This window comes from Sciurus carolinensis, chromosome 9 (assembly GCF_902686445.1).
Source record: "Sciurus carolinensis chromosome 9, mSciCar1.2, whole genome shotgun sequence".
Classification (NCBI taxonomy): Eukaryota; Metazoa; Chordata; class Mammalia; order Rodentia; family Sciuridae; genus Sciurus; species Sciurus carolinensis.
In genome coordinates, this window is record NC_062221.1 from 117380471 (window position 1) to 117452559 (window position 72089).

The following is a 72089-nucleotide window of genomic DNA, read 5'->3' on the forward strand; positions in this document are numbered from 1 at the left end:
TTCCAAGTTGGAGGCCAGCCTCGGCAATTTAATGAAGCCCTAAACAACTTAGCAAGATTCTCTCAAAATAAAAATAAAAAGGGGATGTGACTCAACCGTGAGGCGCATCTGTGTTCAACCTCCAGTACCAAAACAAAACAGAACAAAACAAAAATGTAAATGTAGTATACGATTATAATATAATGATGTCATTGTGTAATGATAATAATGAAAATATAATCACATTATAATAACTAGTATGATAATATGTAAGCCCTACATTAGGATTTCCAATCTATTTTAAAGGTACCATGTCAATTTTATTAAAATATTTGTAAAAATGAAATTTTGGGACTTACCGGGTTAACCATTTGTGTATAGTCAATTTAAATTAAACATTCCCTTATACTCATGGTAATAGAATTGATAAAACTCACCAAGTGATTATCATTTAAATATTTTAAAGATTAATTTTTGAAATATACAATGATATTTTTCAAAAAGATTCAGTTCATCCATTTATATGTTAATGAGTATTAATGTTTCAATAAATTATAATTTTTTTAGCTCATACATTTAATAATAATAAAGGAAATCTTAATGTTGAGATATTTTATGATTGAAAATGATATTAAATGTTTCAGAAGAATTATAGCAATGAAAATATATGACTTTACCTGTTAATACTATGAAATTTTTTCACATATGCTCATATAGTACTACCACAGATAGATAAAGTCAGAATGATGTATATAGATTATATTTGCCTGGGCTTTGGGTTCTGAAAACATACTAAAGATATAGAAGAGGAAGAAAAGCTTATAATATGAATATTTATTCTATACAAATTTTTGCCGTGAAATGCTAAAGCAGTGTGAATAAATTTAAGAAAAACTTGAATCATAGTTAAATTTCTAAACTACTTCCCTCCCCCACATACAAAAGTCATTACTAGAAATGTGTGATTATTCTGAACAAATTTCTACTTTCTTCTTAAGTTCTGAAAGATTCCTGTAGTTTTTTTTTCTATTACTTTAAAATAGGATCATCATTGCAGATTTTTTTTTCACACTTTGTTCTGTAAGGTCATTCATTGAGCCGCAAAATTTTAGATATTTATTGTATTTTTGACAACTGACATGTAATTGTTCTTGTCTTTATTGGTAGAAAAAAAATAATTGAGCTTATCTATCTTGTGAAAGGCCCTGTGTTCAATCCCCAGCATCTTGAGAAAGATAACAATAATAATAATAATAAACTGTGGCCTCAGAAGTTCAATTAGAGACAAAAGGATTACAGAAATCAAAAACTAAAACCGAACCATGGAAATATGTAAACATGATTTTTGCCAAGTCCTCTGCCTTCCTTATTTCTAGGTACTTGGGGAGTAGTAACTATTTATTAATACAGAAAAATTGCTACTAATATGAATTCATTGATAAAGTAACTGAAATTCTACACAGAATGAACAAAACATTGAGCAAACATAAAATGGATGACAAATTTTTACCATTAATATTAGTATTTTAGAAAGCTCTGGTAATAATTGTTATTCTTTGAGATTATTAGTAAGGGTTCTCCAGAGAAACAGAACCAATAAAACTATAATATAATATAATATAATATAATATAATATAATAGCTTATGTGATTATTTGCCATCTTCAAGCTAGAGACCCAAAAACTTAGTTGTATATTTCAAAGGCCTGAGAGCCAGAGAGCCAATGACGTAGATTCACTAGCACAGAAGAACTCGCACAGTTCAATCAGTGCACCACAAAAAGAATTGAACCTTTGTCTACCTTTTTGTTCTGTTCAGGCCCTCAGTGAACTGGAGGATGTCTGCCCACACTGGGGAGAGCCAGGACTACTGTTCACCAATTGAAATGCTGATCTGTTCTGGAAACAGCTTCAGAGACACACCCAGAAATAACATTTAATAAGATACCTTGGCACCCTTGACTTACTCAACACTGAAAACTGTCAGTAACTTACCTTTATGAAAGAAATAGATGCCTTCTCAAACTGAGGCCAAAAGACATAATTGAAACATGTTCCAAAAAGTATCTGCTAAAAAAAAAAAAAAGAAAAAGAAAAAAAAAATACCCAGAAACAAAAGGTATCTGCTTAAGTTTTTACAGTTCTACATTGGCTACACTGTCAATAGTATGTAATACTGCACAAGGTGTGCCCAATCCAGGTGAAAAGGCAATAAAGTTACATCATACTTAACTACTTATTTTTTAACTGGTGATGTTTTTAGTAATGATTTTGATTCTTTGCAAAAAAAAAATTGCAAGTAAGCTCTTGAATAAGATTGCATTATTTGTAGGTAAAAATTATATTCTAGAGATTTGTTAGCTCACTGAAAGGACTAATACAAACTTAGTTGTGCCTGTTCCTCCTTCTCATAGGAGAACACAGAACCGGCCATGACTGGCCTCTGCTTGTAAACTTTAACTCACTAACAAATTACCCATAATCCTCTCTACCTACTCCCTTAGTGTTTATCCTGTCTCATACATAAAGTCTTCCGGCAGTTACCCTTCATATGGATAACTGCAAGCCATTTAAATTAGTATTTTTTCCTGTGCACTTAACAGTATTTTTCTACTTCCAAGCTTTTAGCTTTTAGTAATTCCATACTAAAATGTCACATGCTTCTTTTGTGTCTAATGGAACCAATGATTAAAAGGACAATAACTGATTTGGAATCTTACATGATTCTGGAAAACAACACTTTTTACTACAGCTAATGAGAATATGATGTTTAAAATGAATAAAATCTCTACCAACTTTCTTTTTTGCAATGAAGTCTGTTTTGTAAATTATCTACTATTCATATTTTCTTGACCAATTTTACCAAAGTTAGAAGGAAAAGAATGTAATCTCACTTAGGTAAAGAATCCAAAACACATAAGCACAGCACACTAAGCCTTCCACTCTTTCACAACCCCTATGCTAACTATGCTGCAAATTTACCAAAATACTTTTATTATTCTGCAGTTTTTTCAAAATTTAGTTTTTGTTGCATATAAGCATATGGTTAAGTAACTTTCTCAGTGATCTAATAGTGAACTATGAATAAATATGTACTGCATAATTGTGAATGAATACAAATTTCTTTACAGGCATTTATTTAATCTCTTCCTAGTTCTTGAATCTATTAATTTAATTAATATAAATTTAATTAATTTCATGATTACCCTATTATAGCCATTGTTTCAGGTGCTGAAGAAATAGTAATGGATTTTGCCCTAATAGGAGACAGAAGTATGTAAGTTGTGGATCATATATTCCAGTAGCAATATTTGAAATACTATAAACATTATTATCTCCATAATGCTGAAATTTTATTCTTTTCAAAATTTAAAATATGCTTACCTTGAGTCAAGGAAATAACATAACTTATATAGCCATTAAATGTTAATCCAAAATCAAACTCACTGCATGTGGTACTTAGATTCATGAAATCTTCCATTTTTCAAGATGTTTTATCTTTTAAGTTAGTGTTCAGGCAGAAGAATGCTGTGGTTTTATGGATATGAATCCCCTCCAGCAATGCAGACTCAGGAGATTTCCCTATTGGCGAGCATTGCAGCTGTGACTTTATTAAATTAAACATAGTTCATGGCAATTAGCCATGGAACTTTCCTTTGGGCCACCCCTCTGATTGCAGAGAAACATGAGAGAAACAGCTTGCATTCCACCAGTGGAACTCCAACTTAATTTTCTGCCCTTCAGGGTCTGCCTGCTATCTTCATAGTTCCAAGGTCTGTGCTCTTTCTCAGAGTTTCATTAACCATACTTCTTAGGACTTTTTCAACTTTATGTGGTCAAAATGTCCATTAACTGAAGCTTGTATACTTTATAATTTCATCATCATTTTTATTATTTCCCATTGTTTAATTTGAAATGGCCACTTGCACAAAAATATAAATGAAAACTATACATAATGATAATATCATAATACTGTGTATTTCAAAAGAATGGAAGAAAGAATTTTAAATGTTTTTACCAAAGGAAATGAGAGCTATTTCAGGAGAGATGTGCACTTTTATTTAAATATTACAAATTGTATCTATGTGTATAAACAACTCATGGTGCCCATAAATATGTATGACTTTTGTGTCTGTACATGATTAAAACTAATATTAAAAAATAAAATCTGAGCCATATGGTATACTTTTTAAAGAAAGCTGTACTATAATATTAAATAATATATTCATCATCTATTCTTTCCTATTTTACACTACGTCAAAACTTTTTATTTTTTCCTCTTTTATAGTTTTCATCCTAACATCCATAAAATATTTCTGTTAGGTATTGGTAATGCCTGCTCATAGGTTTCATAGTTGCTACTAAATGTGACAGAAGTTCTCTGTTTTACATACACACTGATTTTTTTTCTTTCCTTCCAGCCTCTGTTCATTTATACCTGTAGTTTTCTTTTCCTGGAATAGCTTAGTCAAGATGTTTACATGGTGGAACTCATTACCGTTTTCAGTTCAAGTATTCTTCCTTAATAAGGCACTTCCATGCCACAAGTATATTCTATGCTCACCACAAGTAACTGTGGCTTATTACTTATGTTAATTTTTAATGGTACTTATCATTCAGGGGAACTATAATTCATTGACCATTGTGATCTGTTTCCCACTGAACATAAACTGAACAAATTCTTGTTTATTCACCTTAATTTATTTGTTTCATTTAATTAGTCAGGTACATTAATCAAGTTCAGTAAAACTGAATATAAATTGAAAGTGAACAAATCCAGAAAGAAGAAACCTGGCACATAGTAGATTATGTTTTAATATTCATTAAATACATATATGAAAATGATTTTAGGAATGCTAAAATAACTACTGAAAAATTATAGATTTCTTCAACTTTTGTGCTTTCTGTTAGGATGAAAATAGTTCTAAATTGCTGATACCATCAGACTGAGCAGTTCTGTTTTTGTGATTTATAGATTCCAAGGTTCTTTTGTGGCCATGAGCTTAGAAGATCAAGACTATTGGGAGTTATTTGGTGATGTTAGAAGAAAGCACTGGTACTCATGTAGTCTAGAAAAAACCAATAATTTTCTGTGTAATACCTGTCCTTTTCCATATGCATGAAACGCAGAAGATTAGGAACTCTCACCTTCTCAGTCATCAAAATCTCATCTTGTGGTCATGGTGTGATGATCAGAATAGTATTCTATCCAAAATCAAAAAAGTGCCGGTGTTCTGTTCTCCCCCCACTTTCTTTGTTTTTCATTTTGTGTATATGTGTGTAAGTTTGCATTTAAAAAAATTATGGCAGGTAAATGCATGGAGTTGAAGAATATCATGCTAAGTGAAATAAGCCAAACCCAAAAACCCAAATGCTGAATGTTTTCTCTGATATACAGATGCTAATTCACAATAAGAGGGGATGGGGGCTAGGGAAGAATAGAGTTACTTTAGATTAGGTAGAGGGGGAAGAAGGGAGGGGAAGGGCCATGGGGGTAGGAAGGATAGTAGAGTGAAACAGACATTATTTCCTTGTGTACATATATGACTGCAAGACTGCTGTAATCCTACAATGTGTACCATCAGAAAAATGAGAGATTATACTCCATTTTTGTATGATTTATCAAAATGCATAAATGCACTCTACTCTCATGTATAACTAAATACAACAAATAAAAAAAATTAAAAAGAAATCTTTTATTTTAGATCAGTTTTAGTTTTACAGAAAAATTGTAAAAATTATGAAGCTTCCAAATGCCTATATTCTTTAGTTTTCTCTAATATTTATATATTATATTAATATATTTTTTACAAGTAATGAACAAATGTTGATAAATTGTTAAGCTAATCCATACTGTATTAAATTTTTTACTTTCTACCTGATGTCCTTTTTCTCCTCCGGAATAATATCTGAGATAGAACATTGCATTTAATTGTCATAACTCCTCAGGACACATTTGTTGTAACAGTTTCTCAGATTTTTCTTGACTTGATGACCTTGATGGCTTTAAAAAGTACTTGCCAGGTGTTGTGTAGAATCTTCTGCAAGGGGGATTTGTCTGATGTTTTTCTCATGATTAGATGGAGATTATAGGTTTGGGAGAGGAAGTGAAAGTTGTGAAACTTTCCATCACATCATACCAAAGGTACCTATGAGCACCATGGCATTATCCTGTATTTGATATATTTGAATATATTTTTCATCAGCTGGCTGAGACAGATTTGCCAGTTATTGCTTTTATTATTGTTGTTGTTGTTGTTGTTGTTATTCTTATGACTTCACATCACTATAAAATGCTTCCAGCTCATGTTAATTTTTTTGACACTATTATTGGAAAATACGTTAGAAACTAAGACTTTGACTTCACTGTACTTGTTGCTACTGAAATGTAGTGCTTGCAGCCCATGTTAGTAGGCAAAAAGAAAGCAGACAAAAAAGAAATAAAAGCACATATACTAGCACATATCCATAAATACGTGTATGGGTAATCACATGCGTCAGGGGCGGGCTCTGAGGGCCCCAGAGCCGCACCGTGGCCTGATCTCTAAGATGGTGCCTGGCAGCTTGCCAGACATAGCTGCACTCATATACAAGTTTTAGGAAGTAACTCTGGTTGGCTGTTGTTCATGAGACAATCCTGGTATCTGCCTGGAGACCATTCCTTGATAGGCTGACTTTCCTGATAGTCTATTCTCTGATAGACTGATATTCTCAATATAAGTCTGAGACTTGTGGAATAAAGCCCCTTTTGGTTCCTGTGATCAAGAAGAGCGTACGTGTTGTGATTGTCCCCGCGGGCTGTGGGCGATCATAACATGTATCTTTAATATCTTTCATAGTGATAACTCTAATTATAATCCATTATGATGTGGGTTATTCTAGCCTCCTCTACTTGGTGATCTATAAACCTCCATTCCAGAATTGAAAATTTTGAATTTTTTCAGTGACCATCCTCTGCTTTATTGTACAAGTCTAGTATGCTTATTTTTAGTAGTATTGGATTTTTAACCTGCACGCCCCTGATATGAGATGTTCCAAATATCTTGTTTGATTACTGTTAACATTCTATACCTTTCTCCATCATCTCATTTAAAAGAAAATCTGCTTTTTTATATTGAAGGTGAATTGACCACATATACAAGAATTTTGTTTATTTATCCCACTGTGCAAAGTGGTGCAATTTGATTAGTATATTTTAATCATTCACATTTAAGTGGTTGTTAAAGTGTTTGAATCATCTACCTTGCTACAACCATTTTCAACTTGTTGCATTTGTTCTCCCCATTTTTTCCTTATCTGGTTTTGATTGATCATTGCACCTGCTTCCATTTCATACCCATGATGACATATCAGTAATAGGAAACTAGATTGATAGATCTTTATATGTAGTACCCCTTATTTAGTTTCTCTATCCGGGTTTCAATTACCTATTGTCAACCATGGTCTTAAAATATTAAATGGAAAATTCCATAAATAAATAAATCATAAGTTTTAAGTTGCATGTCACTTTGAGTAGTGTGATCGAATTTTGCCCCACCCCACTACATCCCACTTAGGACCTGAATCAACCCTTTCTCAATCATATTCACACTGTATAAGCTACCCACCCTTTAGTTATTTAGTATCTGTTATCGGATCAACTGTCATGTCACAGTGCTTGTATTCAAATAACCCTTATCTTAGTAAAGTCCCCAAAGCAAGAATGATCCTGATAATCTAATTATAAGACAGTATTTTTATTATTATTTTATTTCATTTTTAGTTATTGTTATTAATCACTTATTGTGTTCAATTTATAAATTAAAGTTTATCATACATATAGAAAAAACATTATGCAACATAGTTGTATTTACAAGATTTGTTATTACCTGTGGTTTCAAGCATCCATTGGGGATCTTGGAAAGAAGGGGTACAGTATCTTAGCTTTTACGCTAATCTAGCTGAGTTAGATTATGTTAAAACTTACTACTGCTGTAGGTGACAGAGATTTCATATTTCTCCAATGTTCTTTTTGTTTCCTTATGGAAACTGTAATTCCCTAAGTATTAATTAAAGATTTTGTCTTCTAGCACACTCAGTAATAACTCCTTTTATTAGACTGAAGTCCTGTAAGTGTGGTAGTAAATTGTACAGGAGGGGGAAATGCTATAATCTTAGTAAATCTCTGCATTTTAATGACATTTTAAATATTTCTTGGTGGTTTGAGGTGGTTGTTGTTAGGATAAATAATAGACTATCTAAGGGAACTATAGTAGGAGAAGGACCCTTTCCAAGGCAAATCAAGGCTCTGATTTGATCTTCTTCTCTGAATCTGAGGTGTTTGTTATGAAACATTGGACATTTCACAATAGATATCTTTTCCTCCCTGTGAAAGCAAAAGGGAATCTTTCTTGGCTTTTCCTAGTGAAGGTTTGATGGGGTTCCTGAAGCTAAAGTCCATGAAAGTGTGAGACCTCTTAGGTTGGAGGATCCCTGGAATTTTGCCCTGTCATGTTAGTCCATATTTCATCTCCAGAAATTTCCCAAAGTTACCATCTCATTGTTTCTACCAGTAGAGTGCTCACATCTTCAGTTTGAGTTAAGCAAATTTTAAGTCTGACATTCTGGGCTCATCTCTCTCCTCATACTTCAGGGTGGTGGTTTGTCCTGTGACTCAGATCTCTGAAGGGTACAAAAGGTTATTTTCCTTTTGTTTAGTTTTTATGTGTGTGTGTGTGTGTGTGTGTGTGTGTGTGGTAAGGACAGGAGTGATGACTTCTAAATTTTTTACATGCTGAAACTAAAGTCATAAATCTACAGCTCACTTTTGATATCACCCTAGTGTTTCTGTATCATTCTCTTTGACATTAATAATACTTAATAAGTATATGGTGATAATTGTAAGTTCTAAAAAAAGTTAAGTGATTTCCTGGTGATTGAGATTAATTTAGTGACAAGGAAGGCAAAAGAGGGTTTCCCTTCCAAAAGGCACACAATTATATCTGAAGACATAACTTAAGATGTAAATTGATGCTTCGACAGCCCCCATTACAGTAGAGAGGTCATAAAGTACAAACTCCAACATAATTAAACACAGCAAATTTATGAATCAATTAAAAAGAATGGAAGGAGGTGCTACTAAGATATACATGCCCATTTAAATAACAGTCATAGAAGTGTGCATATGCTTCTAGTTGAATTAAGCATACGATTAGGTGATTATTATGTTGATTTGATTTGCTCAATTTGTGTCCTGAAAGACAAGGCACAATTAAGATATAAAGGAAAATTCTACTTTCATAGTGCTAATATGCCATCAAAAATTCAGCTTACAGGAGTCAAAAATTCAGTTTTTACATTGGTAGAAGTGTATTAGTTGTCTGAAGAAATAAAAAAATTCATATTACAAATGCTTGACATGTGAAATAGAATTAAGACAGTAGATTTCCATGAAAGATCAAATTAAAATTGCCAAATTTACTTTATACAATATATATATATATTTTTTTTGGTACCAGGGATTGAACCAAGTGGAGTTTAACCACTGAGCTACATCCACAGCACCACCCTCCTTTATAAAAATATTTTATTTTGAGACAGGGCTTGTTAAGTGCCTCACTAAGTTGCTGAGGTTGGATTTGAACTTGCAGTTCTCTTGCCTCAGCTTCTGGAGCTGCTGGGATTATAAGCATGCACCACAGTGCCCAGCAAAATGAATCATTTTTAAGACTATCTTTATTTTTTTTAGCTTAAAGAGTCTGGTTTCAATATAATGTATTAAATTATAATGAAAATTAACTAATTAATTTGGGTTAAATAAATAACAGATGCTGTCTGTCTCTAGTTATTATTCATGCACACAGTAATTTAACAAATATTTTATTACCAGTATCTTTAGAAGAACAAAAAAACAAGGGCCTATGAACTATAAGTGTGGCTGATAAATGAATATGTATTTTGTAGTATAGAGAAGAATTGGAATCTTTTTGAAAAGGTAAGGCATTTCATGCTGTATATGGTCAATCTTCATGAGACTTGCTTGCTCAAACATCTGCTTTCAATAAATAAGAAAAGAGGAAAAATCAGAAAATAGTTCATTGGAAACTGAACAGATGAAACAGTAAGACAACCTTGTCTATTATACAACCATTCGCACCTCAGCAGAATTAAATGTCTAATTTTTGTATTGAAGAACATTAGCTTGCAACAAATTGTATTCTAAGGCAGAAAGAAAGTTGTATTTTTTCCAACACCATGCTCTGTGGAACTGACTGCCAGACAGTAGTTGCATATGTTGGTTTTGGTCCAGGTTCTAGGGAAGGACTCATGTCAGCAAATGTAGGCCTGGGATACAGCTCCAGTGCCCCAGTGCCTAGCAAGGAAAGTAGATGCTTAATCATTCTTTGGTTTTTCTGTAGTCAAGAAATCTTCAAAACTAGATCTAGTTTCACCAGGGGTTGTAGATTAGAGGACATGAGTACAAGATCTGGCTTAACTATTTGTTATATAATTGTTAAGATATAATCCAGATGCCACCTGATGGTATGAATGAAATTAATAATGTTTTAACCAGTGTGTTAGATAAAGGATCTAGAATGGCAGACAGTAGCTCCAGCTGTACTCAAGAGTAAAGATAGTGGCAAGCAATAACTGAAAAACCATAAGATAGACATGAGTTTTGGAGATACAAAGAGAATCTAATGTTATATTAAGATTCTTAATATTATAGTATACAATATAAGAACATCTAAGTAAATTGCTATGTAATCTGCCCAGTTCCAAACAATTTCATTGAATATTTCCATCACAAAAACACCTAGCTATGTAATTAATAATTAGATTTACATTTCAACAAAATCTTGTTCTATAAATTTTATATTATTACAGCATGATAATATACTTAATTCAGAAATCCCCTTGCACTCCAAAACTGTTTATAATAAAATATCATCAACAATCATACACTTGTGAATTTAGAAATGTACACCATATTATTGATTAATTTTTACTTTTATTTTTTGAATGACTGGGGACTGAACCCAGGGCCTTATACATATATGGCAAGCATCTGCCATTAGCTTCATCCTTAGCCCTCATATTATTTATTGGCTAGTAAGAAACAGATCAAAATAAAAAATGTGTGTGACTCTGCCTCTACTGGGTCATAATACAATAGTTTGTATTTCCACTAACATGTATACTTAGAAAACAGTGTGATATACAAGTTTAGTTATTTTTAAAAATCCCATAAAATATCACATTTAATTGGTTGGTAATTTATCTCTTGGTTCTAACTAGGTAATTTCAAATTCCTATTGCATAGGCACACTGAAAATTTCATCAAGAGCAATGACTGACTACCTTAAACTTACATAATACATTTGAGGACATGAACGTGATATATATATATATAATTTCAAATTATATATATATATAATTATACATATACATATAATATAAATATATTAATTTATATAATATATAATATATAATATAATTTATATACATATAAATATATGTATATATATATAATTTGAAATAATAGGGTTTGAACCCACAGGTGCTTTACCACTGAACTACATTTCTGGCCCTTTCAAATTTTTATTTTGATACAGGGTCTCACTAAGTTGCCAAGGCTGGCCTTGAATTTGAAATTGTTTTCACTTCCCAAGACACTAGGATTAGAATATGAGACTTCACACCCTGCCTGAATGTGATTTGTGACATCATACATTTATAGATTGATGGGAATAAGGATTTTTAAAATAGAGAATAAATGTGAATTCTTTGTTAAATGTTCAAATCTACATGACAAAATATGTTTTAATTCAATAGTAAAATTAGAAAGTCCATTTTTGTTAATACATCTTCCAATGGCTGAGCAGTTTTTGTTCTGTGTGGAACACATTTTAACTTCTGACGTTAATTATTAAAGTCTAATATCTGATTACTTTTAATTATTCAGAATCTCTGTAGCATGTAATAAGATATGGTATAATTAGAAACACAGCAACACCCAAGAAACCATTTATAGAACCTCAACAGCAATTATAATACCCTTTAGGCTTCTCCACATTCTGAGGAAGGATTTTCTAATAATTTACTGATTGTCATAGAGGATAGATGAATTTTTTTTTTTTGCTTTTGTAAAATCAATGTATAAAGGAATAACCACCTTTACAAAAATGTTTACTGTTGCATAATAAATTGTGAGTATTCACAAGGATTCATAATAAACTTTGCAATGCTATTTGGTCTAAACACAACTTACCTCTCTTGCACATAACACTAAACCCTTCAACAAACATGCACTTGCTAAGGTGACACAGTATCCTTTGCTTCTTTTAATAACAGTCTATTTATAGCACTTGACACAATGTGTCCTTACTGAAAGTGAAACATGAACATTATGTTATGAATGTAATACTCCATAAAATAAAAGCTAAGCTTATATTTTTAATATTATAGGATAAACAAACTTACATTTTTACGGGTTGGAAGAAAGGTAAGAGTATAAGCTTTATGGTATTGATTCATTATTTTTCTATTCAGCAGCAAGGTTTCTCAAAGTAATGAAGTAATGCTTCATTTATTCAATACCCGTATCTTATTATGCTTGTTGTAATACTATAGATTAGACTAAGATTTTACTTTGTGTTCTTAATTAATGACTTGAACTCACTTCTCTTTGGCATACTCAAACTCCTACTTTTGATGTTGATTTCCTTGTCTTAGCCCTCCCAAAAGAATGCATAAAAACAACAAACTGTGTTTTTAAGACTTATTTCTGTGTTAATCCTCATGTCAATCCTTTGTGAAAAAACAAACCAGATTTCTAGATATTAATCACTTACTTTAAGAAAAAGCTAAAGGAGAACATTTAGAATAGAAGAGATGAAAACAATGAATTTATTTCATGATTTCAATTACAAAATTTTATTGCTTTATTACTAGGAAGCTTTATTTTAGGGATTGTATGCTCAGTCTATGAATGTAAAGCTGGCAATTTCAATATTTTGAGATTCTCACCAATGGAAGCCAGGTCTTCCTGATTAAACTCACAATTCAATTGCTTTCCCATGTTGCTCCTCCGTAAAAGTGATGAAACTCCCTTTTGGAAAAAAAGAATTTTAATATTAAAATGCATGTCAAACACATCTAATAGAAATAGCCACTTAGCACATGATGACATGGGGTTCCAAATATTTTAAGTTATGTTTTAATATTGTACTATAACTGGAATAGAGCTCTACGGAAGCTGGTATTTTGACTTCATATCTGAGAAATCATTGCAAGTAAATAATATATTCTGGATTTGTTTGACTGAATTGGAAACAGTTGGAAAAAATATTTTGTTAGATTTCCTTTGTTCTGAAAAGAAAGATATCTGTGGATTTTTTGAAGTGAAAGCAGTGGTAGATAACCTCAGAATACTCAGGTATTTGGGAACAAGATTTGCTATATCCCATTTCTTTAAGAATTGACAGGGAGACTTTTTGACCCAGGCAATTCCGACATGATTTATGGCAAATCTAGGAACACTACGGCATACATTTCTATTCTATTCAATATTTCAGTGTACTGCACTTACAGACTTTCAAGCACATTTGACTGATGTTGGGAAGTGTTAAATGTTACATTAAATTACTTAACAATTGCATGTAGGATTTATTTCTAGAATTTCAGAGCTATTATCATGAACTCACAGTTGTACTACCACCTATGTAGTTCTTGATAGAAATCACAAAAGTAGTAAAAATTCATTTCAGTGACCATCAGAAAAACTCTCCCACAAAGCGCTGATGCCACTGAGATGAGTTGTGTCCACATGGTTGGAAGAATAAAAGGAGAATAAACAATGTTCATTTTTTACTTTGCTCATTTTGTCCCTCAGATCTTCTCAGTTACACAGTAATAACACTTACAGGGATATTTGAAACTGTTCTGGAGCTTTCTGTATTTTGCTTCTTAAGAACATGAAACATAGCCAGGTGTGGTGTTGCAGGCCTGTCATCCCAGCAACCCAAGGAGGCTGAGGCAGGAGGATTTCAAGTTCAAAGCCAGGCTCAGCAACTTAGTGAAGCCCTAAGTAACTTAGCAAGACCTTGTCTCAGAATAAAGAAATAATAAATAAAAAGGGCTAGTACTGAGGTTCAGCGGTAAAACTCCCTTGGGTTCAATCCCAAGTGCAAGAAAAATTAAATATGCATATCATGCATATATATATTTTCATTTTAAAGATGCATATGCAAACCCTTTTTGGGGGGTAAACAACAGTGCAGGTTCATAATTAATGGAGCAATCAGTTCATGAATAATACAGAAAAAAATGAAGGTCCTTTTTGTCATCTATATTCTCTTTAAAATCAATTTTACCTTAAAATAATGTTTCTATAAGTCTATCACTGAGCCTATATTTCTTATGGAAATGAAATGGGACAGATGAAAGCTCTAGTGACTATCTAATGAGTCTTTAATTACTTTTGAGTTCCTTACTTCTATGATCAAATTGTGCTCACAGTTTGAATATCATCTTAGATTAATATAAAATAAACCCTGTCCCTGCAAACTATAGAATAATTGAAAATTATATTCTTATAGTTGAATCATTGAAATCATATTCTTATGTTTTTTAAATGTCTATAGGTATGAAAATTAGCATATCCTCCAGTTGAAAGTTTGATACTATAATAACCTGTTTTAGTCTTCTAATATCACCTTATACTCCAATAAAGTATGCTGAATTAAATTAAGATAAAAATCTGCATTTTCTTGAAAATGGCATAATTTCATTTTTATTTATGGTTGAGTAAAACTCCATTGTGTATATATACCACATTTTCCTTATTCATTCATCCATTGTTAGACATCGAGGCTGGTTCCGTAATTTGACTCTTGAGAATTGTGCTGCTATAAATATGGATATGCATGTATCACAATAGTTTGGTGACTTTAATTCTTTAGAATAAATACCCAAGAATAAAGCCGGGTCATTTGGTAGATCCACACCTACTCTCTTGAGTAACCTCTATATTAATTTCCATAGTGGTTGTACTAATGTACAATACTACTAACAATGTAAAAGTATTCCTTTGCAGGAAAATGGGTGAAAGTAGAAATCATATTAAGTGAAATAAGCCAAACTCTCAAGGTCAAGGGTTGTATGCTTTCTCTCACATGAGGGAACTAGAGAGGAAAAAGGAAAAAAAGGTGTGGGGTTGGGTGGAGGGAATGAGGGTCTCATGAAAATCAAAGAGAGAACAGTAGAGAAAAGGGACCAAGGTGCAGAAGATGGGAAGGGAAGGGGAAAGTGTTGGGAAGTGACCAAATTATTGTAGTATTGTGTGCATGTATAATAAGTAACAACAAATCCCATCATTATGCACCCCTATAATGCACCAATAAAAGACAGCCCAAAAGTAGCATTGTTATTATCAGAGATTGAAAAGGGTGGGTAGAAAATAAAGGTTCAGTTTGGTCATTGCATGCTGTATGTATGTATGGAAATATCACACTAATTGTCACCAATTCTATGTAGAATGTATGAGTTAATAAAAATAAATTTGGAAAATAAAGGCTTCATCTCAAGAATTTAACCTTTTTACATAAAAATAGTTAAAAACCTCAAACTGTGGCCATTAAAAGTTTATTAATGGTATAGACTGACCAAGCTGCACAACACACAACACACCCAATGCACTAATGGCTGAACACATACATGTGGCACTGATCTATATGAATGTTTCAAGATCAGAAAACATGGCCACCAAAACTGTGAATCCAGGTGACCATTTGTGCTGTTAATATGTTGGTTCATTTAGTTTTGTTCACTCCCTTTAATGTTGCTATTAAATCAAGGTATCAGACTCATTTTAGCCTCAACTGTAAGGAATTCAGTAAAAAAAAAAGCAAGCACCCCTTTTAGGTCTGTTTTAATCTGCTAAGTTTGGTTCCAGTACTTAAGAGGTCTTCCTGCCTTTATTTGTACCCACTGATGAGGTCTTATAACAATTGCTCCTTATCTATTACTTGACAGGATTCCACAGTCTGTGCTGTTAGTCAATTTTTCATTCCTCCAAAAGTGAAATTCTGTTGAGTTCCATTTGGATAGTTGCCTTTTCCTTCAAGGACAGGTTTATTTATGCTTATTCGTGCTTCAGAAACATATATAACATTTTGCATCATGGGTCATATGAATTGAAACATGTTGTCATCATTTGGATTTTAAGACAAAGTGAGATTCTTCAATAATGGAATTATTTTAAAAAACAAAAAAGATAGGAGAATATGTTATTAAATCTTTTACTTTGTCAGGAAATTGACTTTAGTTTGTATAAAAATTATTTCTATGAAAGACTAAATATTAGTTTAAAAAATCTAGTATTAGTTTAGAAAAACTGTATAGCATTTGCCCTCAAACATTTTTAGCAATAAAATTTATTAATTTCTTTTAAGTATCAATTTTTCTTCTTCTTTCTTAGTTTGGCACTTGCGTTGACAAAAGTAGTCCATTCCTTGTAGGGCAATAATTATCTAAAATAAGGATTACTATTTACTCCATTTTATTTCTGTTTACTAGCTAAAAGCTATGATTAATAGACTCCAAAAGTTGACCCTCATAGGTAAGGGATTTATGAATATATGTCCATTGAATTTTTTTTAATTTTTAAATTTTATTTCTTCTAATTAGTTTTACATGACAGTAGGATGCTTTTATACATTTTGATAGATCAGACATAAATGGAGTATAATCTCTCATTTTTCTGATTATACATATTTCAGGATCACATTAGTCATGCAGTCATACATGTACATGGGGTAATAATGTCTGTTTCACTTTACTACCATTCCTTCCCCCATACTCCTTTCCCTCCTTTCACTCCCCTATACCTAACATATTGTCAATTTGACTATGCTTTCTTTGAGTTCTTATTCTGGCTATAGTTCTTTTACTGAATGTTGTTTAGACTAAATAGAACAGTTTCCATTACTTGCCTATATGTATCAATTATTCTTTCATGAAATTCCAATGCCAATTTAGAGTTCTACTACTTACTTCAAAGAGCTTATTTATTTTGCTTAGCTCAACTTTGCTTCAGACCAGCAGATTTCTTATTGGTGGAATTTAATGTTAAATAGTTTGAACATAACTTTGAAGTGGATTCTCTTCTTTCCTTGTACTCAATTACCCTCTTTGAGGTTTTCGTAAAGCAAAGGACTGTGCAAAGCTGCACTGTCAGTGCAGCCAAGACCAAAGTGAGAGAAGTAAGAAATGCTCTGGGGAATACTGCAAATGCAATTTCTGCTTCTTACTTGGAAGTTTAGAACCAGCAATAGTCTAAAAGAAACCCTTTGCTTTCTGGATGATCCATTTACAGTGTGATAAGCATCAGTGTGGAGTTAATAGTGTCTCAGGAGCAGACCTTTTCATACAGCTAACTATGTGTAAAATTGTCTTTCTTTTCTTTCTTATTTGACATGTATTCCAAATTTATAGCCAGTCCGCCATGTACTTCTGCTAACAGTCTGATCGTCCTCTGAGCATTTCATTTATGATCACTTGAAAAAGAGTTATGTCTAGAATGTCTTATTGTATATATCTTCTTGAATCCATTTTTGCTTAGTTTTTAATTCTGATGAGTTTTTATTTATAAATTTATTTTGCTTAACATTTGCATCTTTCCAAAATGTGAAGTAATTTATACTTTCTTTTTTTCTTCCATGTAAATACTCTTAGAGTTCACCTGTGCTGTTCTCTAGACACAATTCTCTCAGCCATAGAAAGTAATGCACCCTTAATAACTCTGTATTAAAATGAGCATCACCTAGTACATAAAGACTAAATGTTCCTATTTATTTTCAGGCTAACCAAGGATAAAACTATAAAACTATTTCATCCGTTATGTTAAAATTTTATGGTTAAAATTCAGGGTTAAAAGTTACATTAATGAATTACCTTTAATATTGTTATCATTTTAATGCAATAATTTTACAAATGTAGTAGGCATTCAAGTTTTACCTATGTCTTGTACAACTATTCTCAGAAAGTTAGGGTTCATTATATAGGGAATGGTATGTGGTATATTCCTTATTGAAATGACTCATAAATTCTAAGGTACTCTGAACAATATGATAGAGAGGAAGAGAGAGAGAGAGAGAGAGAGAGAGAGAGAGAGAGAGAGAATTGGGTTTGAAACTTTTTCTTCTACTTGCCTAAGGATGGATAATTTGCCTAAACTTTGTTGACGTCAATAACCATGCATATGAAAAATATTTGATGTTTCTCACTTGATAACAACTCACTCAACTTGTGTTTGGATGTTTGCTTTCCTGTTACCCATTTACATTAATTCTTGAAAATGTATGAGAGGGATTCCCTATTTCATAGGTTCCTGATTCCTCTGACTTAACCTCTTCACCTCTTCTCCACTTCCATTTGAGGTGATCTGTTTATTGAAACTATACATTTAGTATAGTAGTTGATTCTTGTAATAATTTACCTTGACTTTTACAGTGATTATTACATTCTTATAAAATAGCAGCACAGAGACTGATTAACAATCTCTTCTTCCTCTCCTGCCATCTTCTTCTATTTGCTTTATCTCTGTTCAAATAATCATCAAAAATAAATACATAAATAAAAGTGAATCATCCATGTCATTATATAAATCAGATAACCAACCTAGTCTTCCCTTTATGTAATTATTCCCCATCTTCATTAGGGATCTTCTTGGAGGTCTTCTTTTAAGTGTTATAATGAAGATGCTACAGATATGACTATGACAACATCTAGGTAGGTCTGTTTGAAACATTGAGTAAACATGCCCACCATCTGCTTGTGTTCTGGCTTCGAAGGGTGTAGTATAATGAGTTATTGTTTAACATTCTACCTTCCTTTAGTAACAGAATCACATATTCACATCCTCTGCCTTGCAACGTGGACAGGACATAATTTCACACTCTGGACTCAAAATTCACCTGTGCAATTATTTTAGGGAATGGTCATTTCAGAGGAAAAGTCCAGAGTTGGAAAATGCTTATTTTATTGCACCTATTTTAAAATATCTGAAATAAAAAAAAGAAGGGGGGCTATTCTGCTCTGTTTTTCTCAGGAGAGGAAGAAAAACTTACCCAACACAATCATAGTACTCTATCCAAACCCACATTTGATGGGTGAGACCCTAGCTAATCCCTGCTAAGACCCCAGACTCATGTGGGAGGGCAAAGAAGCTCGACATAGTCACCAAGCTGAACCCAATCTATATTAACTGATCCTCCATTGATCTGAAAATCCACAAGAATAGATGATTATTGTTCTAAGTAGTGACTTTTAGGATAACAATATATGCAATATTTTTGTGGCTAATGTAAGGTTTAGTAGCAAATATTGAGTCACAAGAAAATTCTAGTTCAGCAAGATATTATACGCAGTGAAAATGAAAAAAATTAAGATGAATAATAAATATTTATTTTTTTATTTTCACATTCTTAAGCTTGTTTAAGGAGTTTAAAGAATATGACAAAAAATGACAACATTTATTTTTTTAAAAAACAAATGTGGTTTGCTATCAGATAATTTGGCCTTATTGCTGACTTTAATTTTTTTAAAGTATTTCATCAAGTATCTTTTTATATCTACACTTTGTATCAGGTCATTGTTCAGCTTGTCATCTTATAAGCAAATGCTCTGTCATGAGAATCTTCATTTTCATGTAGATCAACATTATAATTTTAGAGTTTATTTTGAATTTATCTTTGATGTCCCATTTTCTTTCAAATTTAATGACTTGGTCTGCACATAGTATTGAAAATACTATGTATTAAAGATATTTTGCCCAAATTTAAATTTCAATTAAAAATTTTTAAGAAACATTGAAAAATATGTAATAAATATTTAACAATAAAAGTTTTTAAATGAACATATTAAAGAGTTTAAACTATTTTTAAGCGGAAAAGAATTACAAAGAAAGCAAAGCTTTTTCTGTTTTATTCTAATGACTTTGTAGTTTTACTTGATAGTAAAATATTTCTGATTTTCAAGTTACTGTGTAGAAAATGGAATAAATACAATAGTGGAATTTCAACTTCAAAAATATATCAACAACCTTTTATAGCTCTTGTCACATTTTTGTATTCCCTTTTCTTTTAATCACAACAAACATGCCTTAGGGTTTTTCTTAAAATCATTTTAGAAGTGGGTTTCTGTTAGGACACATCAGTATGAAATATAACTTTCTGATAACATAATAGCTAAAATAAGTTTACTTTTTCTTTCGTAGGGGGATATCAGGTTGTATATGTGTAGTCTATGTGTCCGCACATTAAGACATCAAGTTATTTATCATTATGCTTTAAAATGCAAACATACAGCATATATCCAAAAATACTTTTTTAGCATGGAAGTTTGTTTCATTATATTGTGAAGCTGCAAAAAAGAGAAGGCAAGTTTTAAATTAAACGTAAACCTGACCAAGTATTCAAATCGTTTACCTGATTAATACTTTTCATGTTGTAATAAAAACTCAAAACTGAATTTAATATATCTGTTTTATAATTAATATGTCACACAGATATTGCTAAGCCCTGTATTATTTTAGGGAGTTCATGTTCCACCCACTCTATGCCGTAAGAAGTGTTAACAAGCATCATAGTGTTATGGGTCAGTCTATGTGGGCAATGACCAACAGAACCATTTTACCCCTGAGACTCCATGTCATGTAAGAATGCTTCTCCCACGGGAAAACCTCACCTCTGCTATACTCATCGTGCTTAGCACACCTTGCTTAGAAACATAAATGTTTCTGTTCTTCTCATACAATGTAAAATTTTTCTCTTTTTGGTTTCCATATTTCTTGGGCAATGTATCCTGTCAGAAAATGATTGTCTAGATGTTAGTAGCCATTCTATAACTTGTACTCTAGTGGGGTTATTTTGTCCCATTTCCCCTTCTGCTTATAATTTTAAATCTCAAGATGTTTGTGGTTTTGTATGATAGCAACAGACATTTATGGTTAATGTGGTTTGGTACTATAAAGGTGAACTCTAACCCCAGGAAGGGGTCAAGGAGTGTAGATTGCAGCCTGCTCTTGTCCTGCCAGCAGGAGGGCCACCAGCTGATGAATAAAGATGGTTCTGTCTCTTGCTTTAAGATTCACTTAGTGATTTATTGCAATCGCACCATAACAATAGCTCTCTGTAGAATTTGATGCAATAGTATGGGGTTATAGTTTCTTGTCATTTACCATATGTAAGTATCAATCCTAAGCACCTAACTAATACTTACCTAGGATCAAGTGGTGGTTGTCCCTTCTCTGTTCCTTTCCCCACGTGTAGAAAGATGATCTTATTCTTCAATGCTCTAAGTGTCAAGCTATTTGGAATAACAAAAAGTTATATTTAAGTGCTAATAAAAATTGGGAATAACATGTAGTAGAGCAGGCGACACATTAAATATAGGTAATAAACAACCATGCCCATGAAGTTTCAACATTGAAATTTCTTCTGTTGCTTTCTCCGTCTTTGGGCTTGAGATGGCCCCTTTTGTGTTTAGGATTCCTTTTCTACAAAACCCTCTTACATCTATAAACCATTTCTGAGCTATAAAACAAAAATGTAACAAGTTTAAAAATATTGATATTATATAAATCTGTTCTTTGATCATGATGGAATGATATTAGAATCAAATAACAGGAAAATCACAAGGAAAAACTCCAAACGCTCAGAAATTAATCAACATATTTTCAAACAATACGTTGATGAAAAAATAAATATTAAAGACTATCTAATATGTGTTGAGGTGAATGAAATTAAAAAGATAATACATCAAAATGTTTGGGAAACAGCTAAAGCAGGGCTGAAAAGGACATTTATAGCATTAAATGCTTACATTATAAATGTAGAGATGTCTTTATGTCAATACTCTAAGCTTTTACTTTAAGAGATTAGGAAAAGAAGAACAAAAGAAGTCCATTGAAGGAATAATGAAGACAATAATAAAGAGCAGAAATGAATGAAATTAAAGAAGAAAATCAGTAGAGAAAATCAATGAAACAAGAAGCTGTTTCTTTAAAAAGATCAACAAGTTGGCAACCTTTTATCAAGGCAAAAAATGAAGAAAAAAATTAACTACCTTTATTAGGAACAGAATTGGGAATACCAATAGAGTCCCCAATATAGTAAAGTGATAGGGATCACTATGAACAATATAGCAGTCACAAAGTCTTCCACTCAGAAGAAAATGCTTAATTTCTGACAAAATATGAACCACAAGTCATCAAATAGTGGATCATTTAAAATTTCTCTCATATATTAAAAAAAAATAAATGTTGAGATAAAAACTTTTCCCTGGAAGAAATGCTCAGGTACAGATGCTTGTATCCAGGAATTCCACTCAAAATTAAGGAAATATTTAACACTTACTTAACCCAATCCATTCCAGAAAATATGAAAAAGTACTTTTCAAATCACTTTATGAAGCCAGTATCACATTGATACAAAAATTCAACAACTGCTGTGCAAAATCTGGGAACTACAGAGGAGTATCTCTCATGAAGATATAGGAAATATGGGTAAAAATTCAAAAGGAGGAAGATGAATAGTTTCCAAATTTCAGGGAAGAGAAGCAGGTATAATTGTAAAAGGAAGTAGAGAGAAGATCATTTTGATGACTGAAAAGTTTTATATCTTCATTGTGTTAGTAACATGTATTTTATTTAACACTAAGATACAAAAATATTCTGTGGATTGTACCAATATCAATTCCCTGGTTTTGATGTTACATCATAACTGTGAGATATTGCAATTGGGAGAAACTGGGTGAAGGATACATGACACTGCTGTATACTATTTATTCAAAATTATTGCAATTTTCTCAACCTTTTAAAAAAGATTTAAAATTATTATAATTTTAAGATGCAGAGTTTAGAACAAGCATTCATAAATTATCAGTTTATGGGTATCTATATTGCTGAGAGTAAAATTGTTTTTAATGACAGAAATCACAGAATATCAGTGTATCTAAGGTGGAAAATTTTAGAAGCCATAAAATATTGATAATTTAATTACCAGAAGAAGAGATGCTACTATCTAAAAAGGAATAATATTAAAGTCTTTTTTTCTCAAAAAATATTGATCAGTTTAAAACACTTAATTTCTACACTCTGAAAATATTTACTCAGAACATTTTTGAATATGGATATTTCCCAAACATCTTATGTTATGTAGGAATATAGCAGTATTACTCAAAGCTTTATGGTAAGCATGATGTTTCTTCCCAGATTACTGAGCACATTTTAGGATGTACAGGTAAACATTTTAAGCATTGTGTTCCTAAATATGTGTTTTTGGGGGCGACTAGTACAAGTGGAATCAGTAGAATACCACTAGTATACGAAATTGTCATGTGTGTCTGTGAGATAGCTGAGAGAATAAAAACTTATTTATCCCAATGACTTTTCACTTACAAATTAGGAAGAACAATTTTACTCTATTTTCACATCAAAATGAAAACATTAAACTGTCATGTCTCCTAAAATATTTCATTTTTTGTTTATATTTTTTCAATATTGTTATATAGAACTTGTTTCTTTGTTGTTGTTGTTTCCTGTTACTTTTGTGACTACCAGGTTTCTGTAATTTCATTTTTCTGTGATGTCAAATTCCTTCATATTACTGATTATTCCTTAGTGATAGATTATTTGATATTAATTCATGGTGAATAGTGTTAAAGAACAGTATTTAAACTTTTAAAATTTATTTTTATAAACTGACATATAAAAACTTTCAAATTATACATATTTTGGGGTCACTGTGTGAGAATTTGATACATGCATACATTATACATTATGCAATGTTTAAATTAGTTTATATATATCTATCTCCTCAAACACTTATCATTTCTTTAGAGTGAAAAAATTCAAATTCCTTTCTTCTAGAGTTTTGAAATATATCATACATTTCTATTATTGGTAGTCATTGTACTGTGCAGCAGCAAGCCAAACCTTCTTACTCCTAACTCTAACTTAGTACCCCTGGGTCCACCTCTCCCATTCTTCTCTTCAGAGTCTCTGATGACCATCATTCTCTCAACTTATATGAGATTAAGTCGTTCAGAATATGCAATGAGTGATCATGAAGTATTTGTCTTCCTGAGCCTGGCATCTTTCACTTAATAAAAAGATTTCCAGTTTCATCTGTGTTGTGGCAAATGACAGGATTTCATCCTTTTTATGGTCGAATAGCATTCCATTGTGCCTATGTGCACATTATCTTTATCCAGCCTTCAATTGATCAGATACTGTTTTGTTTTGTTTTGTTTTCCACTTCTTGAGTATCATAGTAGTGATGCAATGAACATAGAAGTGCAAGTGTCTCTTGACATACTTATTTCATTTTCCTTTGGCTGTATACACAGTAGTGGGGTTGGTTGAGGAATCATGTGGTAAATATATTTTTAAGGAAAGAGCAATTTTTTTTTTTTAATATAGCCCAGCCACAAATTCTTTTATTATCAGTACACACTTATGTTAGGAAAGAAAAGTGGACTTGGAATGTTGTGCTTTGGAAGCACAGTGGAGTGTTGTGGCGAGCCGCCTCACCACCATGATAAGATGGCACTGGTTTCCTGAAGTGCTTTCTAGGTAAACAAGCCCATATTTGGTTAAGCCAACTGTTGCAAGTGGGAGCACCTATGAACATAGGCCAAGTGGCAGGAGTAGATTGGCTATTGCAAGAGTATAAAAGTGTATGAATTCAGCTCAAGGGGAAGAAGAAGAAAAACCATGGTTTTATAATATTAAGGTCCTTATTAAACTGCTGAAGGAAGATTCCTGTGTCGTGCTTTCTTGCGGGCGAGGGACACGACAAGTGGTGCCGAAACCCGGGAATCAGAACCTTCAGTGGTCAGGGGGTGCACCGGTAAGTACCACAGGTAAGTGGGGTCTGTGGACTTGGATTCAACCGACTTTGTGTAGTCGGTCAGCAAAGATAAATTCAACCGACTTTGTGTAGTCGGTCAGCAAAGATAAATTCAACCGACTTTGTGTAGTCAGTCAACAAAGAAAGATATTTTGTTTTCACTTTCATTCTGCTTGCTCTGAATGCTACTTTCATTATGGGCAATTCTCCATCTAGTTCATTAGTACAGCCTTTAGATTTTTTGTTGCGCTCTAAAGAGCTCAAGGTTAAACGCAGTACTTTACAAACATTCCTTGTAAGAATTGATAAAGCAGCCCCATGGTTTGCTGTCTCCGGAAGCTTGACTCCTGCCAGCTGGGATAAGTTGGGAAAAGATTTGGATTTCCTTCAGGAGCAGGGACAATTGGAGAAAGGAGTGAAAGGACAGGAAGTTCTTGAACAACTACATGAGGAGAAGTCCGAGGATTCTATGAGTACTTCCAGTAAACATAGTGCAGGAGAGCAGGTTTATGGAACTATTCCAAAGAGGAAACTGTACCCAGATTTAAAAGCCCTTAGAACACCAGAAGATACAGGGGAGTCAGAATCAGACGGTGATGAGAAAGTGAAAGAGCTAACGCAGCACTTACGGAAGGTAAAGATAAAAGAAGGGGGAACTAAGAGGCAAAAAGATTTCAGACAGAAGGACTATGAGGAAGAACAGAAGCCAGCTCTGGCCTATGATCCTCCCCCGTATGTGGGAGGGGTTCCGAGCACAGGTAGAACTTTTAACTCTGCAGCTTGGAGGGCTGCCCATGTAGAGTTGAGGTTTGCCTGTCCTGTATTCCAGGACAATGATGGGGGAAGACATCAGGAATCCATAGAATTTAAAACGATAAAGAATATAGCAGAATCTGTCCGCACTTATGGTGTGGATGCTGCTTTTACTATCGCCCAAATAGAGGGGCTCAATAGATTCTGCATGACCCCCTCGGAGTGGGCCAGTTTAGTGAAAGCTTGTGTTTCCCCAGGTAAATATTTAGACTGGAGAGCCTTCGTGTTAGAGGGGGTCAATGAACAGGCTGCACACAACCAAGCTATGGGCAAACCTGCCTGGAATGTGGATATGCTTCTGGGGCAGGGTAGATTTGCCAATCAGCAAACAGGCTTTCCATTAGAGGTTTATGAACAAATTAATAAGATCTGCATTGCTGCCTGGAAAGCACTTCCTAATAGAGGAGAGGTGTGAGGTAACTTAACAAAAATTGTCCAAGGCCCCACAGAAGCTTTTTCAGATTTCGTGGCTAGAATGGTAGATGCAGCAGGGAAGATCTTCGGGGATGCTAATGTAGTTATGCCTTTAATTAAACAATTAGTATATGAACAATGTACAAGAGAATGCAGAAATGCTATTAATCCATTTAAAAGCAAAGACATAGAGGCATGGATGAAAGCTTGTAGAGAAATAGGTGGCCCATTAACAAATGCAGGCTTAGCCGCTGCCTTCCTTCACATGGAAGGACTATTAAAGGCTTTATTAAAGGCTAATGGAGCACCTTTAGAGGTTTCCTCAGCTAGGAAGTTTTTAAAAGCTGTAGAAGACAAAGCCCCTTGGTTTTTAGATAAGGGCTTGTTGGATCAAGAGAAACTATCACAAGAGACAGAAAAAGGCCCCCCTCCTGATCCCTTCCACGCAGCTCCATGGCCACCTAGGGAGGGAACACCCATGTCCTTGAAGCAGTCCTCCCCCTAGGCAGAGATCTCAGCAGCTCCACTCCTCAAAAGTAGTAAGAAATAATGTTTTGTGATTTTCTGCATTCAAACCTAACCTGATTTCTCAACCAGGAAGAAAAAGGGTTAAAAAAGTCCTGGGTGATCCTCCCTCTCCCCTGCCTGGCCTTGCTGAAGCCTGCATTGGAATGTAAACTGCAACAGTCTCAGCGGGAAAGGGGGGTAACCTGAAGATAAGAAAAAGAAAACAAAAGGGTGTCTGTTTTAAACTTCTGGACTGCTACACAGAATTAACTCATTTTCCAGGATTCTTATTTTGTTTTTTCTTTAATGCTGTATTTTTGAGCTCATAATTTTGATCTTGCATACCTAGGTTAATGATTTTTTTTCTCTTTTTGATCAGTTCTATTTTTTATTCAACTAAAGTTTTTGAACATCTGTTACATTGCAATGAAGATTCACCTATAAAGTTACAAGGCCTTTGATTTTGTGTTATTTCTATGTCGTGCTGTCTGGTGTCAAGTCTTGTCTACATCAAAACTGAGCGCTCCTAAAATTAAAATTTAAAAATGGATCCAAATACTTTTATTCACGTGATTTAAAAGGGTTCAATTTAAATTGAGTAAACTAATAAAAGTGAAATGTCTTTAAAAATAACTTGCAAGTCTCTAGGTGGTCAAACTAATGGAATGTTGATGTTAAACAATGTCTAATATCAATTGTTTCTAGGACTTTTCTTCATCAGGAAAGAGATAGCAAATACTGTTCAGGACACCTGCCTGCTTTCTTGGTTTTTACAGAATAAGTAAATGAGAGTTACCATATATGGGATTACTTAAATGTGTTTGTAGAGACATCTGATTAATTTACAAAATTAAAATGCTCATTGTTAAATAACATCAAGTACTCTTAACTCCTTAAATTCCATGGAGTATCATACTTAAACATTATTGGTGCTTTCATAGGTTGGTAAATAAAAAGGGTTTAAACTTGCTTTGTGTCATCACTAAACTAAAAACAAGGTTACTAAGAGTTATGTCTTAACAAGTACAATTCTATATACAAAGGGTTCTAAAGGTTTCAACTGTGTTTCAATTAGAGTACTATAAACAACAAAATATTTAATCTTATTAAAAATAGAGCAATTTATCTAAATTCAGAAATTTCATAAGAGTTGTTTCAGAATGTGAACAAAAAGGGGTCAACAGATAGGAAAGAGAAAATAAAAGGATCTGGATATGGAAATATATTTAGTAAAAGAGAAAAGGAAATGTTTCTGGGTAAAAAAGTGCTTGTATGATGAAATACATGAGGGTCTAAGTAAGTGCTAAGAACTTCTATGTAAATAAAGGGCAAGTTTCAACATGTAAACAGCCAAAGCTATTTAAGGTTTCTCCTAAGGTTAAATACTAATGTTCTGATATACACCAAAGTTTAATCTACATGGTAAAATGACATGGTAAAATAACAAGAATTTCTTAGAAACACTAATTTACTCTTAACTTTGTGTCTATTAAGTTTTATTCTTTAGAACAATTAGTCTTAATAATTGGGGTGTATACAATTATGGTTAAACAACTGTTAAAGTATTGTACTGTGTTTCAGAGTCTACATTTTTCTTAAGAAACTAAATTTGGTAAGAAAAAAGTGTCAAGGTAATTGTGAAATGGTTTCTAGTTGTATATGAAATGTGTTCATATTTTTCAGGTATACAAGTTTTTAAAGCAGGAAATTTATCAAGCTGTGCTATTCTCCAGATTAAACTTGTCTGTAATGGTAATCTTAAACTTATAAAGAGTAAATTTTAATTGGGGATTTATTTCTATCGTTTAATGTTCTATTATGGGACATATTATCAGTAAGGTATATGTAACATTGGTTACTTATTTCACTGAGATAAAAATTTAAATGTAAATATATATCTAAGAGTTAGTGACAGCCTGATTTGTTTAAAGGTTCATATTGTAGAAGGTAAAAGCATTTTGCTACACAAAAGAAAATTTAAAAGCTCTCTCAGCCTTTCTTTGATTGATTCCTGTTTTGGATATAATGTTAGACTGTGTTAACTAATGTTTATATGAACTCAGAAATCAATATATATAAACTTCTTAAAATGACATTTAAGAAAGAGTATAATGCATTATAGCAAAAATGGGACAACAATGACTGAGATTGGGGTCCCTGACTTCATGACTGTAACATGCCTGGTGCCTGGAAGTGTTCCTGTGTAGGAGCACAAGATGCCTAACTGCTGTGGCAGTAACCTCCCTGGGGAGGCTCTGTACAGGAGTCCTATAAGCTCTTACATTGATATCAAGCACACAGCTCTTGGGCAGAAAGAAATTGTTTTGCTAGATAACCAGTGTTTCATCAGTTCCCTTCTCTAGTTCCTGCCCACCTTACCGTAACTTTGGACAGTGGACTTCTTTGAGAACTACACAGAGTTCCTAACATTGCACTTTGCAGTTGTGAGAAAAAGTTATGTAGATGGTCTAGTCTCTGTAACTCTCCTGAAAACAAAGAATAATGCTTGCATAGTCTTTAACTTAATAATAAGACATGTATAAATGTTGCTAACATAACTCTTTAGATCTACATTTCCATCAGACAACAGAGCTCCATCTGATCTCAGCTTAATCTTTAAAATCTGTGTTTATAAACCTTTATTTTCTAATACTCCTTTGACCCTCACTGAACTTGAAAATTTGGTCATGCTGGTCATGGCAAAAGGGGCAAAAATTAGTTGTAGAATTAGAACACTTAAGATTTGTAAAGAGTCACGCCTTACCTGAGATAAGGCTCTGCCTCCCACGTTACTGCATGTTAGAGTGACTCCAAAATAAGTCAGACTTCAGCTTATTTAAAGTTATAATCAAAAGATTGGTTTTTTTGTTGTAAAATTACTATGATCTCAAATAGGAAATATAATGTGGTTCTCAGTCAAAATTCAAAATAGCTATGATACAAGCAGAATATATTTTTACTCTTACTTATTTCATTTTGTAAAACTGTTACCTATTAATGTTTTGCAGAAGTAGCTGCTTCAAGAACACGCAACCTAGGTAACTTGTGATAATAAGCCATCACCTAACAAATAGTGGTAACAGATACCAGAACAAATAGTGGTAACTTCCAAAACTAATGCAGACTCCAGTTAGATAAAAGGGTAAATAACTGTAAAGTTATGGACATTAAAGTTAAAGCCCAGTACTCTTCCTTTATGACTGGTGAGACTGGCTTGCTGGATGATTAAGATCAAACTTAGAGATTGGAGTACAGAGGCAAGATACACCAGTATTTGGATCTTTTGCCCTCAGTCAGCCTGAACCCAGGGAATAAGAGGACTTCTCTAAGGAGCACTTAAGGTGTTGTAAACTGTAGGTGCCATCAATCCTAACAACAAAGTTTCATCTTTATTTACTCAGTTACAAAATTTGATTTTGGGCCGTTCTGCACCCTTTTATCCTGTACATATAAGAGCTCATACGGCTCTCCCTGGACCTATTGTTGAAGGAAACGCAAGGACAGATGCCGCTACCCGCACAATTTGTTTTCTTTCTTCTCTTGACAGTGCTCGAGACTTTCATAATAAGTTTCATGTTAACTCCCAAACACTTCGTAAGCGCTTCTCTATTCCTCGAGCAGAAGCGAGACAGATTGTCTTAGATTGTTCCCATTGTGTTCCATTTCACCATCTCCCTTCTCTTGGTGTTAACCCCCGAGGCTTGCGACCTCTTACGATTTGGCAAATGGATGTAACTCATATTGCAGAGTTTGGTTTCCTAAAATATGTTCATGTCTCAGTAGATACTTTTTCTGGAGTTATGCATGCCTCTGCTTTGGCAGGAGAAAAAGGCCATCATGTCATCTCCCATTGCCTAGAGGCTTGGGCCGCCTGGGGCCTTCCATGCTCCTTGAAGACAGATAATGGGCCAGTGTACACTGGTCAACAATTCACCTCTTTCTGCTCCACTATGGGAGTGCAACTGACTCATGGCTTACCTTACAACCCCCAAGGTCAGGAAATTGTGGAGAGAGCTCATAAAACGATTAAAGAACTTTTACAAAGACAAAAAGGGGGAATAGGAGCAAGCCGTACTCCTAAAGAGCGTTTGTCTTTGGCTCTTTTTACCATTAATTTTTTAACTTTGGATGCACATGATAATTCTGCAGCTGACAGACATTGTTTGCCACCTGCCCCCCCTTTTTCTATTTCTATTATCAAACAGTTCAGAAGTGATTTTAAATTGTTCTAATGACAATATTACCTGCCTGCTTTCAGAGTGTTGGAACGGTAGTGAATCTGTTGCTGTGATTGTAAAGGTACCCACCTTTGTACCTGTCCCAGTGGAGGTCGATCCAGATAATTTTCCGTTGGTGAACCTCTTCAGAGAAAAGAGAGACTTTGGCATTACCGCAGCCATAATAACTGCTATTGCTGTCTCTGCTGCTACAGCCACTACCGGTGCTCTAGCCATGACCAATCAAGTTCAAACAGCACAAACCATTAATCAAGTCATACAGCAAACTGCACAGGTGTTAGAATCCCAGGACCGCGTCAACAGACATATCTTATTTGGGATTTTGGCGGCGAATCAAAGGATCGATTTACTACAAGTACAGTTGGATGAACTTTTCAACATTGCACAAGTTGGATGCATCGGGAATCATCGACACATGTGTATAATTCCAGTAAGATATGAAGAAGCAAAGAATCAAAGCCACTTGATTTCTGCCTTTCTTGCAGGCAGTTGGTCCCTAGAAGCTGAGAAGATGATGAATCAACAATTATTGCAGATTGCGATTTTAAATGACACTCGTGTTGAGCCTGTTACTTTGAGTCAGTTCTCTAACTGGCTCACCTCTGCCTTTAGTTATTTTAAAGAATGGGTTGGTGTGGGGATCTTTGGATGTATTTGTTTTGCAGGCATTTGCCTTTGCCTTTGGTTTATTTGCAAGCTAAGGGTGCGTCAAGCACGTGAAAAGGCGGTGTTAATTCAAGCTGTGTTAGCCATTGAACAAGGGGTGTCACCTTCTGTGTGGTTGGCTAATCTGGCACGGGAATAAGTGACATTTTTAATATATCTCTGTTAGAGTTAGAATTATCATTTACGCTGGGTGTCTGCAGAGTACTGCTGTAATTATTATGTACTTTTCTTTGAGGACTGTGAATTTCTTGTACTAATTAAAGCTTCAATTACCTTGTAACTTCCACCTTTAATCTTGAGCTATAACAGTAATGTTAGAGGAGAGAACTGTTACTGTATGCCTTGTGTTCATTATGGTGCCCCTGTATTGTGCAGCGTTGGCAAGAAGAGTAATGTGTTTTCCTACCTCAGGCCTTTGCAGTTGCGTAAGCTGGATAAGCTCCCCCTAGTATGGTTTTCCATACCGCTATGTCTTCATGGACACAGGATGCGAGGCAAAGCACTGCACTTGAGAGTTTTATTTTTGAACCTCAAGGAAGGCATGCCCTATTGCATGTGGGTTTGATGTCCACGTCCCACCCTACGAAAAAAGGCATCGGCTTAGGTAATATCAGGCCCGGAGAAGGCGCCACTCTGGGACTGACGTTCACTATTTGCCACTTTTGCACAGTAGGATAGGGCCTCTACCTTCACCTGTGTTCATAAAATAAAGAAGGGGGAGCTGTGGCGAGCCGCCTCACCACCATGATAAGATGGCACTGGTTTCCTGAAGTGCTTTCTAGGTAAACAAGCCCATATTTGGTTAAGCCAACTGTTGCAAGTGGGAGCACCTATGAACATAGGCCAAGTGGCAGGAGTAGATTGGCTATTGCAAGAGTATAAAAGTGTATGAATTCAGCTCAAGGGGAAGAAGAAGAAAAACCATGGTTTTATAATATTAAGGTCCTTATTAAACTGCTGAAGGAAGATTCCTGTGTCGTGCTTTCTTGCGGGCGAGGGACACGACAGAGTGTGAATTATTTCAACATTGAATTAGATGACAAAAATCTATAGCTAATTGAAAACCATACAATATACATTGATATTACCAGACAAAGCAATTGTCACAGTTTGGTCTTTCCCAGAATGTTATGTAGTTGAAACCATATAGTATATATCCTTTTCAGGAGTGAGTTAGAACCCTTCTTTCTTACTAAATGCATTGAAATTCAAAATTGTTTTGAAACTCAACCCACGTACTGTACATTGATGTCAGGTTGGAAAAGTACACATATAAATGATGTTCATGTCACCCCTTAGACAAAATATATGGTAATTGTAAAGAAAACAATACATGCTTCATTTAGTATTTTAACCCTTACCCTTTTCACTTAGAGTGGAGAAGTAAATGTTGTTATTATTTCATTATTTAAATCTAAGGGAAAGAGCAATTTTTAAGGAGGTCATTTTGGTAAAAGTATAAAAGAAAATAAGGAAATTAAAAAGAAGAAATTCTAAAGATCTAGAGCAGATATAATTGCTTTTTATTTAAAACTTTATGTCTAATTATAATAATGATGACAATAATAAGAAATCCCAAATAGAACTAAAAAAACTATACTTACCATCTTTGGAAGCAGTGATCGCTATAATAATCACTACAGGCAAGCACTTTTAGTGGATGCTAAATTTACTTAGACAAAGTTTAGGAAGAAAAAATATTTGTTTAATCTCAAAGTATACCACAATGATATTTATCAATTACAAAAGGAAGACCATTGATATTACAGTAGATAAACCTAGAAGACCAAGTGATGAAAGTAATTGTGAAATTAATTCAAAACAAAAAGTTTAGAAGAATTAAAAAATGTGTTAACTAATCTAGTATACACCATCTACCCAGACTATTACAAGTGATATTTTTAGAAATATAACATAAAATAATAAAACCAATTAGTTGTCAGATTTAGTTATGACAACATTACAAAACTGATTTTAAACCTCCTTCATCCAAGTTTGTTCATGGACTTTGACAGAGTAAAGGATAGACAATGTAGAAACCATTCAATAAAAAGAAGGAAAATATGAAAATATTATGAATAAAATTAAAGGTTACCTTCATATATGTTTGTCTAGAATATAAACAGATGGATCAGATGTGAATACTAGACATAGTTGTTCAAGATAAACAGCTGTGCAGGAAACTGTAAAGATAATGCGAAATCTGCTCTGATGATCCTTAGCAAGGGCAGAAAAATCAAGAAATTGTCCACAGGTACTTACCATTCCCCTGAAAATGTTGGAAGTGGAAGTCTTAGCAAGTTGGTTTTTAGAAGTTAATCAAAAGCAAGAAAAAGACTGCACAGGTTGCAATGTGTAAATTATGCCAAAATAACTCTGGAAACTTTAGAGAGTACTAGGGGTGAGATGTGGCAAAACCTAAAAAAATACAACAAAAACATTTTTCCAAGATATCAGGACCCACCGTGGGAAAGTCTGCACAGAATAGACTGTAAAATAAACTGAATTGGAATACTGGAAATAAAGAAGAAAGAGAAAATAAACTTTCTAGTGTTTGAGGTGTCCAGAAATACACACTGTAAAGTACCAGAGAAATGACTAAAGAAAAGTTAAGCACACACACATGCAAACACACACCAATTGTTGATAATCTAAAAATAAAAAATCTAAGTGTAACTTAATATAAGTAGAACTTAATTAAAAGAAAGCTGCAGTTTCTGTATTAATTTAAGATAAAGCAGATTCTAGAGAAGAAAAAATGATCAGTGATAAAAGGCATGACACTGTGATTTAAGTGTCAATTTCCAAGCATATATAACATCTTAATTATATATGAAACAAAATACCAAAATATGTAACATCAAATGTGATAAGACTAGAAGAATAAACTGACAAATCTATTACCATTATTTAAAGCTTGAGTACATCTTCCAGTAATTGATAGGATAAGCAGGTATAAAATCTGAATGCCATCATCAAATCACTGTATCCAAGGATAAGATACTTCATCTACAACAGTAGGATGAGCATTTTTCTCAACTTCTCATGGAGCATTCACCAAAATAGGCCACATCTTAGGCCACAAAGTACACCTTATGTCATTTCAAAGAATGTAAATCGTGTAAGGTTTGTTCTGAGATCAAAATGAAATTAAACTATAAATCAATTCAGAATGATAACTGGAAAATTTGCAAATATTTGGAGTTCGAATAATATGCATGTAAATGGTACATGATTCAGAGAAGACTCAAAAGCAATTTAAAACTATATTTTCAAACAATTGAAAATAAAAACAAATATTGCATTTTATTAGTTTCATTTCAACCCTGCTTAGAGATAAATATACAGCATTAAATGTATGTATTAGAATAGGTACATGATCTAAAATAAATAACTTTAATCTTTCACTTCGGGAAACTAAAGATTAAAGAGCAATTTAATTCTAAGAAGATAGAAGTAAAAAGGAAAGCTACAAAGTAGAAAATACCTTCTCAACCTTATGCCAAAACAATGCAGTTTCCCACAATTTTGAAACAACGTGAAATCAGTAATTCATGGTTGTTTTCTTATAAGGGATCTAAGAGAACCTGCAGAAAACCTACAATTCAAAACATATGATTAGAGAAGCACAGAAACAGAAAAACCTAAAAAGTGCTTCGGGCCCTTTGAATTTGCCCTGGTAAGTTCATAAGCCATGGCTTAAGTCCTCTTTTGAGGTTTATTGCATATAGCATACCCTCATGGAAACTTGGGAAATTTTACTTAAATTATTCCCAAATGGATTTTTACTACTTGTAAAGAAGGATTGGAATTACCAAGATTCATCATTAAGTAGCAAAGACAAAAAAAAAAAAAAAAAAGATACAAAGAAAATTATCTGGAATTTTGTCTTCATTTTTTTTTCTTATTATCACCAAAAGATATGAATGATGAGTTTGAACTATTTAACATCACCATTATAAACAAAATGCTCATATTAGCTTTCTTTTATAAAAATGATCTTATTGGGAAAGTGGAAATTTAGATTTTGATGCTTGTATCATATCTGTGAGGATCTTGATTAATACTTACATGAGACTTATTGTGATATAACCATAAAACTAACATAATACACTGAAAAAGACTGTGCTGAAGTCTTGGTGGCCTATTATGAAGATAATACACTTTAAATTGTGAATGTAAGAGACTTTTCAGTACTAAATAACTTCAACTTATTTCTTCATACAGATCTTGACTAATTTTGACTTTTTGTAGGATCATGGTCAGAACAGTTATTGATAGGCAAATACCTAAACTCAACTGTATTTATGCATAACTTGATTATTCTTCTACTCTATAGTTTTTGACTTGAAATTCTTTATACCCTCTGAAATTCTATAGGTGAGAACTTGAAAAAAAATCATTTCGAAGTCTACACAAGTATCATTGTGTAAGAAAGTACATGGAACAATAGAGGTGAAGGGCAACCTGTATCTCAGAATAACACCTTTGACTTAAGTGGCAGAGATTTCAAAGTCTTATGATAAAAGTCATTAGCATGGTACAGATTCTTGATTACTTTTGTTTAAAGAAAAAAACCTTTGAGATTATCCCACTTAGTGATTTGACCAAGTCTTTTGATTAGTTTGGAGTTAATCAGCTCTATCTCCATTCTTTCACTAAGGTAAAAATGTGTTTTGAAGTTCCTGTTCTATAAAGGGCAGTGGTATCAATGGCAGTTCATTTTCTCCAGGGATGCTCTTGCAATTTTCCTGTGCTAAATGTTTCCTCCAAGCACTTAGTGAAGGCTGAGGTCACCTCTCTTATTTAAGAAGAAAAATTGCAACCCTTTAACTCAAAGTTTCCCAAAGTGCAGTGTAAATTATAATTTACAATTAGCCTGCAATTAATTTGTAAAATGACACAGGTTGCTCTTTATCTTTCTTGCTATAACTTCTTGTAAGTTAGGTAAATATTAATTTTAAACAAAATGTTGACCTAAAAGGAATTAATTTATTCCAAAATATCATATGCTTTTTAAAATATAGTAATATAGTAAGAATAATATTTTTTCAGTTGTCTTAAGACAATGTCATTTTCTGTGTAAATGGACCTATAAAAATGATAGATTTGATGGTCAACATTTTCTGAATTTGTTTGTTAATAAATAGCTCTAGCTACTTCTACTATCATTGACAGATATAATAGTAGTGTTGCTACTGCAGATGTCTGAAATGTTGCTTTAAACTTATTATGAAGTCTATATTCTGTTAAGTGTATTATATGCTTGAGTTTTATTAAAGACAGACATTCCTGAACTCAGATGCTAATTTGATCTTAGAACACTTTTTCTGCTCTGGGGAATGGCCTTTAATTTTAATAAAAATAATGAACCTCTATGTAGCAGGAATTTAAAGAGAAATTGTGAAATAATTTGCTATGTAGAAATTAGTAGGTATTGAATTAGTTCTAGATTCCTTATCTTCAGCACTTACACATATAAGAAATGCAAAGATTAAGATGTTTTTGGCAAGAAAATTTTTTATAAGGCATTTTAAGTCGAGTTAAAAAATTTAAAAATCAATGCCTTTTGAGAGATGAACTTTTAAATTATTATATTTGCATCAAATTATCAGTTGTTTAAAATAGAACAAGTCCTAGACCAATGTCTTGACTTCCAATCTGCTTAAAACATAAAAAATAATCTAAAAAATAAACCTGTCATGGGAAGGGAACATATTCAATGAGAAAAATCATAGAAAAGGAGAAACTAAGGCAAATATTGTTCACCTTGATTTAAGAGGATTTTTTAGTAGAGAATTTCATCTTTAGATTTAAGCAAATTATCCTCAGTAGCTGCTTAGTTCCTATAGGGTAGATACATACATTTGTATGATGTAGTATTTTGCCATTAAATACGAAAATCTAATTCAATTTATTTACATCCATACATTCCAATCAAGTTACTGTTCCCTTCATGGATAAAATGGCTTAGTTACATACATTTGAATACTGGTATGTCAGTAAACTTGGCTTCTCACTTTTTAAAAATACATCATTCTGTTTCTATGGAATTTTGATTTTAGGTGTGGTAAGGGCGTTAAATCTGGTAGCGAGAAAAACATAGAAAATTTTTTCAAAATAATGGCATAACCACTTTTAGACTTCTTGAGAATCATGTGACAAATAAGAGCAAAGGCAATCTGCTCCATCACAAAGATGCACCAATAAATACTCTTAAATACACAGAGTTGCAATTACGCAGAAGAATCCCCTTAAGACAAAAAGAATGAAAAGTTGAATTAGTAACATGATAGGGAGATACAGTCATTTCACCAGTTCAATTAGTGACTTGACTTCAAGGGGACAGGAATTAGCTTAACACAAGCTTGTGGGTTATAAATCAGACATTTTCATAAAACTTGAAATCTTAATATCTACTGCTTCAGTTTCCAGGTTACACTTGAAAATAAAAGGGGTCATCCAGTAATGGGGTATGAGGGGAGATACTCACAAAGTAGTCTTAAAAGCAATTTTTAAATGATATCCTGCAGTAAAAAAACAACATTATCTCTAAGGAATATACAATATTAAACAATGAACACTCCTGAAGAAGGAAATTGAAAAGCATATGAATAAACTCAGACATTGATCCTATCAAACATTGCTATTTCATTTTTATTTACTTAGGAACAATGGAAATAAAATGGAGGTAATGAAACAGAAAACACCAACTTAAGTAATTTTTTTTTTTCTCTTTACCACATGTGGAATGGAAACAAACATGTTTCAACTTTAGACTTAGTCAGATTAGTTGAATGACTCAATATTTTAGGTCATCACTAATAAATGAGAAATAGAGAGTATCATTACCAAAATAGGAGAAGAGAAAAATTGATTAAAAACATGAAAGCAGAAAAAAAAAAAAAAGGCAAAACAAAACAAAAACAAGAATTCAAACAGAAGGCAGAAGAGAAGGACATCAGAAGGGAAACTAAGTGATGGATGGTCTTAGGTCACTTCTGCAGAAACAACCTATGATGAGTAGTCTTGTGTTAGCGATTTTTTTTTTTTTTTTAACTAAAGAAACTCATGAGTCATGGAGGGCAACAAGACAGAAAAAGGAAATGAGCAAAGCCAGGATATGATTTCAAGCAACCTAATCAAATCCTTCAATCTTTATGTTGAATCTAATCTTTTGGGAGAGCTCCAGGATATGCTGCATTTCATAAATCCTCTAAATCACTGAACTGCTCTCTAACAGAGTGCCCTTCCGTATGTGATCATGATCCTCCAAACAACAGCTAGAGATGCAAACTACTGTACATCTAAGAGTACACAAAACTATACCAGAAAGAATATAGGGAAGTCCGCACAAGATGGCCACACCATTTGCTGCAGAAGCATATGAAGGAAGTAAAAAAAATAAAAATTTAAATATTATGAAATCTATCAAAGGTCATAAAAATGCAAATAGACCTGAATTTTCCAGTGACTAGCAAAGGCTGCTAAATTTGATTAAAGTAAATTTTATTATATTCTATTTATAAAAGATAAATAAGGAGCACAAAAGGCAAAACTTAAATGAACAACAGTAAGCAAGTAGGAAGAATTAGAAGCTATGTAGTTCTTACTGTCATGTGAAATTTACACAAACATAGATGTATTATTAAGGATGAATTGGTTCCTTAGATAATGATAATTTAAATCACCACAAATATATATCAAAAATTACTTCTTATTAAATGATCTCAAAAATATATGGAACAAGTGTCAGAGTCATATAAGAAATTTACAGACCCACCTCAGAGGAAGATTTCTTACACATAAATTTTTAATGTTGTGCAATATGCATACTAAAATGTTGTTTTAGTCAGCTTTGCATCACTGTGACCCAATAAGAACAGTACAGAGGAGGAAAAGTTTACTTTGGCTCATGATTTCAGAGGTTTGGGCAATAGTATGTGAACTCCATAGCTCTGGGCCCAAGGTAAGATAGAACACCGTGGTTGAAGGATGTGACATATGGAAGCAGATCAAGGCGTAATAAAGAGGAAAGAGAGTTCTGTTCACCAGGGACAAAATATAAATCTCAAAGTAGTGACACTAGTGACCTACTTCTAGTCATATACTACTTGCCTACAGTTACTGCCTAGTGATCCATATCAGTAGATTAATCCATGATTTGGTTACAGTTCTACTAATCTCATGAGCTTTTAGAGAATACCTCATATCTAAACTATAACATTCCACCCATAGCCCATGAAAGCCCATGCCCATCTCACACTGAAAAATATGTTTAGCCCATTTTCAAGAGACCCTATAGTCTTAACAGTTTCAGCACTGCCTGAAAGTCCAAGTCCAAAATCTCAGCTGAGACTCAAGGCAAACTCTTGGATGTGAGAGTAAAGTTCAAAAGCAAGTCACATATATCCAATATATAATGACAAAGAGTAAACATTTATATTCCACAAGGGAGAAATAGAGGCACAGACAGAAGGGAGGGAGCCATTTTCATCAACTTAGCAAGGCCCTACAACTTAGTGAGACACTGTCTCAAAATAAAAAAAAATAAAAAGAGCTAGGGATATAGCATACCTGGGTTCAATTCCTGGTACAAAAAAAGAAAAAGAAAAAGAAAAAAAGAAAAAGAAATGGGCGGGACCAAAGCAATCCTAAAATCCAGCTGGTTAAACAAGTCCTATAGCTCCACATCCAGCATCTGGGGCACATGGCTGTTGTGTTCTCTCCAAAGGGCTTGTATGGTTCTGCCCCTATTGCCTTGCTGGTTCCAGCCCACGTGGACTCTCTCTTGGTTTGTTTCTACTAGATTACTGCAGTTTTTCTTGGCAGATGTCCCACATTACTGCAGTCTCACAATCTTGGGGGTCTCTACTGTAGCTTGATTCTTCCACCATCTTTTCACATTGCCTTTGCAGGAATAGTCTGCAGGGAATCCAACTCTGCTACACTTTCCTGGTCCTCCCAGGTCCTTCTTTAAAAACTTGGGGAAAATATCCATGAACCTATAATTCCAGAATCCTGCATTCCTCCAAAACCAGCACCACATGGTTGATGCCAAGGTCTGCCACCATCTCAAGCAATTACAAGCCTCCAAGGATCACAGAGGCAGTCCACTCTGAGTGCCTGGGCAGCTAACATGGTGAAACACCTAGACTCCTGTGTGAAAACAGGGTGTCCCTATGGTCTCCTCTCAAAGGAATTCTTACTCTTATACTCTTGAGCCTGAGATGGGTTGTTCTTACCAATTCCTGAGATGCCCCAAGTCATCTTTCCTATTGTCTCTATGCAAAATACTTTGCATCTATTCAACTGTTGTGGCTTAACAAAACAACTTCCTTAGTCCCAGTTTAACTTGCACTTTTCTGATCAAACTGCAAGTTTTTCGAGTAGTTATGCTCTGCTTTTTGCTCTTGATTTCAGTAGACTTGGCTAAAATTCACCAGCAATATCAATGCCACAACTTGAATGCTGTGCTGCCTTGAAATTTTTTCCACAAGATTAATTAGTAATCACCTTTTCAGCCTCACAGAAAGTCTCAGGGCATGGACAAAATTTAGACATCTTCTTTGACAGAAAGTAACGTGAATGACCTCTAGTCCACTTTTCAAAAGATTCTTCCTTCTCTTCTGAAACCTCATGAACCCAATCTTCATTGTTCACAGTCCTTTTGGCATTCTGATCTTTTAAAATCCCAACAGAATTGCCCATCAGATTTCACTTACAACACACTAAAGCTTCTTCATCTTGTATTTCTAAACTTTTCTAATTTTAGCACCTAGAAAACCAGACGAAAGGCTTCTGAACTACATGGTCAAGTTAGCCCCAGGAATGACCACACTCCTGGTACCAAATCCTATTTAGTCAACTGTGAGAAATATACCTAACTAGAACCATATAGATGAGGAAAATTTTATTTTGACTCATGATTTCAGAGGTTTAGTCCATGTTTTTTAACAACTCCATAGCTCTGTGCCCAAGGTGAGGCAAAATATCAGGGCAGAAAAGCATGATAGGGGAAGTAGATCAGGACACGAAAAACAGGAAACAAAGAAAGCTCTGTTTACCAGGGACAGAATATGAACCACAGTGATCCCCCCAGTCATACCCCCAGTGATCTACTTCTTCTGCCTACAATTATCATCCAATTAATTCATATTAGTGGATTGATCGATGATTTGATTTTAATTCCTCATTCTTGCATTATCTCATGCATGAATTTCTGGGGGATGACTCATATCTTAACTGTGCAAATTTTCTATACCATGCAGTGAATCAGTAATAAATGAACACTTCCATTTATACAACTTAAAAATCAAGAAATATAACATTGTGAATACTGCAGAGGTATGGTTCTTCCCTTCCCGGTAATACCCACATCATTCTTTTTTTTTATTTTCTAAATTTATTCTAATTAGTTATACATTACACTGCTAAACTGGAATAGTACCATGGATTGGTGTCATCTATTTTTCCATTTTTATAAATAGAGTAATATAGTATATACTCTTATTTTTTGATTTATTTTATCAAACAGCTTGTGAGATTTATCAATGTTGTTAAACTGTAAGAGTTTTATTGTTTTCATTATTGTACAGTATTCTATGAATAGGATATTTATTCAATCTCCTATTAATAAATAAGTAGGTATTTCCATTTTTGTCTATTTTCTTTTTTGAATATGAAAGTCCATTCTGCTATTATTTAGTGTTTCTTCCTTTCTTTTAAAGCTATGGATTTAATTTTCCTTCAATGTTGACTTTTTGTTTGTTTGTTTTGCTGGTATTGGTTTGCTAGCTAGGTCAGAAGTGACACTTCTTCATTAGTTTAATAACATTCTACCATTGTCCTCTGCCTGTAGTTATTTATTTGAGAACTCAATCATTAGTTTCATTATTTCTTGTTTCAAAATAAAATAACCTACTTTATGGCATCTTCTGAGATTTTCATTTTATGTTTTATTTTTTGTCTTTTATCAGTGTCTTAAAATTCTAAGACTTTATATTTTAATTATTCATCTTCTGTTAGACTGCCTATCACATTTTCTTTTTAATCTCAGATTATTTGTGTGATTCCTCATATGATAGTTAACGATAGTGACTCTTCAGCAATATTTTCTGAATTTGAACTTGAGGTTTGTCACTTAATAGTTTTCTGGTATTAGGCCATTTTTCCCCTGTCAATTTTCTCATTTGTGCAGTGAAGTTAAAAATTAATTCATATCAAATGATTAGAATGGGTATTATGTAAAAAAAATAGATAACATTTAGCACTTTGGACATACCTGAACATAATAGCATACTTTCTTCTAGCTTTCTATATACTAAATAGGCAGTGTCAATAAATTAATCAGTGTCTTCAGTCACAACATGTTCATTATCGTTTTTTCTCCCCTTTTTGAAGATGTGGTCAAATGGTAATGATCACCTTTCTAATCTTCAGGTAAAATACATCTGTAAAATTACCTTTCTTCTAACAGGTGAGTTTATAATCCATGATAATACTACCCACTTTTTATCCATCAGAGAATAAAGTACAGGAAAGAGATGTGGGAAGTCCTATAAGACTATGGGAAAGGATCAAGTAACAAATTTCATAATAGTTCATTACATTTGCTCTGACTACTTGTATCTTGATGATTTTGCATTGAAGGATCAATAGGCATTCAACAGTCTCAACAAACCCTTGCCATGAAAAATGGATTTCAACAAAGCATTCTTAGGAAAATATCAATATAATATTCACATAAAAAAACACCAGAATTGAGTAAAATAACTTAGACTAATTTTAAGAATATTATTTATTTTTTATTCACACCAAATAATTCAATTTAAAGAATTTTGGTCATTTGTTAAGCTGATTAAAAATTAGCAATTCCAATTAAACAAAATGTACAAATATCATCTTTCAAATATTTTAGAATTTCTCTTAATCCTGAGGACTTTTTAAGACACCGTTACATCATCATTACTTAAGCAATGAGTAAGGAACAGTGGAGACTCATTATTTCAGTTCTGTAAAGATAATTGAGTTTTAAGGGAAAGAAAAAGTCACAGAAAGTTATCCATTGATTCACTGCAGATTGCTTAAAATGTTTTATTTTGTTTCACCTGACTTTTGTCTAAACACAGTAACAGCATAGACCTTTGAAAGTGAGTCATATGCTTATGCTGGTTTTGGTAAAGAGTTCCATGTGTATTTTTTCCAGTGAGGGTCAAAATAAACCCAGAAGAGAGGCAAGGTTTTCAGTGTGTCTGCACTGTAGAGTTTATATGTTTTATATATTTAAAACAAATAAACAATTCTGGGAACATTTTACCAAAGTAGGTTACTCAAAGAGCATCAGGAAAACAAGTCAGCATTGGTTGCTCAAATATTTTGGGTTGGTTAAATTTGTTTTTTTCAGTTTGTTGTAGAAAAAAAGAGAAGGAAGTTGAAGGACTAAAAAAATCACATCAATGTCAATGTGTTATGTGCAAAGAAAATGATCACTGAAGCAAGAAATTCTTTTAAAATATACTACCTATATATGTCATAGATGGTGTCAGATTATAGTTTTATAGAGCTGACATGTCTAATTTATTGATTTCTTATTTCTTTAACATTATATCAACCATCACTCTTCATAATAAGATATATATGTTACCTATATTCTAAATATGGTCAATTTAACAGTTATGTTTTTCATTTTTATTTGGATTTATAGTCCTACAAAATTATAGTTATCTCAAAATGACTTTTTATGTCACTTAGTTCTAATTTCATACTTAGGAATTCTGATTTTGATATAGTGAATGTGTATGATCGCCCACCGCCCACAGGCAGTGGGCGATCACAACGCGTATGCTCTTCTTGATCACAGGAACCAAAAAAGGGCTTTATTCCACAAGTCTCAGACTTATATTGAGAACATCAGCCTATCAGAGAGTAGACTACCAGGAAAGTCAGCCTCTCAAGGAACAGTCTCCAGGCAGATACCAGGATCGCCTCATGTACAACAGCCAACCAGAGTTACTTCCTAAAACTTGTTTATGAGTGCAGCTATGTCTGGCAAGCTGCCAGGCGCCATCTTAGAGATCAGGCCACGGTGCGGCTCTGGGGCCCTCAGAGCCTGCCCCTGACAAATGTGTATGTGTGTATATAATCTTTTTATTAACATGAAAGAAAATAAGTAAATACAGAAATGGATTCAATGTGTATATTTTTTAAACAAAGATAGATATGTAACTAATTCCTACAATTTCTGTTATATATTTATATTTCAAATTTATAGTTTTGCCTAAGTTTTCTAAGAATTTATTTTTATCAAATTAACAAGTAATAAGCTTGCCTATTACTTTTACAACTGTTCACTTAAAGATTTTGGTGTCTTATTAGTTTATTTATATTCCAACTGCCTCCAGAAAGCGTAAAAGTATTAAAGTTATCATTATTTACAATAGTAGATCTAGTGAAAATGATCAAGACATCACAGAACTAGAAAAGTTTAGAAAAATAAAGAGTAAAAAGCAGTTAATTATATAGTATATGCTTAAACAGTGCTGGTGAGTTGGAGAGGTATTAAAAGTGTGTTCATTATCTGCAGGAGCAAGGCCTTTCAGAATAGTGAAAGAGACCAAAAGATGAACAGATGGTTGAAAATAAATAAAACTGTTTTCTTTTGCTCATCATTATAATTCCATGTTAAAAAAATGTGTTGACAGTTTTAAGGAATAGCACTTTAAATATATATATTTATATATATATATATATAACTGAGTCATGGAAATTTTGGATATTTCTCAATTTTTAATTCAATCCCAATTTTTTGTCCGATCTTATATACACATTTTTTACACCTTCCTGGTTTCAGAAAAAGAGGAATTTTTTGAAGATTAGTGAAATATTTTAAGTTTGACCTAATTTTACTTCTTAAGCAGTACTTTTTTGTACTTTTCACATATAAATAAAACTACATATGAAATTAAAATGCCTTCTGACATTTTATCTATTCACATTTCTTTAGGTAAAATTTTATACATATGTGCATTTCAGTGTTTAATCATGAATCAATCAGTTCTCAAATCTCAATCTCTGTGGAGTTTATCTGAATGTATAATGTCTTTAAAGTTGATCTCTTCATCTCCATATTTGGACCATTATAAATATATGAATGTAGCACAAGTTCATCTCAACATTTCATAATTCTCAGTTTGTTTTAGTGGATTGAATTTTGGATTGATTTTGAAACTCAGAATAATTTTCATTGAATCTCACTCTATTGACTTCTTTTTTCTTATTTTGATACTCTAGTTGAAATATGAAGTCTGAATTTATTTGACTGGAAATTTAATGTATTGCATAGTCATAATGTTGAAAAACATTTATGTATCTGAAGCTACTTAACTGCATATGAAACTGAAAGAATTCTAATATATGAATATTGTGATTGAGGACTTTTCAAAGAAAGATATCAGATTGTAAATATCAAATGAATAGCAAAGTTTTATAATTAAATTTACTCCCAAAGATATATTTTTATGTTAAATTCAACTGTTTCTTATATGTTTCTTTCAAAAATATTAATTTGATTCCACACTGATTGCTTATCAATCAGGTAAAGTGAACTTCACATTATAACTAATACCTTGGTAATTAGTGTCATTGATTATACTCATGTTGAGTTTGACACTATTAAAATCATTTCCAAATAAGTGGTATATCTGTAAGAAGCATACAGGAATATCTTTTTCCTTTATCTTATATTATTTACTGTTATTTTTGGTCAATAAAACAGTGACACATTTGTTTCACTTAGATTCCTTGAGAGAAGAGCATTTTTTCCCAAGAACTTTCTGTACTTAGGTTGAGTCTGTCTTCTATAAACACTCTCATTTATTTCCTTGTTTGGCCAGGTAGGACACAGAAACCTGAGTAAATTGGCCAATACATAAAGTCATACTTTCTTGAAGGACCCATTTCATTTATTACATAAAGTATAGGGGAATCAACAAATCCATTTGATTTTATCCCCAACTACAATATCTAACTTCACTTTAACATTAAATATTAATATTTAATATTAGAATTAATATCAAAAAGTATAATTTTTAATTTCATTCATCAAATGTACAGAAACTATAAAATAGATGGTTCTTAAAATATTTTTGGAGCATCCTAATATTTATTTTTATTGTAATTTGAGTTCAACAATTCTTAAATTACAAGTGAAGCTGTGTACATATTTATGTACTAAATCAACCCTGTTTTCTTGTTTTTAAGAAGAAAAATGCCCCCTACAGTTTCCTGTTTTTCATTTGAATTACTAATATTAAATTACCAAAATTTTCTTAATTCCTATGTTAAAAACTTACCTCCTAATCATTTTAGGTATTGAACAGTATCCCAAATTTGTTATTTGAAATAATAATACTTTATAGGTATTATACAAAACATTTAAGTGTAAACTTGTGACTTGAAACCTCAGAAAAATTCCTTCTGTTATGAAGGAAAAATATCGTAGATGGTATAATAGCATTACATTCTATATCTGAGTTCTAAAAAAATTTATTGAAGTTCATGAACTTGCTGAACATTTTGCAAATTAGAATTTCCTCTTTTATCACTGCTATTTTGGACTTCAGAAAATTAAATATATTTCCTCATGAAAATGATTTTATAACACTTACAGTTTTCATTAAATTATTGTACTATCCTTTCCTTTATAGAGATGGAATGTGAATATGTTGGCAGTCATCCATAAGGCACTCTAATGAAAAATCCACTTAACTTTTTTCTTTGATCATTTTTATCATCAAGCTATTTATAATGAGTAACATATATTTCTATAACTTTTATGTGTAAACTATCATTGAAACAGGTTTTGATGAACTTAACAAATATATTTAAGTCAATTTTACATAACAATTATCTGGTCCCTATAAATTGTTTTTTTTTTTTAGTTTCTCATGAACAGAAAATGTTTGGATTGTTCTTTATCTAAAATATTGGAATATCTTTCATTAAATTTTTAATTTAATATTCATAATTCAATGCCTGTTATACAGGAAAGAGCAAAGTGAACAAAAATCTATGACAGTATTTAATCAGTTTTTAAAAATATTCTAGATCAGCATGCTGTATGAGATAGTAATATTTATTATCTTCCACAGATTTGTAATCCAAAATGCATTGGAAAAGTATTTTCTACTTCTTGAAAAATAAAATTATAAAATCCTTAATAAAATAAGTTATCAATGTTTGTTTTATTTGCATCTAGTTCACTGTTAGCCCATCGATATTTTTCTCAATAATGAATAAATGGATTCCCACCCCAAATGACATTTTTGTTATAGGGGCTTCTCTGAATACCTTATAGAGAAGAGATTCCTTACTTCTAAGGGAAATGCACTGTTAGGTTAGAACTTATGATGAATAGATAGAAAGAAAGAGAGAGAGAGAGAGAGAGAGAGAGAGAGATCCATCCATCCTTAGACTTTGGAGATAAGGTATCCCCCAAAAGATCAAGTATTAATGCATAAATTTTCAGTGATATAAAGAATACAATACAAGAGCTGTAACCTAATCAGTTGGTTCCTCCGTTTGCTGGATTCATACTTGGAATGGATTACTGAGGGGAAACAGAAGGAAGGTGGTATATAGCAGGAGGAAATAGGCCACTGGAGGCATGCCCTTGGGGATTATATTTTGTCCCTGGTTCCTCCCTCACTCTCTGCTTCCTGGCTACCCTGAGCTTCTTGACTATGCCCTTCTGCCATGAGAGTCTGCCTCACTTCAGGCCCAGAGCATTGGAGTCAATCTCTGAAACCTTGAGCAATAATCAAACTAAACATTTTCACCTCTAAGTTGTTCTTGTCAGGTAGTTTGGTTACTGCAATGAAAAGTTAATGTAAAAATTGATATATAGCTATAAATAGATATAAGAAACAAATACTCTTTTGGTCCATAATGGGCAAGCTCATGAGGACTGAAGCCTAAACTATTATATTTCACAAAACAGATTCATTCTGACCCAACCTCAATAATCCTTATAAAAAAGGTCTGTAGATTGGTTTCTAAACTTTCTGGGATAATTCTCCTTGCCTTTGAATTTGGCAATGAGTTATTCTCCTCAGTTTAAGTAGAAAGAGTTCATATAAAATTCAGAACTGGATGTTAGTCCATTGCTGGTTCAAGCCTGGGAATGAACTGTACAGGTGACTTAGAGCTCAGAGCTCACAGTTCAATTCCTAGCATGAACCAGGCTTAATCATTATGAATGATGAGAAGTTGGGTCACAGAGAATGTTTGTGTCATTTCACTGTAATCCTTCCTGCAGAGAATCCCAGCAGGAATGGTCATATTGCAATTTAGAAACAAGACAAACACCACACCAAAAAAGCTGAAACCGAATCAACAAAACGAAGGTAGAGGAAATCATATTACATTCTCTTACAAACAATAAAACGAGTCAATTCTAAGTTCTATGTCCAAAAGTATGGAGTCAAGAAGTGTTGAGACAATTCCAAAATGGAAAGAATGAGGGATGAGTAGGATTAGTGGGCTCTGAGGTCTTCCAGAGTGTAGGCTGCTAGATTTTAGAATACTTTGTTAGAAAGCAAGAGGCTACTCACATACCAAGATCCCTGTTCTCGCTCTTTTCTAGATTCTGCTCTTGAATCTGGGCCTGTAAGAGCTCCCTACTCTTGGATGCCTTATTTATTTCACTGGTGTTTTATTACTTTCAATGGAATTGCTAAATTTAAACTGACTTCCAGATATTACATTTGGAAGATATAATTTCTTAATTTAACCATATACTTCATTGAGGTGAAATTATACTTTATTGTGACAATATATTTTATGAAGATTTTAATAGAACTTGTCCTAAATAGTAAATGATATTTTGAAATAAGCATGTGAAGTTCTAATTATTTCACAGTACCCATCTGATTAAAATTATTTCTAAAGAAGCAGGCCAGTACCACACAGAAAAGAACAAATCTCCTATCAATGTTTTTTTCCATTTATATAAATCACAATTTCCTAAGTAAAATTATTTAAATAAATAATAAAATGGTGCATCATTTCTGCAATAGTTGTGTAATTATCTTATTATACTATGAAAATGAAAGTAGATTTTAAGTCTTTGTTTCTTATTCTCTTACAATCCACTCCAGTTAATAGTGTATTTTAGTTTATTATAGGAAATAATACTTTACGAATAAAAACAAATAGGGATTAACACAATATCAAAACATATTTCTTGTGTTTAAATTTTTTCTGATGTTATTTACTAAAATTTATGAATTATTGCATTTTTATCCTTTGGAGGCGTTTTTAAGTTTCACTGTTAATTTTGTTAAATTTACATTTTAATTGATACATAAAACATAAAAATTATACATATTAGTGAGAACCATGTAATGTTTAGGTCAAGTTCAACATATCTATTTCCTCAAACATTAATGAGTTCTTCATGATGAAAACTTCCAAAATTCTTTTTTCTCACTTTTTGAAATGTATAGTACATTATTGTTATTTATGGTTACTTTATTTGCAATAACACACTAGAGCATCTTGCTACTAACTATAATTTAATACTCAAAGATCAAACTTTGTCAACCCTCTACCCCACTTTCTCAGTCTGTGGTAACTACCATTCTATTTCTGAGCTTCTTTGACATCCACATTGTTAGCTTCAACACATGGGTGAAATCACATGCTTCTCTTCTTTCTGTGCCTTGCTTATTTCACTTAACATAATGATTTGCAGTACCATCCCTGTGTCAAAGATGACAGGATTTCGTTTTTTTCTGTAGTTGAATAGTATTCTGCTGTGTATTTGTATCATATATTTTTTTAATCTATTTATCTGTTAATGAACATAGGCTGTTGCCAATTCTTGGCTCTTGTGAATAGTGCTGCAATGAACATGGAAATATAACTGTCTCTTAGAATTATTTTTAAAATCACATAAGCCATATTTAGTAGCATTTAAACATTAATTATGTTCTTATGGTACTTTATAACCATAGAATATAGATGAAAATATAAAAATGCTAATGTCATTTCAATCTACAACATGCTTTTTAGTTGTTTATGTTTTAGTGATAATGAGATTATGTGATTTATCAATATTTTCTTATTCAGTTTGTTGATAGTAATTGCATGAACCTGTGAACTAGGTACATCATAAAATAGATATATCTAATATTAGCTTTCATCTGACTTTAATGTATGTCATAAGTGATGAGACTTAAAAGATCCTCTTGGATTATTTTTGTTTTAATTTTCTTAATCATTTATAAAAATGTACTGAATCACTAGAATTGTGGAGACTATATTCTATGAAGATAGACATAACTAAAAAAAAAACTAATATCTTGAATAATCAGTTAAGTAAATGTTTTTCTAACTTTAATAATAAATAAAGTGCTTTGTTTTTAATAAATTAAATTTCTGATTAATGAAAAACACACTGTCTCTCCTGTTAAAAGTTCCAAAGTTACAGTTTATATTTCATGGAAATATATTGCTTGATATTTTAAATATAATATACAGTTAAAATTTGTGTAGGGTTTTTCCCACTGAAAAGATTAATGATTGATAGATAGATAGATAAATAGATAGATAATCAAAGTGTTTATACAATTTAATAGGTAGGAGTAAACATTTTTTTAATTCAGACTAATTTTGTTTATTTTTTTGAATTTCACAATTGTGTGAATCTTATGGAAGTCCCTGATGAAAACCAGATTCTTACTTGAAGTGACATAACTTTTCAAAACATAGAAAAAAACTGCTTCCAAAATATGTGGCTTTTCAAACTCTTCTCCTTCCCAGTGACAAACTGGGTACATTCACCTGACACTGCTGTCTCTGTATTGCTAGTTACAATTTACCTCAGAAAGACATGAAGAACTGTTCTTCACAATAGCTGCAGTGAAAAAGATTGTGCCTTTTATTTGTCTTTTTTTTTTTCCAAGATAAATGGAGCAGGTGTAAAGGAATTAATGAAGCAACTGCCAAATTGCAGGGGTCATTGGTGTGTTGAAAGCTATAAATTAGCTAGGTCTTGTGGGAAATTACCCTCTACCTCTATTGAGATTCTGCCATTTCTAAATTCAAGTTCAAGACAAGAGAAAAAGCAATTTGAAAATGGAAAAGAAAAGTGCTAGCTAACTTTTATTATCTCAGATATTTCTACATGAAAAAACATATTGCATTGTTATAAATTTTAATTATGTAGTGAAATGTGCCAATATAATTTTAATTAGAATTTAATTTAATCTATAGAAGAAAATGTTTTTGCTTTACTGAACATACCTTTCTATAGGTAGAGCAGTTTAAAACTAGGAAAACAATATATATGGGAGTTCCCAAAGGCTTTGATTTGTTAAGCTCATACTAAATACAATGTTATTCAGGGAATTTTTATAGTATAAGGCTAGGGATTAAAGGAATTTAAATTCAAATATGAGTTTATAAGGTATATGTTCTATCACTTCCTGACATAGACATTGTTAAATGAAACATTGAAAGGAAAATGCTTCATTTTAGAACATACTTAAGATAACAGAATAAAAGCCAAAAGGAAAGAAACTTAGAAAGTCTTTGGAATTAGTGTTAATTTTTATATGTATTAATTTATTTTAAATCACAAATGAACAAAACAATATTCTAATGCAGTTGTGTTTCAAGCAAAATAATTTACTTGAACAAATATGTAAATTGTGTAAATTCTTATGTTCTGCCTTTACAAACCTTAGAAATTTAGTAAATGGTTGGATATAAATACATTCTTATAAATAATTTAAAATATAAGTCTACTAATGAATCAAAGATATGAAATATAATTTTATCTAAAGAATTAGAAACACTAAAAATTATGTATATCAAGTATTTATTTGTCAGATGTGAGATAATTATGGTAGCAATTTTTCTTAATGTTATACATTATTATGATTATTCAAGAAAGTCTATTCTCGTTTTTTTTTCATTTCTTCACTTTTATGAACACCACCACCCCTGTTTTCTAAAGTATGTACCACTATGTGTTTGATATACACTTTAGACTATCTGCATAATTAAAGATATATAAAATGATTTTTCATAGTTTTCTTTTGTCATTAAAAACATTTCTCATGTTCATCTTTTTTCTTCTTCCACTCAGCATTTTATGATACAAAGTTGTACATGTGCTTCTTCATGTGCTTCATTCCTGTTGCTGTACATATAACTCATTGCTTAACCTTACTGAGCATGTTGGTTGTATGCACTTATTAAATCTCACTTATACTTCCCCTATTGAGGAGATGGACAATATTCCTAACACCTAATTATCTAAAACAACACCAAAAGGAAAATCTACATAAATGTTCCTTATGGGATCAGGGCAAGAAATTCTATTGGATATGTGTACAAGTGGATTCCCAGATATATTCCAGTGGATATTTCCAGATTTCATTATATTCTGATATGACCACCAGAATTATAGCACTGTTCTACACACCAACCAAGGATATATTAAGACTATTATTTCCCAGAACTTTAATGTTATTATCTCCTTTTTTAGATCTTTCTTCTTATGGGATTAAAGTAATATCAAAATAAGACTGCTGGTGAAATGAAATTATGCATTTGTCTATCAACTTATCAGCTCTATAGATTTCCTTCTGATGAACTGCAATTTTCTTTTCACTATGTGCAGTTTTACTATAATGACTTCAAGTATAGGGAGGAGCCTTTTATTTACATATATATATTATACCTTTTATTTTATTTATTTATTTTTATGTGGTGCTGAGGATTAAACTCAGTGCTTCATAAGTGGTAGTCAAAGTTTTCTACCATTGAGTTACAACCCCAGCCCAAGGAGAACCTTTTCTGTTCTTGAGAGTAATCCATTTTTATGTTTAGAAGATCACATATCTTCTTCTAGACTGTTACCTGTCTCATATTTTAGTAGAGTTTTTGCTGAACGAAAATTCTTAATTTGTATATGTGTAGTTAATCCTTATTTGCTTATCATATATCCCTTTGGTATTTGTCCATATTTTGCTTATCATATATTACTTTGGTATTTGTGTTATTCCTTTGTTTCTATAAATAAGTAAAAAAATCCATTTTCTGAATTTTTATTTTTCTAACTTTTTTAGTTTTCTCTTTCACACTTTGCCTATTAATTCAGCAGGAACATATTTTCTATGTACTATAATACAAAAAGTAGCTCTAAATAGTCATTTTTTGTCAAATGATTTATTAAAATCATTTTTTCTTACTGATACTACTTTTGTCACGATACAGTTTCTAATGTACACAGGAATCCAGTTGTAAATTCTCAATTGTTTGATCTTATCCTGTTTTTTCACTCTCAGGATTATAACATTTTTACTATGATTTTATAATAAAAATTAAGTTATTAATAGACCTCAACACTTAGGGAATTTATAGAATACTTTATTTAAAATCATCTGTAGAGTCCTATCATTGGTATTTTATAGAATCTATTGATCAATGTAGTAATAAAATATTATGTTGTTATTAAATCATCTCATTGGTGAAGAAAGCAAAATACTCCACTTACTTATCTTTTATGTATAACAAATACGCTTTAAGCTCACCATTCTTACCAATTTTCTATTGTATACTCAACCCTACAGCATCTTAATTCACCACTTACCAGCTTGGAACCCATTTTTCATCATTATAAAATTATACTTACGTACTACCACAAATACCTTGCCACAGATCACTCCTTTGTTGATGCAAGCCTGAAAAAAGACTGGTTAATGTCTCCAGCAGGGCAGTTAAATGTGACATTAGAAAACATAAAAGCTTGCTGAGTAGCCTTACTTTGAACACCGTAACATAATGATGCCCTTGCCAACTGATAGTGTCACGTAGGCCTGCCAATTCTACTTATTTCTGCAAGTCCATTTACACTTGAACTCTCTTATTTCATAGTTCTTTCTCTTCTTCATATGCTCTCTACTTGAACACTCCCTGAATCTCAGTATCAACTGATGAACTTTCCTCACATTTCACTGACAAAATTAAAAGGAAATGAAAAATCAACTTGCACACGATTTCAACAATCTTGTACTATCACAGACTTATTACTATCAGAGACATTTGATTCTCGGAGTATGTTAAGGTGCTGTTCTCATACATTTCCCTTCCCATGCTCATTTGAGAAGGAGATTTTAAGTATCATTTACTGCTAGATTCTCATTTTAGTGAGTTGCATGGCTTTCTCCCTTAAATTAAGGCACACACACCAAATGACTCCTCAATATACCCACTTGTATGTCTAAAAAGTTTTTCAAGCTTCACACACTCAAAAGAGATATCCTGAATTTTCCTCACAAAAACTAACTTCTACATCCACCTAAGTGAATTGAATTTTCATTTAGTTTGATAAGTAGGTTATGATAGAAATCATCCAACTGATTGACTAAACTCTTCTGTTATTTAAGATAATGTCTAATTTCTGTTGTGATGGACATCATGTTACTATTAAAGCCACTAGAATGTGTGTAGAAGTGATGTCTACAATTTTAAGTGCTAGCCCATAATATATACCACTTTCAGTACTCCATAATCCATCCTACTCTGGTAGTTGGTATGGTCACAACAGAAGATCAACCTTGAAAACCAACTGTAAAGAGAAGAGTCCAATATAGAAGGAGGTGGAATCCCTAATTTCTTGCTCGTATAAACTTCCTGTAGCAAAGAAAATACATAGCACGTTGTGCATGCAAGAAAAGTACAAATGCTGTGTCTTTGATTTTTCAAGAGTTTGTATCAGAAATAAAATCACAATAGGTCCAAATATCTTGAATCATCTGAATTGTTTCTATTGTATGAACACGCATCAGTTATATTCATAATTTGATAATTTTTGCAACTTATTTGCTGTACTCCAATCTAAGTCCCTGATATCTCTCATTAGTTATTGCAATAGTTGTAGAAATAATTCTTTTGGAAATCCATTTTCATCCTTGTCCCACTATAATTTTGTTTTGAAATGATCATGTTAAAACTTAAGTCAAATAGTGCTATACTGTTGCTCAAAACTGTATAGTGAATTCTCGTCTCAAACTTAAGCATGTAGGTTTCTATGAACTATCTCTTTCTTACTTTCTACCATGTTTCTGATCTAATAGCTGTACTTCTCTGTATCTCAAGTATGACAAGTACAGTTACTCTATTTCTTCAACTATTCCCTCTACTTTATGATTTTTTACCCCAAGATGCATGCAAACTTTCTAACCCTTATCATTCTGACATTTGTTAAGATTCAGGGGTGATATTATAACAATTTTTTCATGTTTTAGATTTTCCAACACTTTACTTAGTTTACCTTTATTATCCTACTTTATTTTTTTTTTATTTTTTTTATTATCCTACTTTAAATTTGCAGGTGTTCTTATTTATTTGAATTCAGTTTATCATCTGCTTTGAAATATTTTACACCCTTTTATCTTCTAGTTTTGCTTCTGTCCCATATTCTCCCTGTTTTTATTATATGTTCAAGTAGACTTGTTAAACTCTCATTATAGAGCCTTATAACCTCAGTTTCTTATGTTTCATCTTCTTTCTTGGAAGCAATCTGGTTAATGTCTTTCCTTATATATATATCTTTGGATATTCTACTTTCATATCTATTTTGATATTACATTATTTTGATCTCTTAAGGTTTGTATTTTCTTTTCTTTTTAAAAATTATTTATTTATTTTTTACAGACTGCATTTTGATTCATTGTACATAAATGGGGTACATCATTTTATTTCTGTGGTTGTACACAATGTAGATTCGTACCATTTGTTTAGTCATACATGTACATAGGGTAATGATGTCTGTCTCATTCACCATTTTTCATATACCCGCCTCCCTCTCATTTCCTTCTAAATAATCTAGAGTTCCTCCATTCTTCTTTCACTCCCCACTCCCCTACCCCCATTATATATCATCATCCATTTATCAGGGAAAACATTTGACCTTTGGTTATTTGGGATTGTCTTAACTCACTTAGCATGATATTCTCAAATTCCATTCATTTATTTGCAAATGCCATAATATTATTCTTTATGGATGAATAATATTCCATCGTGTATATATGCCACAGTTTCTTTATCCATTCATCTGTTGAAGGGCATCTAGATTGGTTCCATAATCTAGCTATTGTGAATTGAGCTGCTATAAACGTTGATGTGACTGTGTTACTGTAGTATGCTAATTTTAAGTCCTTTGGGTATAAAACGAGGTCATATACTATAATTGGGTCAAAAGATGGGTCCATTCTAAGTTTTCTGAGGATTCTCCAAACTGCTTTCCAGAGTGACTACACCAATTTGCAACTCCACCAACAATGTAAAAGTGTGCCTTTTCCCCCACATCCACGCCAACCTCTATTATTGTTTGTGTTCTTGATAATAGCCATTCTATTTGGAGTAAGATGAAATCTTAGGGTGGTTTTAATTTGCATTTCTCTAATTACTAGAAAAGTTGAACACTTTTTAATATATTTATTAATCACCTGTATATCTTTTTCTGTAAATTGTCTGTCTAGTTCCTTGGCCCATTTATTGATTGGGTTCTTTATATTTTTGGTATAAAGTTTTGCAAGTTCTTTATAAACATTAGAGATACGTGCTCTATCTCAAGACTCCCAAAGCACAAGAAATCAAAACAGGAATCAATAAATGGGATGGACTCAAACTAAAAAGCTTTTTCTCAGCAAAGGATATAATCAAAAATGTGAAAGGAGAGCCCACAGAGTAGGAGAAAATCTTTTCCACATGCACTTTAGATAGAAGTTTGTATTTTATTAAGGTAACCTATTCATATAGAAAGGTACAATCTTAAGGTAATATTCAAATGAGAAGAACTCACTATATGCACCCATGTATATACACCAATAATCAAACTATAGGACTTATATTTAATTTGTATATTTTCTTATATACTTGTTAGTCTTATACCTTATAATCAAAGTTCAATTTTAAATAACTATAGATTAGTTTGATTTCTAAAATATGTATTTTTTTTTAAAAATTTACTTTTTAAAATTATTATATTAAATAATTTATAATTAATATAAGTATGAGCAGAGAAAAATGTTCCATGGCTAGAATCATTTTACCATTTACCTCTATTTTATTCTTAATATAATTCAATTTTTCATGTTTAGCATTGTCCATTGATTCTTTTTGCAAAGACTTTTTTGTTTTATATTATCTCTATTTCTGTAAGCCTTTTGAATTATGAATACTTTTTACTTTAATTTTGTTTGGGTTCATTAATGTTTTGTCTCTAGTAATCTCTGTATACACCTAGCACATTTGTTTTCAAAATCATATTACCACACAGTTATTGCCTGGTAATATGCAGAGTATTTTTGGCCCTCTCTGCTATGAACCCAGTGCTGAATCTATTAATCAGAGATGTCAAGTGATAAGAAGAGTTCATTTGTTTTTTCAGATCCTAGCCCCTATTTCAATTCTTCTGTGTTAAGTTAAGGAGGAGAAGTCTGTAGCCAATGTAATTCTGTCACATATTCAGAAACATTGAAATCATATTTACTGAGCAAATTGCAGGTTACATACCAAGAAAAACAAAGAACAATAAGTTATATATGGTTTATAGATGTTTTAATTCCAGTTCTTGATGAGTCAATAGATACCTGTGATAACCTCTGAACAGAGAATTTTCACTTAGAACATTCTTTAATATCCTATATCATGCTTTAGGAAACAGAAACTAATAGTCATAAACATTCTTACCAAAAACTTCACTTGCTGTGAGAGGGGAGATTTAGATTAGTTGTAGAGCACGTGTTTAGCATGTGCAAGACCTGAGTTCAGTCCCCTGCATCAACAGAGACAACCAAATATCTCCTTAACTTTAGAAGACAGCTATAGTCTAGACACCATTTTTTCCATTATTATTCTGTAATCTTTTTATGAAATGATTAGTAATTTCAAAAATATGTGCCATTAGGCATTGCTTTCTGCTTGGCTCTTATATTTCCTTATGTTGAGTTTGAAAGCACCTTTAGATTAGTCGTATTATTTACTCAGGAAAACGCTAGAGAGCTATGGGTGGCAAGATGCTGCATTTGGGTAGTTATTTTAATTAATACATATCCAAATAACTTTTGCTATCATTCTACAAAATGTGCAAAAAGCAATGGAATAATGCCACTACAAAGTGAAAACAGATACATTTCTCTGTGTTTTCCATATTTCAAGATAAAATTTTTAAGTAGTGTCTTATTAATGTAGAGTTAATTCTGTAGAATAAAATCTGGCCTCTGAAAATTCTAAAGCTTATTTATGTATGCTTTATAGCAATGTCCTTAATTCATTTCGTGGTTTGTATTTTTTCAAATTCCAATATAATTTCTCTATTATTTTTTATCTGAAATTGGAAGTATTCAAGCAGCAACACTCTTTATAAAGAATTATCCCTGAGAGAATTTTACTGATTGTGTTTTGTTTTAATAAGATGAGATATACTAAGATTTTAGGACCATATTATTTTCTTGATGAAGAAAATGTCCTATTCAATGATGCAGAAAATATTTAGTTTCTTCTTGGATTCATAGATTCCTATTGAGATATAAATGAATTGGTTCTGGTCTTAGAGGATTAATATTCATATTTTCATTTTTATATGTTCTTTCCCCCTATTAATCTCTTCTTGTTTTTTAGCACACAACTGCATGAATACTGAATTGACAGCTTTTGTCTTAATAGCATCTGTAGCTGCTTAAGACTGATGGGTTAGAGAATTCCAAGAAAATGACCCTAATAAATTGGTCTCAAAGTATGTGACTCAGACACTAACAGGTTTAAAAAAGAAAACTGCCTATAGATGAGAAAAAGAAATATTTCTCATATACTATGTGCTGTCTTCACTTTTTATAGTGTTTTTGCAACATAAAGTTTTAATTTTGAGTAATTTCTTAATTTTTTCTTTTGTCATCTGTAATTTGATGTCATATAACATATTTCAGCTACTCATAAAAATTTGTAAGTAAACATGTCTTCTGGTCTAGCATAAATTACAGTCTTAAGCTGAAGTGTGTTAGTGCATTTCATGATAATAGGAGACAAGATATTGCTTAGTTAACTCAAAATTTGTTATACAAATTGAATGTTTCCTCTAATAACCTAGGTAAGAAGTTTCTCTGCTGGGCTAGTCTAAAGAAAACAAGTTGGCATAAGAAGGAATACATAAGAATTATTGACTGATGGATGCCAAAGTTACAGAGAACAGTATAAAAGACAAGTATAGCAGGTATTGTATGTGTTAAGTGTGTATTTAAATTATCTTAGGAAAAGTAATGGAATTCTAAGAATATGGCAATCAAGATGAACCTATTACATTTGGGCAAGGGAAAGTAGTACTGTTGTACCATATTCTCATTCTTTCTTTTAACTCCTATCAAATGTTTTGTTATGTTTCTATCATAGGTCATTTTTATGTATTTGAAATGTTATTATTGTTTGCAGTTCATTAATGAACTTATATTCTTTACAAATTTATTGTTATCTTGTTCTAGATTGATTACTTAACTTTGAGTTTATTATGGAATACAAGCAGATAACAGCATGAAATTTTATATTCAGGATTACATCCAATGTAAAGAGAGTATAAGAGCATTTTTATTTGATGTTTAACACCATTTTATATTATCTTCCCCACTTACTAGGAGTTTGCTTGGTTTATTAAGAACTTATAGAAAGATATTTAACCCCCCTGTGTAATTATTGCTGTATGAAAAAAATTATATTTCACTAAGTACATTAGCTTGGCACATTATTTTCTTTTGCTGAAACATTACTTGTGCTAAAATAACTATTTTGATAAAATGATTCCATTTTATGTGCCATGATGATAAGGGTTAAGACACTGTACTCCCCCCCAAATAACCTAATGTGGTATTAATAGAATAATTATAATGAGCAAAGCATGTTATCTGTCTGAAATTGCAGAAATAAAAGGGAAATAAGACTGTGAACAGATGCTGTCAGATTCCAAAATTTCAATTTTTGCCACAGAAGTTGGTGAGGTGAAGGTAGAAGAGAAAGCTATGATCTCATTGAATCAGAGAGAGTTTATTTATTTGCACTTTATGCAGCAATGGTTTTAAAATCTTTTTGTTTGCTTCCCTGTCCAGTGTCTGATATTACACAGACCTGTACCGTTTTAATCACAAACTCAGTGTTACTGAACTTTGATCTCTTCAAGAGCACCGACTATATTAAAGCTATAGAATGAAGTTAACTCCAGAATTTCATCGACTGAGATATACAGCAGATCAAAGCCATAGGGAAGGAAGGAGCCACAGCAAAGATGAGAGACATGCCTTGAGATTTGTATTTAAGATTCTCCTGCATCTGCAAACAACACAAGACAAGCAAATCAAGAAGCCCCTCTGTCATTGTTTTTGCCAAACATTCATTTGGCAACTTGCAAGTCATCAATTCACCAAAACATTTCTGAAATTCTAAAAAAAGAGATAGAACAAAAAACAAAACAAAGCAAAACAAACAAACAAACAAACAAAAAATAGGGAAACTATTTGGAAGAAAAAAGGGAAATTGAAATAAATGGATAAATACCAAAGGGAAAATAAATGGATAAACACCAAAGGGAAAGCACCGTTCTTTGTATTTTGCTCTGTGTCACTCAGAATGATCGGAAAGCATATTAACAGAATGAATATCAATTGTTAATGTTTTCAAGTAGTAAATGGAATAATCCTCTTCTCATTTCTATTTCTATTCTAAATCATTACTGTTATTAAACGTTGCTGTGCAGTATTCAATTTCTTTTTATACACACCAAATATAGGGATGCTTGTGTACATTTATATAGACAAATTTATATGTCTAGGTATTGATACTTAAAACTTACAATATTAATAGTTAATTGGTTTCTTTCTGTGATTTTGTTGCTTTAAATAATCCACGCACATTTTATAGGCATGACAACATCTATTAAATATACACTTAATAGAGGATCAATTTTGGTTTTTAGTAAATCAATTGGTAAATTTCTTTCTCATAGGATTTTTGGAATGTGTGAATATGCTTTATTTTAGAAAATGGGGGCATCTAAATGAAAAGAACATCATTTTAAAAATACTCTAACCTCCATGATTAATGAAGCGAAATGTAACTTCATTTTACAAAATAAAAAAAAAAACAGAGAAAGAAGAAAAAAAAAAGCATGACATCGATCCCAAATGTGAGATACTCATTTGTGATATGAATGTGAGATACTCATTTGTGATATGATATGGACATTTGTGAATGATATGGATATTCATTGTACGTATGTGCATGCAACAGAAAGTGTAGAAAAAGATAGTAAGTGAAAGAAAGAGGAAACAGTAAAAATAAGTAAATGGAAAGAGACTATCACTTTGAAAAATTTTGTGAAAATATTTTAGGACTTAATATTTCATCTATTACTGAGTGGTTCTACAGAAAACACATATAAAATAAAATATCAGAGACTTTGAAGCATTAAGTTAGGACTAATTTGGAACGAATAGCAATAAAATAATCACTGATCAAATTCATTTTTAGAATTAAGAAGAATAATAAGTTTCATTTTTGTTGAGAAGGAAAAGTTAATCTTATGGTTTTGTCTTTTCTATTTAATGTATACATAACAAATAGATGTTTGTATGATAACAGTACCACAATTATCTATAGTGATTTTTCAATGATTAACCTGAGGAACTATGATAATGTCATATTCAGGTAACTGTCACAAACAGTTTATCTGTGCCTGTATTATTCAACATTTGATTTAATGAAATAATCTCAATGGCTTTCTACTAAAGTTTCTTCTGAGACATTACAATTTGAGTAGATGACAAATTAAGTACATTATTCTATAAATGTTTATAAAATGAATTTCAAGGAAAACATGATTAACAATGTACTCAAGGCTCAGAAGTTTTGAAAATAAAATTAATAAGTTAATGTTTACATTTAGATAATTTAAATGACTTAAAAAATATCAATGCTTCCAATATTTTAAAATTGAAGAATAATCTTCATGGAACTAAAAGTATTCCTAATGTGAAATTAATCTGAGTGCTTCAACACAGCACGGAGAAATTTATCTCATTAATATGGGCTGAAACACATTGTTTCTACATCTCAACAGTCTAGCACAGGACTTTGAACTGTAACTGACATTAATAGATTTTATTTAAAGTAACTAACTTATAAGGAGATAATTTTGACTGCCACTTTGTGTCACTGTAGTGTATGATGCTATAATGGAATAAACAACATATAAACATGGGTTTCATTCTTCATGACAGTATAATCTAGTAAAATATACAATGAGCAATGATTTAAGTGCTAACAAATCTAATTGTTACATGCAGCTTTCTATTGATAAACTTTAATGACCTATTCCTGGAATTTACAACCCTGTGTAATTTCCTCTCTTTGAATATAGGCCACACTTAACAACTCATTTCTAACAAACAGAACACAGCTAGCATGATGGAGTCACTTCTAAATTAAGTTTACAAAATATTGTAACTTAAGTTTGCCTGTGTTACCTTGTTTTTCTCTCTTCTTCTATGAAGTAAGCCTCTGTCTTTTGCACTGCCCTACAGAATTTGGAATGTGGCAAATGACTCAGTCTTTTAGTCCAATAGACTTGAAGGAATTTCATCCTGCTATGCTTATGTGAGTGAGCCATGAAGCAGAGTTTTTCCCCATTGAATGTCAGTACTGATCAAATTCCAACCAACAGTTTCACTGTATCTTATGAGAATTACTGAAATAGGAGACCGAGCTAGACTCTGCTTGTATTTTTTTTGTCCTGCAGAAAATATATGATAGTAAAGAATGCTCACAATAGCCAAGCAATGGAACCAACCTAGGTGCCCTTCAACAGATGGATAGATAAAGAAAATATGGTATATATACACAATTGAATATTACTCAGCCATAAAGAAGAATGGAATTACGGCACTTTCTGGTAAAAGAATGGAATTGAAGAATATCATGCTAAGTGAAATAAGACAGTTTCAAAAAAATCAAAGACCAAGTGTTCTCTCTGATATGTGGAAGTTCAGTGGATTAGACAAAGGGGACTAAAGGGAAGGGAGGGATGATGGGAATAGGAAAGACAGTAGAATCAATCAGACATAATTTTCCAATCCTTATATATGAATACATGATCAATGAAATTCCATATCATGTATAATCACAAGAATGGTATCCTAATTAGCACAAGTTAAACTCTGTGTACATAAAAAATGTAAAAATATACTCTATCATGTATATCTAAAGGAACAAATAAAAACATAGACATTCTATTTTACTTTGGTATTAACAGTATATAATTATCTATACCCTTATTTTAAACTTATTTATATCTATATTTTTATTTTAAAAAGGAATCTTGTAGACAGCATATGATCCTTTCTGCTTTTTTAATCTCAATTGCAAACCTTTGCATTTTAATTGAATAAATAGATGATATATATCTTATGTGATTCTCTCATGTGTTTATTGATTTGCCTGGGTGAAGATCCACCATTTTTCTTTCATTTTACTCTATACATTCTTTGTTTGCCTTGTCTTATTTATTGTCTTAAGTTTTTTTTTTTTTTCTTTTTTTCTATTTATTTGTTTGTTTTTTGAGATTACAGATTGAACCCAGGGTCACTGAACCATGGAGACACATCTCCAGCCCTTTTAAATTTTTAAATTTTATTTTGAGACAGAGTCTTGCCAATTTGTTTGGGGCCTAGCTAAATTGCTGAGGCTGGTTTTGAACTTGCAATCCTCCTGCCTTAGCTTCCTGATTCGTTGACATTATAGGTGTGCATCACCACACCCATCTTTAATATTGTTGATTGAACTTCTTATGATTACATTTTACCTACATTGTTGATGTACTATGAGGGTTCATTCTAGTATGCCTGGAATTAGTCTTGTGTGTTGTACTGAAGTAAAAGATGTAACTGTGTGGCACTGACTCCTGGTCAAAGCATGAAGTACAATAATTATCAGTGTTAAAAAAAAAAAGAATGTTGTTTAAGATGCTAAATTTTAAATAGTTAGCTAGTAGTCTAAATGACTAACCTTAACTCACATAGAATCAGACTGGTGGATATGGCTCATCAAGAGTCTGCCTTTATGGTAGTGTTGGGTTAAAGACTCAGTCTTTTGAAACAACTTTTAGGTTTGAGTAGGAAAGAAGAGAGCAGAGACTTGTGGGTATAAGCCATCTTGGAAGTTTAGTATGAATTCCTGTGTTATGGTCTGAATCTGGAATGTCCCAGGCCCTTTCTCCCTCTTGGCTTCCTGGCTACCATGAGGTGAATAGTTTTCCTCCACCATGGCCTTCTGCCATGATGTTCTACCTCATCACAGGTCCAAAGCAATGGAGCCAGCTGACCACGGACTAAAACCTTTGAAACCGAAACAAAAGAAATACTTCCTGTTTTAAGCTATTTTTCTCAGGAATATATCACAGCAATACATCTACCACATACTATTTACTGGGGAAATATATAATTAAAAATTTGATTGTGACAGACTGTGTATAGGACACATAAACTGAAAAGATGTATCAGTAGTAAAGATCATAATTGTTATGAAACCAAAACAGATTCCTCATCAGCAAATTGTCAGGATTAGCATCATGAGTTCAGAACATATATTCAGCTATTACATGAAAAGAAAAGCAGAATTGAGTACAGAAACAGAGATCAGCCATACTGCTACATTATATTTTAAGATCTACCATGGTTTTAACAGAAACAGCATGTTACATTTTCTGGGTATCATAAAGAATAGTAAATTTTGATAGACCAACTACAGAGACTGAAAGAAAAATGTCAGTGAGGATTCAAATTTTTTTAGTATTATGGAGGTTAAAAACACAAGTTTGACACAACTTCAACACCATAGAAATTAAGCAATTTAAATGTCCCCTTTTATGTAAATAATTGTTTTTCAGATAGCAAAGTACAAGTGAGATGATAATTTGTGACTCATTCTCAAATATTCAAAATATTGCAACAAACATATAAGAATATTGAGCAGAGTGCAATGGAGCACACCTATAATCCCAGCAGTTAGGGAGGCTGAGGCCAGGAGATCAAAAGTTCTGAGTGCTGAGGCACTAAACAACTCAGTGAGACCCTGTCTCTAAATAAAATACAAAATAGGGCTGCAGATGTGGCTCAGTGGTTGAGTGTCTCTGAGTTCATTCCCTGGTACTCACCCATCCCAAATAAAAAAGAATATTGAAAGAATTGAAATTTGCAGAACACAAAGGTAAAGACAGGTATTAAGGAGCAGTATTTTAAGAAAAGAAATAAGAAAAATAGTTGTCATGGATGTAGGTATTCAACATTAATGGAAACTAAATAAGAATGTTAACTATAGCATCAAGTATTTTAAGGTGATCATAAATTGAGAAAAAGACCCTTTAAATCGAAAGCATTAAGTTCAAGGAAGATGAGCCAAAAAATTAGGTGTGAAATCAGGAGAAAGTGAAGTCAGTGTAAAAAATTATGTGAGATGTCTTCAGGAACAAAAACTGGGCAGAAAAAAGTCAAACCTGATTAGAATAAAGGTAGGTTAAGGGTCAACTAAAATTCAAACAGTAGGGAAAATCTGAACCAGCAAGCAAGAGGTTAATTTCAAATCACCTACTTACTATTAAATAATGGAGAAATTGCTGTTCTCTGTGCATAATGCTTCTCTGATTTGGGGGATTTTCATGTGAATTCAAAGGAGCTCGTGTTCATATATAAGGGTTTTGATTTATAAAATATGGGAATGATCGATCTCAGGTTTGAAAATAAATATTTATTAAGATTGGAGTCATTCAATAGGGATGGAAAGATACGTTAACAGTAATAAAGGCTTATTCTATCTACAGTGTTACTTTTTTGAAGTAGGTAAACTTCCCTACCATAGGTGGAATCTATTATAAAATCTATTTTTCTTTTTCATTTTTTTTTTTTTTTTGCAGTGCTGGGGATTTGAACCCAGGGCCTTGTGCTTGCAAGGCAAGCACTCTACCAACTGAGCTATCTCCCCAGCCCCAAAGTCTATTTTTCTTGCAGTATTCTAAGTTTACATCTTGAAGTCACCTGAAACAGTGACTATCCCAAGTGCTGCAAGGTCTATGACTGAGATATACATGAGTTAAAGACAAAAAGGTACTGCACAGAATTAATTGGATTTTCAACCAAAAGCTGTTTTCAGACCCTTTTCCTTCTTCCATGCTGGCAGAAAAAGCATTGCTTTTTTTTTCAAATATTTTATTCTACCAAAGCAAGGGCACCCACTAAGCAAGTCAATGGCAGTTCAGGGTGCAGTAGTCAATCTGCTCTGGTAGCTATTAGCCCTTCCTTTGCTGAATCATCAGAAGAACTAGAGAAGTTCCCTTTCAGGGAAAGAACAACCAAAAATATTGTGCAATTATTCTAGGAACTCAGAGTAATATCTATTTTGAAACAAAGATAATAGTATTTTAATATTTCAACAACGTGTTATCCTGGAGAGGAACAGTTAAATATGTACAAGGCAGATGCCCAGTTGTGGGGATTTTGTCACTTTTCAGAGATTAAGTTTTCAAAGAAAGTGATAGGCTTAAACTTGTTGAGAAAAATCAGTTTGAATTACAGGAAAGTTTATTCACTAAGAAAAACAAAATAAGGTATAAAAATCTTTTTTCATTGAAGTATGTATTTCTATGTTCACATGTCAACTGAAAATATAGTCACCCTATAACAATAATAATATTGATACCTAGGTTGGTTCCATGGTTGGTTATTGTGAATTGTGGGACTATAAACATGGGTATGCAAATATTGCTGTAGTATGCTGACTTTAATTTATCAGGATAAATTCTGAAGCTGGGTCAGGGAAAGCTAGAAAGGAAAAAGGAAAAGAAAGGGGGTATCTTATGAAAATTTAAAGGGGATCAATAGAGCAGAGGAAAGGAATCAGGGCCAGGGAGAAGGGGAGGGTAAGGGGAAATTCTGAGAAATGGTATTGATCAAATTATATTGTTATATTGTGTGCATGTATAAATATGTAACAACAAATGCTACCATTATGTGTAATTATAATGAACTGTGGGAAGCCATCCTTATTTAGCAGAATCAGACTAGGTTGAGCCATGGGACGCAGAGGCCTGGCTTCTAGGAACTTCGAGGAAGTATGTTGCACAGCATGGGAGTGGTTCCCTGTCTCCTTCTGGAATTTTCCCCCTATCAGGATGACTCCCCTAACTCCACCCTATCTTGTCCATCACAGAAGAAGCTCCTCCCAGTCTTGCCCCCTTTACCTGTATATTACAAATAAAAGAGAGTTGGGCAACTCCATGTTGTTGTAAGAGGTCAGAGCTGGTATGGCCAGACCTGTCTCGGCCCCTCTTATATGAAAAGAGTATTGGCTCTTGTGTGCTTATTGAGTAAACAAGTTTTTTGGGTAATACATAGAAAAACCGCCAATAGCCTCCTCTAGCAGTTAACACTTTCCTCCTCCTTGCGGGACAGAGAGGACCCCCACAATGGATCAATAAAAATATGTAAAAAAATCAATCACATGAAGGGATAAAAAATAAAGTTGTAAAAACAAGTCATTTTTTCAATTTCTTTGATCTAACTTAAAAATTTTGTTTCCCAAGCTAAAAACAATTTTATTAATTTACAGAGATGGTTATATCTGAAATCTGCATAAATATCAGGATGGATACAAATTTATAATCCCAACATTCTTCCTACAGACAGGGCAAGGATTTGATGAGTGAGTATTTTCTAAAGCTTTCTTAAATTTTATATGATAAAGACAAATGATATACAAAGACAGAAAATATGGTAATTTTTTATAATAATCACCCCAAAATGGAGAACAGATAGGAATATTTATAGCAGGAAAATCTCTGATAGTAATATGTAAATATTTTGAGACTATGTTCTCTTACTACAAAATACAAGCTGGTTCAATTTATGCAAGTTGAATTTATATAAATCTTAGGGAGTTTTCGAAAGTACCTCTAGTGTCTACAGGTCATATTTTAGTTCTTGCATGATTTATACTTCTTTTGTCTGTTATAGTTATTAATAAGAAATTTAATTGACACATTTTCACTGTTTATTGAATCAAAAGGTGCCAATTTATACTAGAAAGTCATTAGCAGGTTTTCACAATTTTATTATCATCATAAATGTCATGCTCTGATTGTCTTGATTTATAGAGAACAAAAAACCATGTAACAGCTTTTTTAGGATTTGAAATATGAAAACAATTGATGAATATAGTTTGAAAATTTAAAAATTTTCTGCAAAATATATCAGTATTAATATTGACAGAATATTTATTTCACATTTAATGGATACTTAGCTTCAAATTTTTTGTCATACATATAATTGCTTTGTAAATTAACTAATAATGTATTTGGATTCTTCTCAAATACATTCTATGTTAATTAACATATTATTTGGAAATCTAAAATTTTCTAATCAAGAAAAAAGTTATGCTAAATAAAAAATGTTATACTTTGTTTTTATAATAAGTAAATATTTGGACTTTAAATTATTATAAGTACATTCATCATTAACTTTTTAAAAATTCCTGAGGAATAGTACATAAACATTTTCAAGATACATGCAAATGAAATAGAAAAACATGGCACAGTTTATCATTTTCTTCTCTTCAAATATTTTGTTCATTTATTTCCAGTAAATTAAGCTAAATTTTCCTGGATTTTCTGAGACAGCATCCACACTGAACCTTTGAAATGAAATTATACTTTTGCCCATAAGGCTCTGCTACATTCAAATCAGTGTGCTGAATCTGGTTTGGCCTCCACTTGCTTCCTGCAAGTCTTCTACCACTATTTTTCTTTTGTACCTGCTGTTTCAGTCACACTGACTTTGCTAGATCTCTGAATATGCCAGCTGTCCCGCCATGTCAGGGCTTTCACCAGTTTCAAATTTGGGGGGAATCCTCTTCCAGAGGGATGCTGGACTTCCCTTAAATCCCTTTGCTTTAACTGCACTTTTTAACCTGAGCTCTCATAATGACATTATGAATTCATTAAATTCAATAAATTCTAAATTTCAAATATTTTAAAAATTTAATTCTCCTATTATTTTAGGTCCATCACAATAATCCAGGATAATCTTCCTATTTTAAGGTCAATTGCTTGGTTATACTTGCAAGGTCTCTTTTTCCATATAATATAACATAGTCAGAATCTCTAGAGTTTACACCCTGGATATTTTGCGGTGTGAGTGAGTGTGTGGGGTGGGGTTGGTGTGGGGGAGTGTTCTGCCAGTGATGGTGATAGATTTGTGACTGTGCTAGCATCTTTATCCACAATGCCTGGTTCAAATTCAATGCAATTCATACATATGTAATAAATTGATGAATAGTCAACTTGAAGAATCCTCAGTTTAACATTGAAATGTCAATTTAATATATTTTTATAGTGCTTAAAATAACATTGCAAATTAAAAAGCTACATTCTTCCTAAGTTATGCTCAAATATTTTAGATTCATTTTAGAATTTTCATTTGTCTTAGAAGCTCCAAGAATTATATCTGAATTTAATGCTTGGCATTGTTACCATGGAATTTATAATCCACCAAATGACATAAAGAAAGGTCAGGAATAACTATAAAACAATAAGTGATATGCTGTGTCATAAAAAATTATGTCTTTTGAATATTATGAGAATATATGGTCACAATGGTGGGAAGAATCAAAAGCAGCTTCATCAAGAAATGAGACTTGAAGAATTAAAATAAATTTAACTAGATGTACAGCCCGAGTAAGACAAAGGGTAAAAATGACAATGATGTAGAAATAAAACAAATTAAAGTATGGCAAACTATGACAAATACATGGATGTAAGAAAGTATAGGACTTTATAAATGGGAACAAGAAAGATCAGTGGATTTTTTTGGAAATAAGTGATATTAATGGACATTGAAAATAATAACATTACCAATTTCTCCTTACATTTTAGTCAATTTTTCCTTTCTTTGATTTTTCTTTTTCTCTTTCTTTCTTTCTTTCTTCTTTCTTTCTTTCTTTCTTTCTTTCTTTCTTTCTTTCTTTCTTTTTTTTCTTTGGAGTAGTTATGTGATTGGAGATTAACATAGAGGTATTTTACCACAGAGCTAAATGCCCAGCAATTTTTTGTTTGTCTGTTTGTTTTGACAGGGCTTCTCTAAGTTTATGAAGCTGACCTCAAACTTTCAATCCTCCTGCCTCAGTCTCTGGAATCACTGGAATCACAAGTCTGTGGGAGCAAGCTCAACAACAATATCTATTTATTGACCATCTATGAAGAACCATGTAACTTCCAAGAGTTCTATTAAAACCACAGAGAACAAAAACTGAGCTCCAAGGAGCAGACAAATAATAAATGAATACAAAAACTGGATAACCTGTCAGCTGGCGGCCAACGTCATACAGAAAAATGAAGTCTGGAAGGAAAAATTGAGAGTGTCAGAGAGGCAGGGAAGACATTTCAAATAACAAAATATTGGAGGGCATTTATGAGATAATGTGAGGGCTGATGCTTGCTGGTGTTCTGAGAGAATCACCTCCAGGGCGAGGATGACAATGTGTACGAATCTGCAATGAGAAGGGCCAGCAGCAAGTTTAATTTATTTGAGAATCAGAAAAAAAGGCTCATATGTCCACATCAGAAAGGGCATGTGTGAGGGAGAATTGTGGAGACGCAGTCCTGAAGCATGTGCACCTTCATGCTGGAGAGCTTTGACAGAAAGAGTGAAGAATAGTCCAGTGAGTCATACCTGAAAAATCCTAGAGATGTGTAGAAATGATTTGAGACTTTTTTTAATGATGATTCTAAATGCATAGTGTGAAGCTGAGCTGGAAGAGAGCAGAGGTAGGAGACCCGTTAGAGCGAGATTGCTACAGCCTGGTAGGAAATAAGAGTGTGTTACTAGCAGACGTGGTAACGGTACCGAAGTTGAAGGGGATATAAAACACTCTAAGGTACAATTAAAAGGAGACAGTAGGGAAGCAACTTTGATACAGAATTTCCAAATTTTAGTGAATGGCAAGATGTTAGGATGGAACATTTGGAAGAGATAAAATGTACTTTGATTTTAAAATATTTTATATAGTGTTACAGTTTGGATATGAGTTGTCTCCCAAAAGCTCCTGTGTTAATGCATGAATGTTCAGAGGTGAAATGATTGGACTTTGAGAGCTGTAACTTAATCAGTTCATCCTAGTTTGAATGGGTGAACTGGGTGATAACTGTAGGCGGGTAAGGCATAGTTGGAGGAGATAGGTCCTTGAAAGTGTGTTCTGGAAGGGTTCATCTTCCAGGCTGACGCCCCTTGTCCTTTCTTTCTGCTTCCTGGGTCATTATGAACAGCAGCTTTACTCCAACATACCCTTCCAACATGAAGTTCTGCCTGACATCACACCCACAGGAGAAGAATCAGCCTACCATAGACATAAATCTCTGAAACCATGAACCAAAATAAACTTTTTGTCCTCTAAGTTGTCTTTGTCAGGTATGTCTTGTCACA